This window comes from Papaver somniferum, chromosome 7 (genome assembly GCF_003573695.1).
Source record: "Papaver somniferum cultivar HN1 chromosome 7, ASM357369v1, whole genome shotgun sequence".
In the NCBI taxonomy this organism is placed as follows: Eukaryota; Viridiplantae; Streptophyta; class Magnoliopsida; order Ranunculales; family Papaveraceae; genus Papaver; species Papaver somniferum.
The window spans coordinates 56491290-56562845 of NC_039364.1; the positions used below are offsets into that span (position 1 = coordinate 56491290).

Genomic DNA, 71556 nt, shown 5'->3' on the forward strand with positions numbered 1-71556 from the left:
CTTTGAGCCAATCTTGACTTTGAACCGTTATTATGAGATTGGTTATTAGTTCCTTAAAACTTTGGATATAGTCAATCATACTGTCAGAACGAATCCACTTGGTTTTGGTTGGATCGTGTAGGTTGTAAGCCAATAGTCATGACTCATCTGGTGATCCAACTGAACTATCAAAATCATAATCAGACATGATATTTGATATGATTTTCTTCTTCCTCTTTGTATTGATTCCTTGACAATCTTTAACCTTTTGAGCTTCCTCCTTATTAGCCTTTGAGATACTGCGAGTTATTGGAGGCATGATTGCTTATATATATATATATAAAAGATTGATCAGGGTATCAGAATACAGACAAGAGATAGTTTCCCTTTAAAAGAGACAACTTCCGGACCGAAAGATATCAGGGGAAACCGAAAATATTAAACAATATATTTCGTTTCCTTTGTCCGAACTTCTCAAGTTGGAAGGTTTATTAAAATTCGAAAATTCCAAATATAACCTATTTTTGGAAGATCATGATAAACATGAACATTTTTAGACAACTACGGATTCACAGCTATCCATAAAATTTCACAACTTTTCTGATAAACAACTACACAAACAAATGTGCTCCAGATTTATTGTGCCTTTCCCATCCATGAATAAGAGCACGAAAGAGGATGAGAGTGCACAATTTTGATACAACTAGGTTGCATCGGAGTAAGCTTTTTCTAGCTTACACTGAATATCAGAAACATGGTTCATGTTTCTCTTAGGGAATTTCTGCCCAAAGTATTTTCTCCCAAGAGGATGATCTTTTCTAACTCAAGAGATATGATCATGTGGAGAAACTATACTGACGTGATAATTTTCAGAGATAGATAAATCTCACTTAATTCTATCAATGAGATTTTTCATAAGATTTTCTCATTCTAAGGACTTCCTTATGATTCACATCAGTGTGATTATCTGAAAAAATTATCGGAGATTCCTGATTGTTTATTTTGGCAGAGATTCTCTCTTTCCCTTTCTTGTGGAATCGTTCTTCATCAAAACAAAGATTGTTTCGATATGGATGAGGAGGAATCTTTTTCCAGAAACGATTATCAACTCTTTCCTCTGATTCTTTTGAGTTGATCTTATTGGGTAGTGGTATGATCTGTCTTTCTACTGAGGAATGGTCTTTCAGTTTTTTAAGACAAGAAACTTCCTTCAATATTTTTACCACCGTATGTTGAAGAAGTATAAGTTACCTGTCAAGTGAATGAAAGTTGTATTCCTTAAGATCACGCTAACGGAATCGGTTCAAAGTTTCCTTTGCACAAGATTTCGTTTGATCATCAGTAGATCTAGAAGCTGGTTTTTCATCCTCTTCTGACTTGATGTAGTTAGGAAAACTACCATCATCTTGATCTGTTTCAGATGTCACTAAACCGGTTTTATCACAATCTGTAAAAGTCAAGCAAGGACTTTTAGTTTCCTCAGCATCAGAAGAAATCACAATAACATCATTAGTCAGAGTCATCGGATGTGTTTCTTTAACAAAAGTAAGAGATTTACCAAGAACTTCTAGTTTGAAAGTGAGATCCATATTCTCTTTAGCCAGACAATTCAGTTAAATGTCTTTATCTCTGATCTCCTGTTTAATAATATTTTTCCCTGTCTTTAATAACACTACTCTAGTAGACAGAGATTTTATAGGTTTTAATAGTTTTACCAACTCTTTATCAGCATCTTCTTTTCCATCAGAAATAGACACAGATGTTTTCGCAACTCCTGGATCATGAGTCAACGAAGTAGTAACATCTTCAACTTTTGAGTAGACAAACTCTTGCACAACGTTAACTGAACAGACATAGATTCAATTTCCTATAGGTTGGATCACAACAACACACATATTGTTAGATATTTTCGTGTTTGCCTGCTCTGATACCAATTGAAAAGGCGAGGGTACCCAAATATACCTCAAGCTAAAACTTTTCCTACCTATAAGTCCTTTATCCGAAAGTGATTGTCTATGGACTGAGTCAAGACGATGCAACTAATCGGTTCACACTTCGTGTGATCGTCTATGGATACGAGATCGAGACAATACAACAACGAAGTATGTTTACTTGATAAAAAGGTTCGGACTTAACCAAACACAATAGGATTGATTATCAAGTAAATAGGAATTAACGTTTGTGTAATTTACTTTAATTATAATAAAACAATTATAACGCGGAAAATAAAAGTTAATGACACAGCAAGATTTTGTTAACGAGGAAACTGCAAATGCTGAAAAACCCCGGGACCTTGTCCAGAATTGGATACTCTCAGGATTAAGCCGCTACACAAAATTAAACCAACTTCGTATCGTTGTAACCAAGTAACTAACATATAGTTCACCTAGTTCCATCTGTATTTCCACGCCTCCAACTTTCGAATAAGTCACGTACTTGGAACAATTCCTTTGGTTCGTATTCTAAATAATACAGGATCAACAAATCTGTTTGGTAGCAACTCTCTTCAACCAAGTGATATGAGTTCGACAAAGGCTCTTCTGTTTATCCCAATAAACTCCTTCGTCAGGTTCTTATATCTATCTTATGTTCAACTACCAAAGGTAATTGTTAAGATTTTGCAATCAATACTTTTAATCACAAAGAATTGTATTGATGCCGATCTACACAACTAATCAATCCAATCTACCACAAGGATAAACCGATTATAGTTGGATCCTCTCTACCGTAACAAGTATTGTGCATACCAAAGATTATGAACCCCAAATCAGAAATCTTCAATATCTTCTTTGTCTTCTAATCTTCTTATATCTTTAATAAACACATGCACACAACAACTTGAATCTCTTGTGATCAATCACGCACAGAACGGAGTTGTTAACAATGGATTATCACAAGATCGTCTTAATTTAGAACTAAAAACAGTCTAAAGATCCCTGTCGAAACTTCGATCTAGTTTGAGTGAATCTTATATCAGAAGAGAAGATTCTCAAGCATAAACAAACTAGGTGCAATCAAAGTTCAACCACAGTTAGTCAATCAAATATATCGGAAACACAAGATAAACCGTAATTATCTAGTTTCCCTCCAACGGTACTAATAGAGCTTCTCAATCCCAAAGAAGACTTTAAACTGAGCGGCCGTAAGAGATTTCGCCTAATTAGGTTACTCTCCTCTCCGCATAGGGGGCTACACCAGTAACAACACAACCGAGGAAGTTTGCTGTCACGAAGGATTAGTTTGCTAAAAATGCAAATTTCAAGTATTTATAGACAAGGAAGTTTGGACACCAAGGAATTTAAAAAACCGAAAATATTCTCAAGATATGCAATACATTCCAAATTCGGTTTCCATAATTCCTGGAAACGCTCTGTCCAAAATATTGACCCAAAATCTCTTTGGAAAATCTTTAACTAGTAAATGCACATTAATAATTTTTATTTTCCTAAAATAAAATTAACAACCTTAGATAAAAGATTGTTAACTTATTTATCTTTCGATCCTGGGATTTTCTTCCTTTAGCTATTAAGGAATAACTTTGAACAATAAAAGATAAACATTACATCACATGTTCAAAGTATGTCGACATCCTTACTTTATAAGTCCTCTTTCATAATTACAACCTTGAAACTGATTTGCCAAACTTCCAAACAAGTTTAGAATTGGTTCATCTGACTTTCAAGAACTATGTGATTGATAAAGAACACTCAATCACAAATCATGGGTTTAACGGTTCTACCAAAACAAGTTTCGGTTCTACCTCCATGTGAGTATTGTGCATAGTCACACTAGCTTTCTAAAATTTAGTTGACTAGGTACTAGGATCGGTTCCCCATATATATATGGTATCTAACTTATATGTGTTGCACATGTCCATAGGATCGGTTCCCCTTTACCTAAAAACGTGTTGCACATGTCCATAGGATCGGTTCCCCTTTCTGCTAAAAACTTGTTGAACTTCATACAAGGATCAATTCCCCTTTGTGATGTGTTTCACCTCTTAATAGGATCGGTTCCCCTTTAACCAGATTCGATCATACACAAATCACAAACTCGATCATACCATCTCAGGTGATTACTTAAGATCGGTTTCGCTAATAAAAGTCATACCAATACATAAGTCAGGCCTTTGTGAATAGTTTTACCAATAATACAAACAAGTCATGAACGGTTATACTAAATCACCCATATTGGTTGTTCACAAGATATGCAATGAATAACAATACCAATAACGCCTAGCGATTTCCTTTTCGATTCATAAACAAGTTTATGGACTTACTTCCTTAAAACACATGTAAAACATTGTTTCCTAGGATGAAATCTTCACCTCAAACGCATACATAATCACAATAGCATTTAAACGATTATGTCGATGTCTTATATACAAAGTTTAATGGTTAAGCAATAAACCTCGTATTGTATTCTTTAATACTATGTCTATCTAGAGTATTCATGCTTCACAGTTTTTGTTTTCAATATGCACGACTAGAAAGATACGTTAGGGAATGAAATAGTTCAAGTCAAATATCACTAACCTCAAGTGGAAGGATGATGTTGTCGTTGTAGCTTCTTACATCTTCACTTCTTCAAATCTTCGCAATACTTGTAATGTCTCATATCCTAATACTTTCAAGCTAACCTATACTAAGTTGACTCTAGTACATAATCAAGCGACTCTTAAATGAGTTTTGATTCACTAAAATATGACAACCAAACTTGACATACCAACGCTTGGTGGGTTCAACCGAGCAATGCTCTAACAAAGATATTGTGCGGTTGAAACTTGGAATCAAGCGTATGAAGAATGAGTGATTTTGTAATCGTTTATCCCCATATTATGTAATAAAGTTTTGTCACTAAAATTGACAAAGGGGAGATTGTTAGAGTATATATTTCTTGAATGTGCCAAGCGTGGTATGTCAAGTTTGGTTGTCATATTTTAGTATCAAAACTCATCTGGAGTCGCTTGATTAAATACTAGAGTCAACTTCGTATAGGTTAGACTAGAAAGTTGAGGAATGTTGAGACATACAAGTATTACTCTGGAGACCTGAAGAATGCGAAGAAATAACGACTTCAACGAAGACATCATCCTTCCACCAGAGGTTAGTAATACTGACTTTACTTGTCCATTCCTAACGTATCTTTCAAGTCGTATTATATTGAAAACATAACATGTGAAGCTGTATATATATATAATATTCAATCGATTGGACTTGGTCATATCATTATGATCAAAATGTCGAGGAATTATATTGCATTACGAAGTATAATGCTTATCTTTTGAACTTCGTAAATACGACATCAACATAATGTAACCGATCACAAGCTAATTTTGGAAGTAAGGTGTAACCGATCACAAGCTACTTTGGGAAGCACGGTATATCCGGTCACAACTTATATTGTGAGTCATGGTATAACCGGTCACAATTCATCCAAATATTTTTGGGAATGTATGGAAATTGCTAAGAGGAGTAGTCCCTGCAGACGACAAAATGAAAAGAATGAATTTTCAACTTGCTTCAAGATGTCCTTTTTTAAAAAATTCTGAAGAAAATTTAGAGCATATTCTGTGGTATTGTGACTACAGTGAAATCATATGGAAATGGCTATGGGGAATTATTCAATTTCATGAATCCCAAGTCATTTGAAGAGATTCTTTCTTATGCAAAGCAAAAGAGTCCTGCAATTAAAGAAATTTGGAAGGTTGCTGCCCTTGTAACTATGAAAGAAATATGGTTTCTCAGGAATAAGATAGTTTATGATGGTTATGCTTATAACAGAGAAGATCTTCAGAAGAGAATTGTTTCATTTACAAAGGAGAGTGAAGTAAGAATGTCTGGTGCAATGTCAAACTCTGCATATGATCTCCAAGTACTAAAATTCTTTGATATGAAGTGCAGAAGAGTGAAGACTGGTAAAATAACTGAAATTTTCTTCTATCTGCCTGACCCTTCCTTTTTCCTCATTTGCTGTGATGGTGCATCAAGAGGCAACCCAGGGACAACTAGGTATGGTTTTATAGTGAGAAATTGGAATGGTGTATTTGAATTTGCAGCATCAAATGGTTTGGGGACTGGTACAAACTATCTTGCAGAAATTTTTGCAATCATTTGTGCAGGTGAATGGGCTGTAAGTAAACATATTCTCAAGGTATGCTTTAGATCAGATTCTCAAGCAGTTATCCAAGCATTTCAATCAGGTAAAATTCCTTGGTGGGTCTTAACAAGATGGAATATGATAAAAAATGCTCTGCAAGCTTGGTACTTTGTACACAGTTATAGAGAGATTAATACATCAACAGATTCTCTAGCTAAAGAAGGAGCAACTCTGGGTAAAGGTATAAGGAAGAATTATAGTGTTTGCCCAAATTTCATAAGTATGGAGAAACCTGATGTTCCTTATTATAGATTTAGATAGCTTTTCCCATTTTTGATAACATTTTTGTTTTAGTTTATCTGTTGCTTTGGTTGTATTTTTTGGTTATTAATAAAATTTGAATATTACCAAGCAAAAAAAACAAACATGGTATAACCGATCCCAGAAAGCAAAACCGAGTTTCCAATATTCACATATCTCTTTATTTTTTGTGTGATTTTGGAATTAGGGTTTGCTGAGATGAGAAACTTCTAAATGTCAACATTATTTGAACATGTACATAACTCTTATCATTAATTTTTCTAAGATATTCCTTGATGCTCAAGGTGATCCCAAACCGAAATATTGAAAAACATTTAATTATGATTTTCAAATATATAAGTTTTAATTACCAGCAATTAAAGCATATCCTATGGAAAAGGTTATTGGTTAATGTGCAAAGCTAATGATGGAAGTTTTCTAAGAGAAATTTAGGAAATATGGTTTGGCATTTAATTGGAAATAGGAAAAACGAAATTAGGTACTTTAATGAATATCTTGAGAATATTTTCGGTTTTGGAATTTCCTTGTTGTCCAAACAACCTTGGTCTATAAATACTTGAGTTTGCATTTCTTGTAAACTTTCCTAAGAGTCAGGCAAACTTCATTCGTGTTGTTTCTGGTGGAGCCGTCTATCCAGAGATGAAAGTACCCTTATTAGGAGAAATCTTTTACGACTGCTCGTTTAAAGACTTTTGTAGGATCAAGAAGCTCTATGAGTACCACTTGTGGGAAACTAGATAAATGCACTATTAATTAGTTTTCGATTATTGATTTGATTGACTAACGGTTGTTGAAACTTTGATTGCACCTAGTTTGATTATTCTTGAGAACCTTCTCTTCTGACATAAGGGTCACTCAAACTATATCAAAGTATCGACGGGATCTTTAAAACCATCTGCGGTTCTAAAGACATTTTGTGATAATCCATCGTTAACAAACATCATTCTATGCGTGATTGATCACAAGAGGATTCAAGTTTGTGTTTTGCAGGTTATTGAGAAGGCAATTGAAGATTTGAAGACGAAAAAGATTTTCTTATTAGATTTTGTATCTTGTGAATTTGTGCACACACTTTGATCGTCTGGGATCCAACTAGATCTTGTTTATCTTTGATAAGACTTGTGATTATATAGTTGATAAGATTGCCATAACTTTATAGTTACTATCTGAGTTCTATATTGATTGATTGCGAATCCGGAAATTGGTTATTTCGAGGTAATCAAGATTTTAGATTGATCTAACTAGACAAAGGAGTTTATTGGTTTAAACGGAGAGCTTTTGTCAACAACTCAAAATATCTTTTATCAAAGATTGATTAGAGCGGTTACAAAACAGATTCACTCGTTTGTTGTTTGGAATACGATCCAAAGGAGTAGCTATTCATGTGCGTGATTCTAGAATTCGAAGGCGCAGGGATACTGAGGAAACTAAGTAGCTAGAGGTAGTATACTTGGTCTCAACTATACGAAGTTGGCATTAGGTTTTGTATAGCGGCTTAATTCTGAGAGTATTCAAAACTGGACTGGGTCCTGAGGTTTTTCTGCATTTGCGATTTCCTCGTTAATAAAATTTTGCTGTGTCATTTACTTTATCATTCCACAATTATAATTCGTGTATTATAATTTAAAATAAATACACTTGTACGTTAATTCCTAGTCACTTGATATTGATCCTGTAGTGTTTCAGTTTAATACCGTACATATTATCAGATGAACACTTTTTTGTTGTATTGTCTCGATTTCGTATCCATAGACGATCACACAAAGTGTATACCATTGTTGTCGTATTGTCTCGACCTCCTCCATAGACAATCACACTTGGTATAGGACTTATAGGTTGATATTTAAAAGATTGTGGTGTATTTGGGTGCCCTCGTCTTTTCATATTTAATAAAAGGAAGCATGTAAACATGTGGTAAGAGAGAGTAGCATTATTATACGAGGTAATTGTACTTTCAAGGGACTTCATCTTTTCGGGGGAATTGGATTTGATGTGGATAGAACTAGGCTCTCATTGTTTTCTCCATCTTTTGTAAATTTTACCCTAAAACATTTTGACGGCTACAGTGTGAATCTAGTTTCTAACCAATCCGCTCAATTTTCACCCAATTTCTTCCCCCTACGTGGCTCTCTTTTATCTCCGCCTTTCTTTCTACCTTCCGCATCTTATCTCACCTTTCTCTCTAGTAACTTTTGTCATCTCCACGTTCCCTGCTTCCGCTTCACCATATCAGTACTACTCAACGCCAATTTCACTTCTCTCTTCTCTAGTGTAACCAAACTACACCAGTGCAATTTCATCTTCATTCTCCGACTACCTCAAAGTACATCAGCGCGTCTTCGTCCGACTGAGATTCCACACCGAAAACAATAAGTCATATGTATTTGATAACTAAATCATCGTCTAGGAAGCACTTGGATTGACTCAGAAAGTTTCAACACAGTTTCATCAAAACGTAAATGTCTTCTCTTCTCAATTGCTTGGTTTGATTGTAATCATCAATTAGTTGAGTTTGGACTCAATATTCAGAAAAGAAAAAAAAACAGTTTAGGGTTTTAATTTTAAACCAAGATATCAAAATTACGTTTGCTTGTTTTGAAGATAAGTCTAATCTCTTTGTATCATTTTAAGAGTAATTCATAAATTCAATTAATGTATTTTACATCGGAACTAAGATTTTATGGTTTTGATTTTTATGATTAATTCGATTTTATCCGATTCGTGATTATGGTATTGATCTGTAACCATCTCATCTTAATCCCTACCCATTAAAAAGATTCAAATTACATCTATTTTAAATTTCTATCTTATCTGAATTATGTTACTTCTTGTTTGATGACTCGAATCTATTCAAATGCCATTTTAGTTGTCCAATGTATGCAACACACTTCAATACCTGAATCTTGTTATCTAAATGGAAACATATCTATCAATTTTTTTGTCAGCTGCTCATATGCTTCAACATAGTTACGATGAAAATTGAACTTTCAATTCCTTTGATGATAAAGAGTTGTCGTTGATTCTCTAACAAAACAATTGCTGAGAGAGTCAAAAATGATCTTATGATTCTGGTTAACCTGCAAACTTTTTTTTATTGGAAAAAAAAACATCTTTTTTATTGGATGTTTTTTCCTTATGGTTTAAATGCAAACTGAAAGATACGTTATGTTTTCAAATAAAACTACTTGAAAGATACGTTAGGAATGTAAACAAGTTCAAGTCAATATTACTAGCCTCAAGTGGAAGGATGATATCTTTGTTGTAGTCGTTACATCTTCACTTCTTCAGGTCTTCAGAGTAATACTTGGTCTCAACATTCCTACATTTTCTAGTCTAACCTAAACGAAGTTGATTCTAGTAATTAATTAATCAAACGACTCTAGATGAGTTTTGATACTAAAGTATGACAACCAACGTTGACATATCAATGCTTGGTGAGCTCAACCAAGCTATGATTTAACAAATTCTCTTGTCGTGATCTTGCATAAGTAAAGTGCATAGGAAATAAAAGAGTTTAAGATACATAAAATAACTTGAACGATATGTTGAAAGCATAAATAAGTATTGTATCATGAAATGAATGGACCGTAAACTTAAAGAATAATGAAGAAAATTAAACTAAACACATCGAAATAACTTTTTTCTGATTGCATAAGGTTGGGTTTAAAGATCCTCTTAGTCAACGACAAAATTTTGTTGTTTAAAAGTAAACTTCGACAACCAAATAGAGATAAATTCACTACTAAGCTAAAAACATAATTAAAGAGACACTAGAGAAATAGATTGCGCTTCATTTATAGAATCTTCAAGTTGGGGCCTTGAGGAAATCATTGTGGAATCTTTAGCTCTGAAACTAAGATTACAAAGGCTTAAAGGATCACCTCTTCAGTAATATGGTGCTTATACATTCTATAGTATTCATAGACTTGGACTTGTGATTGAGGCCTTTATAGAGTACTACCCCGTGGGGCTAAGGAATACATATGGAACATGGGACCATAATGCTTGTGAAACTGAGGATGGGGCTTGTGCATGTCATAGGGGTGAGCATGGGTCGATATGGAACGTTTTTCACCCCATCCGCATCCAATCCAATTCATTACGGATTTCAAATTTGGCATCCGCATTTTTCACCCCAATCTAGCATCCTACGGATTTTCATCCAATGGATGCACAGATGGACGGATTGGATGCGGATAATGTGGATTTGTTTTATAATTAAAATTTATAATATAGAGATAAAAAAAACGAGCTTATTGATTGTTTTGGAAATGAGCTATACTATTTAAGGGTTTAAAATTGAATTTAAGTGTAATACTTTTGAAGTTACTCAAAATTGGAAGAACCCCTTTGAAATAAGATGTTTTTGGTGTACTTTTGGAATCAAATATCCACCTACACATATACTACTCTTGTATAGCAAGTCTTATAGTGAAAGAATTCCATCTCCCAAATTCCATGACACCTAAGCACTTGGAATTGATCATGGAAATTCAAATTTAATGGTGAAAGGTGAAACAAATTCCAAATCGCGTTCAATCTTGGCCCACAAAATCAACAGTCAAAAAGAGACTATTAGATTTAGAAATAAAACCAACCACAAGATTGAACGTGGTTCGAAATAGCTAGCGTTTAACGCATTCAGATTAACACTTTTATGGATTCCAGGTTATCTTTCATGAAACCTTAGAACATTCCTTGGAAAAAGTGTGGATTACCCCAACTTGAGAAGCCATTAGACTTGATATCCACACTTTTTCCAAGCTTGGAATAGCTTGGATTCCTCCATAAGACTTGTTACAAAATCATCAAGTATGACATGAAAAGAATACCTAATATGACAAAAGACAAATGTACAAACTTCATATTTATACCAAAGAAGTTTAATAAAAAATGTATGTTTAAATTTCTTGTGGTTGGTCGAGCAAGATATATGAAGAGTACAGTTTATAAGAGATAAGGTGTTGTCGTAATTGTGCTAAATTTTGGGTTCCCATTTATGTTTGTTATAAGTCTTCGGAGAAGAAATGGGAAAAAATCAATGGAATATTGATGGTCGGTGCCTTTAATCTAATAAATTCAGATATCCAACAGATATTTTTAGATTGCACCTAGGCCCAATCTATAATCCATTAGATTTCAACAAAATCATCCGCATCCAATCCATTAGCAAATGGTCCGGGTACCCATCTATAAAAGTACAGTTGGTCCTGGCCCAATTGGCAGATTTCGGGCCAAATACTCACCCCGACGAGGATGAGGCTCGGATTTAGGCTGGTTCCTATGGGGATTGGATAAACCCTCCATTTTCCATGCCAGCTGACCTGGCAAACTGGACGTTCCACTATGGGGAATAAGTTAAGTGATCGAGTTTCCATCGAACGGTCTCGACCGCTATAAGTCTTCATTAGACCGGTCGGTCTTGTAGTCGCCGGTTATGAAATGGTGAAGTAACGGCTATTTCCCCCTCGTCTCCCTATAAATTCACCCCATTCAATTCAATTTAATCACACCTCATTTTCTCATTAATTCTATCATCTTACTCTTCTGTACCTTTAATCATATGTTTAATTCAACTCAATGGATTCTTCTGAGGAAGAAGTGTGTATTCATATGGATCGATTTGAAGAACAACAACGAATATTCGTTCAGGCGTTGAAACAAATTGATGATGAGTCAGATGAAGATAAAGATCTAACCAACAACTTGTTGCAGCTATATTCATCGGGGCAAATACCTAGAGATCCAGAGCCAAAAGAAGTGTTCACAAGAATATATACGTACCGGGGTCGGGATGAATGGCACGAGAAGCTGATGCATGGTTATTTTCTTCCCGGCTGTGTGTTCTCTGATAAAAATTTTCAAAGCCGATTCTGCATGCCCTGACATTTGGTGCTAAAGATTATTGGTGAGCTTTGTCAGGTAGAACCTCAATTTAATTATTAGTATGATGCACTGAATATTAGTGGTCATGGCCCAGAACAAAAGGTTACTTCGGCCTTAAGGATTCTAAGATATGGAAGACCTCCAGATTCTAATGATTGGTACCTTCGTATTGGTAAAACAACCACATACAAGTATCTTTCGTTGTTTTATGAAACAATGATTAATCATTTTGGTCCAACCTATTTACGAAAACCAACTGACGCAGATGTTAGAGAAATATTAAAGCAAAATCAGGAAAGTGGATTTCCCGGAATGATGGGTAGTCTTGACTGCATGCATTGGGTATGGACCTGATGCCCTACCTATTGGGCCTGTCAGTATAAGGGTCATTCCGCACAACCAACGATTATCCTTGAGGTTGCTGCTTCATATGATTGTTGGATATGACACGCTTTTTTTGGTCTCCCGGGATTTCAAAACGATATAAATGTTTTATACGAATCGCCTTTATTTGAAGATTTAAAGTATGGAATTTCTCCTCGGGTAAATTTCAGTATCAACGGGGATCAATACACTCATGGTTATTATCTTGCAGATGGAATTTATTCAAAATGGTCAACTTTAGTTCAATGTTACCGTCAGCCACCTTCCGATGAAATGGGTCGTTCATACTCATATTTCAATAGTAGATAAATGGATCTGAGAAAGGATGTGGAACGTGCTTTTGGAATTCTGAAGCGGAAGTTCGCAATCATTTGTGGGCCTTATCGTGGTCTAAGTGCTCGTGAAATGCATAAGACTATGCTGACTTGCATCATTATGCATAACATGGTAATCCAGGAAACTCGTCGTAATAAGAATTGGACTAACTATCAAGATGAAGACTTAAGGCCTGAGATTATACCAGCAAGAAGATTACCTGCAAGGAACTATGCGCAAATGACCAGTCATATTGAGAACAGAACTTTGTATAACAGGTTAAGGGAAGATCTCAAAGCGAATATGTGGGATGAGTTTGGAAGAGATGGAGGACGAATTTAGTAGTGTTGTTTCATTTGTTATTTTATTTTTTATTTTATTTTTTGAAATTTTTTCATTGTTTAAGTTTCATTATTCCATAGTTTTGTTTTGAAGCTGTTTAAGTTTTAATTTTTGAACGACCATTTAAAGTAGCAGTTTAGACTCAATCGCTAGCAGTCTAGACTTAATCGCTAGCGGTCTAGACTCAATTTCCGGCATTCCTTATAAATATACCCTCGCTTCATCCATTTCAAAATCACACCTTCACTTCGCTTCATCCGTTTCAAAATCACACCTTCACTTCTCTGCAAAAACACTTTTCTGGTTAAGAAAATGGATGATCCCAGATTCACTGAAGATGAAGATTTATCTCTTTGTAGAAACTATGTAACATACTACCCGAAGAGAGGTGAAGAACGACGGATACACGGTTTACCTAGTATGAGTTATTTGGGTAAAATTCATGATGCCTTCTGCACTGAGACAGGTAATCCTCATAACCGGGATCGTGCTGCTTTGTTTCCCCGATTCATGGATATCAAAAAAGAGCTTGTGGATTTTATAGCTATGAAAAGGATTGTCACTCGATATCGTCTTAGAGGTGAGACCAATGCTGAATTGGGAATACGAACTCGAAACGGGTGGCGATGATGGAAATGAAAAGATTTCGAATACGAAGCACATTACCAAATTCTTAAGAAGTTTCTAATAACTCGTATGGGATGTTAGGCTTAATATTAGTTTTCACGGATGTTGTCAAGTTTAAGGTTTAATGTAATAAAAAAACTAATTTAAGTTTTAATGTAATGAAAAAACTAGATCAATGTGTAATGAAAAACTAGAAAAATTTCATTCACCATAAGTTTTAACTACTCATATTCATTAACATTAAAGTTGATACATTAATTAATTAAGTGGCACTATTTCATCGTGGTCTTCATCTTCCTCATCTTCAACTTGAACTCCAAATTGTTTTTCCAAATTTCTCTTGTTTCGTTTTTCTTCCAACTCCTCTGCTAACATGTTCATCTCCATCTCCCATACCATATATTGTCTGGGATTCATTGTTGTGGTGTTTGCATTTAGAATCTTCTCTAGTCAAGAACTGTCGGTCTACAGCTCTTTGCTTTTCGGCAATCTTTTAATTCTCTATCAAAGTATCCAAAACAGCGTCACTTGGTTCTCCTTCTTGGGAAGCTTTTCTCGCTGCTCTTGCAGCGTTTCTTCCTAATAATTTTCTCTTAATCGCAACATTGACATTCAAGTTGGAGTTGTTGTTTTTTGTGGTTTCTGGTGAAGAAAATGCATTCTCCGAAAGGGGATGAAATGATTGAGATGGTTGTGAAGCTGGCGTTGAAGGTGAAGAAGTGTATGGTGAACTTGCAGGTACATTCTGCTTGTTTGCTAACACTTCTGGATTATATTTAGGTAACACTTTCAAAATATGATAACAACTTTCATATGCAAAAAATTTCCCATGTTTATGGTGCCAATCAGTTCGACACTTTCGTTCGACATCAACATCGACAAGACCGCTCGCTCGAGCACGAGCAGCTTGCATTAGAACAGCGACATACAAGGAAATTTGGGCGTTGATTATAACGAAGCGACCTGACAATCCATTTGCATTAGGATCGTTGATGTTCATAGTTTCATCATGAAATTTAGCAAATATGTTATCCCATAACTTATTAGATTGTTGATGGGCACCATCGACACTATCTTGTGTATAGAACACATAGTTTCCGCAAATGCTTTCATCTTCGGCTACGGTACATTTTGCACCCCTAATCTTCTTAGTTTTATTAGATTGAGTATTAGATTGAGACATATTAAAGAAATTATACAATACGAGTGAATGAAAGAGTTGAATGATGAAATTTGTTTTAGATTAACAAATGTGAAGAATAGATTAGAGAAGGTGTGAGTTAAAATGGTAAAGGAATGTGGTATTTATAGGGGAAGATTTATGGCCGTTGGATCAGATTCCACTTAGTGGTGTAAACTAGACCGGTTGGTCTTACAGAAATCGCTAGTGGTCGAGACTCGACCGCTCGGTAGAAACTTTACCTGGCATGGGCACTTAGCCAGGCCGGTTTGCCAGCTCCATAGTGGGTGCAAAAATGGCAAACTCTTTGGTTTGCCACACCCATAAGAACTGGCCTTAGGTAGGGATGTAAATTCGGGCAGGCCGGGCCGCCCGACCCAAAAACTAAGACAGGCCGGGCAGGCCAGGCTTAATATTTGTGAGCCCGTAAACAAATTCAGGCCGTACAGGCCGGGCACAAGTAGATAATTTGTTACCCAAAGACCGCCCAAAGCTCGCTTTTTATACGGGCAGGCCAGATCGGGCCGGACAAGCCACTATTTTTTTTTTAAGTTTAAATTTTCAAATGAACGGTATTAAATACAATATCCTTTCCTTTCCAACATTGCATATCGTAAGTGATAGTATTATTTTATATTTAAATTACACTGACAAATTTTTAATTTTAGCCTATAATAAATAATTAATTAGAGTACAATAAACTTTCTAATAAGAAAATATATTACCATTAATGTTTTGAAAAGGTTAATTATAAGTAAAAACAATTATATATTTTATTTTTCTTGACATAAAATTGACAATTATAAAATTGTAACTTTTAAGTCTTTTTAAGAGGATATTAAATGATTAATGGCACATAGAAGGCTTTCAGACCGGGCACCAGGTCGGGTATCAGGCCGGGCATCATAATTAATCGCAAAGCCCGAGACCGCCCAATAATTTAATCCAGGCCGGGCCGGGTGGTCCATGACGGGTCATAACAGGTTTGGGCTACTTCGGGTACAGGCGGGCTCGGGCGGATACAGGCAGGCCGAGTATTTTCGGGTATTATTTACACCCCTGGCCTTAGAATGGCATCCCGTTTCACCTTAAGTGTGCCCCATAATTTTCATTGGCTTGAAATGGACCAATATGCACTAGAACCCATTTTGAACCTGATAGGATTAGATCTTAAAGTTTTTTATAAGTTACCATCTTCAAATTCCTCTCCTTTCTCCCAGTCGCTCTTTGCTACTCTCCATCTCTACATCTAAATCACAAACGCGAACGAAGGTTGCAAGTCTCTATAAATTAAATTGGTAAGATTGAAATTTTGTATCATATATTTATAACTATCAATTTCCGAAAAAGTTGATTTTTTTTCCTTCTTTTGTGTTTTCTCTTTTTAGGGTTCTTCATTTGTGATTCTCGTTATCTTCTTCTTTGGGTATAATGGGTTGTACAGTAAGAGAAAAGCATCTAAGAAATCATCGGAAGCTTCGATCAGCAATAAAATCAGATTCTGAACAAACCCACCCTGAAAAGCACGTAAAACCACCGTCATCTTATCCTGAGTTAACATTAAAACCATCTGAACATCATCATCATCATCATCATTTTGATAATAATGGGGGTGATCAAAATAGAAACCCTAACCCCAATTTTGATGAAAGTGGTTGGGGTTATTGTACTGAAGATCAATTAGAGGAATTGTTGTTAAAGAATCTTGAATTTTTATATAATGAGGCTATTACTAAACTTATTAGTCTTGGTTATGATGAAGAGCATGTACTAAAAGCGATATTGCATAATGGACATTGTTATGGTGGATTGGATGTTTTAACAAATATTCTGAATAATTCTGTGAGTTATTTGAATAGTGGTAATGTGGATTCGGATGAACCCGATTCGTCTTTTATTGATTTAAAGCAGTTAGAAGAGTATTCTCTTGCAGGAATGGTTTGTTTGCTTCAGCAAGTTAGACCTAATTTGAGTAAAGGAGATGCAATGTGGTGTCTCCTTATGAGTGATCTTCATGTAGGTCGTGCGAGTACTATGGAGATACCGGTTTTACCTTCGTCAAATAATTCTACTACAACAACTACTACTAGTACTGTTACTAGTAGTAAAGGAGATGGGGAAATTACTGCAAGTTCCAATCCAATTGGGATTCCTCCTGGGTTATGTCGGTTTCATGGTGGCTGGGGATTTGGAGCTGGTGAAGTTTGTGAATTTCCACTTAGCGGATCTTATCCTTCTTCAGTTGATGTTACTACGGTGGTAAGAGATATTGAATGCCCCAAGAGGTTCAATCTCACACCATCAATGAAGTCACTTTTGCAAAGGAATGTAACTATGTTTGCAGCGTCAATCCGGGCAAAATCAAAATCAAGTGTTGTATCATCACGGGTCTGTCCAAGTTCTTTGTCTATTGGAGATGCACCTGTAGGAATTCCTGCTGATTCTGAACATCCATCAGAGAAACATGAGGAATCCCGTGACACTCAGAATCCGGATGTGGTGAGCTCAGTGTTGAGCAGCTTGGGTAACTTAAGCCTTGATGATAAACCGGATGGTGGGATTGATTCGAAAGGTGAAATGATGATGAATCTTGCTCACCAGATCAGGGAACTCGAGGGACAAGTGAAAGATCGTAAAGAATGGGCCCACCAAAAAGCAATGCAAGCTGCTAGAAAGCTCAGTCATGATCTTACAGAGCTTAAGATGTTAAGGATGGAAAGAGAGGAGACCCAGCGCCTGAAAAAAGGTAAACAGACTTTGGAGGACACTACCATGAAGAAGCTGTCAGAGATGGAGAATGCTTTGAGAAAAGCAAGTGGCCAAGTTGACCGTGCGAATGCAGCTGTGAGAAGGCTTGAGAATGAAAATGCGGAGATCAAGGCAGAAATGGAAGCTTCCAAGCTGAGTGCATCAGAGTCTGCTACAACTTGTTTGGAGGTTGCAAAGAGAGAGAAAAAATGCCTTAAGAGGCTTCTGGCTTGGGAGAAGCAGAAAGCTAAATTACAGGAGGAGGTTGTGGAGGAAAAAAAGAAGATCTTTCAGCTACAACGACAGTTAGTTCGAATAAAGGAGACTCAGAAAGAAACCGAGGTCCGTTAAATATACCATCTTTATCTTATACATTTTTCCACTATCCTTATATGTGGTTTTGAAGAAATGAAACTAAAATCTAGGTTGAAGAGTAATACTTATTTCTCCTACAGTTAGCCAAATGATTTCTGTTACTAAAGCATGCCATTGAATCTCTGAGGGGGTTCTGTAATTTGTTCCATACACTACTTGGTGCTCTTGAATACTTTTGTATTAAGACTCTAGATATGGATTTTGGTCTATCCATTATTAGGGCATCCCTTCATCTCTCCCCTGATCAATTACAGGTGAACTGGAGACAGGAAATTAAGGCTAAAGAGTTGGTCATGTCACAAGTGGAGGAGGAACGGAGATCAAAGGAATCAGCCGAGGGAAGTGTGAAACGCAACCAGGAGGCGTTGCGTCGCAAGGTGGAGATAGACTTTCAGCGCCATAAGGATGACATCCAGAGATTGGAACAAGAACTATCTCGTCTTAGGGCATCTGCGGAATCCATTCAGGTTAACTACCAGACAAATGGAGACCCTGAGATGGCAAAACCTCAGAGGGAGATCAATGCAAGGGTACTTCATGACTTGAATAAATTGCTTGATTCATCGGAGAAAGAAACAAACTTTGTCAGGGTATGCTTAATATGCATGATAGATGAAGCCTCGGTTGTTTTCCTACCTTGTGCCCACCAAGTTCTGTGTGCCAATTGCAGCAATGATTATGGGAAGAAGGGTAAAGCTACTTGCCCTAGTTGCAGGGTTCAGATCGAGCAGAGGATCAATGTTTATGGTGCAAGCTCATAATCAGATCTAGGTTTGCAACTAAGTAAGACATCTTAAGGTTGATTTCTGAATTATAGTTTACATTTTCATATACTCATTTGGTTTGTCGTCTTCATCTTTCTTTTTGATTATAAAGTCCAAAGAGTCTATACAGTACATACCATCATTAGGTCAAATAAAAGAACGAGTTCACTCTGGAACATCTTCTTTTAAACACTCAAATATCTGGAGTAGTTGAATGCAGTAAATAAACTTGATTGACGTTGCGACTAGCTTTACGAAAATTAATTTCTTATTCTCTATACTATGACCACTTACAAATATTTGTCCGAAATTAAAACTGATTATAAGTTGAGAAAAGTAGCACTATTTTGACAACAAGGGTCTAATGGATGTGATTTCTTCTCTGAAAATCATTCTGCCATTTTGAACTGATTTCATGATTTTCCTGCAGGAAGTTCTTTTCCTTCTGTTTTTTTTTCTACCAATCAATCATGTTCATCAGTTTCATACATAGTGTGAGGGAGCACTTGTATATCCCAACATTGCAAATGGGAGGTGCAAATTTGCTAGGGAGTGTACCAAAATCCATATAAGACAAATCATCCTTTAACACATGGATTGGTACACTCCCTAACAAGTTTTCACTTTGATTTTGCGAATCGCCCCATTATTTTTGTTAACTTTACCCTAGAACTGTGAGTTTTCACTTCGATGATAACTGTTTTCTTTCAAAAGCTGTGGACAGCATTTCCTTGCTGACAGCATCTTTCTGTCCAGAAAACCTCCCAAGTCCGAGCGAATTTAAGCTGAATTTATTGTTTCGTTCACCATCTTGGCATGGTTTTGGCTTTTGATTCCAGTCGTATGTAGTTTTGGCTTGTGCTTCCAGTCATTTATTCGATCAATTCCAGCCAATGAACAAAAGCAGTCTTATGGTGAACATACTTTTAATACTTGTTATCTTCCTCACAAAGACGACTACTATTATCACCTCAACTAGCTCGTGAGTTGAGATTCCTATAGAACCATACAGCCTTCAACCCCTGCTTATATTTCAACTAAAACAGAGTTCTATTGGTATTCTTAGAATGGAATTTGATAAAGTGTTCCATCGGTTTCGAAATCTGAGAGTACAAATTTCAGAAATGTGGAGGTCCTTCTTCTAAAAGTAGGCCCTACAGTGCTTTCCTTCTCTCAGTTATGGCGTCAGAAAAACCTGAGGTTTGTCCATTGCTTTGTTACGTTGTCAACTGCCAAGGAGCCAACTTGGTTAATTTGAACAGCATTTGGATCGTTACTTCTGAAGCTAAATTTGATTGAACAAGTTCACACTTGATGTAATTGAAAGAGCTTGGTAAAAGCATTCCGCTGGGTAATGGCCTTGAAGAAGTGGATTAGCCACCGGCCACCGTAGTGAATTCCTTCAACCCCCCTTATATATGTCATAGTACCGCAAGAAACTCAAATCACTAAGAATCACTCAACATGTCTGGATACCTCCTCGACCAGGGAATATCATGGTATTTTACCATGGTGCCTCTCTGGTACTCGGGGAATGTTGGAGCTGGGATTCTGATAAGTAATAATAATTCTGGGATTTTGGGTGGCATGCGCTCCAATTTAATCACAGAGCTGACTGCAGCACTTTTTGGTATAGTATATATAGGCTGTTGAAAACGACATGGTTTTTTCGGAGGACCATTAAGTTATTACGCTATTTTTTTTGTGATAATGGATGTCTAGTAAGAGCAAATGACTAAATTGTCCCTTTACTTAATTAATTTTTTTTTTTAAATTAACTTTTTTTTTTAATATTTTTTCATTTAACTTTTTATTAACTTTTTTTTTATTAAGTATGGTTCGGCTAGAACTTTTTTTCTCTCTAGTCGAACCTCAATTTGTTTTTCCTATGCCAACTGTTGTGTTCAGTTAGGTCGAATGTTTTTTCTCTTAACCGAACTTTAGTCTGTAAAAGAAAAAAATGTTGAGTTTGGTCAAGTCAATATTTTTTTTTTGTAACAATACAATCAGTAAATTGTTGTTACTACTCTTTCTCTTTCCTCTCCAGAAGCGATTTCTGGCAAGGGGAAAAAAACTTCCGACAAACTTAAATTCTCAGATCTAAAAAATTTGAGCAGTACCAATTTTAATCTTTATATATTAGATTGATTTTCTTTGCCTAGAGAAGAAATCAGAGTAACAAATTCCTAATCCTTAACTGAATCTTCACTATCAAATCCTAAAATAGTCGCCATGGATTTAGTTAACCTCGTAGGCTAAATTCTCGATTCATCGGTCCTACCAATTCATTTGCGTTGATTGCTTGCATGTTCGTGTAATTATCTCTTCATTCCTGAAGATTTTATGTTTTCTCAGCTAGGGGTGTACATCGGGCAGGGCAGGCCAGCCCAAGCCCAAATATAGCACAAGTCGGGCCGGACGGTCGAGTAGTCCTTACTACCCATTAAGTTTAACAGGCCAGGCCAGGCCGAGCAATAACAAAAGTGTAATTCCCATGGTCCGTCCATACCTGTGAAACAACATAGGCCAGGTCGGGCAGGCCTTGGGCCCAAGAGATAATTCAATTTTTTTTAAAGTATATAGGTTTGTCTTTTTTGCTTGATGAATGATGGTATATCTGTAACTCGTTCAAATGATAGCTCAAGAAATTCATATTCATTACTGTGAAATGTAATTCAAAATTTTATCTAACCTCAATAAATTGTCCAAATTTGAAATCTAAGTTCTTGAGAAACCCATCACACTAGTAGAAAACTTTATTTCATGCCATCGGTAGTCAGGCAGGCTGGGTAACTAAACAGTCTCTCGGGCAGGCTAACATGATGGACTCCAATATTTGAACAAAAACCCGGGTTCGCCCACTTATAATTATCGGGCAACCCACACGACAGGCTGTCGGGCGCCCATGGGCTCCTTCGGACCTGGGCGGTATATGGCAGGCCGCATGCTTCCGGACATTCTATACACCCATATTCTCAGCTTGTGTCTGCTTGATGGGAATTTTTCATCGACCTTAACCGGCTGTGATCTTCATCGATACATCCATCCTTGGTTTCATCTACTGCTTCACTTCATCCCTTTAATAAGAGGTAATTTCAGTTTGTTACCTCCTCAATCCCCATCAGAAAAGTAGAAAAATCAGTTTTTGGATTTTATCCAATTACCTCTTACTTTTTCCTTATTTTGATGTTGGATATATACAAGGTTTGGAAAACGGTCGTTCTTTTCGAGAAAACGACCGTTAAAACGGACATGCCTATGTAGCGTGCATGTGAGGCCACCGATACGCATGTATGAATAACACCGATAAATAGGAAAAAAAACTACGTTATTTAGACCAGTTATAACTGTTTTCACGCATGTGATAACCGTTTTCCTAAAATTAATTTTTAGGTTTTTTTTCTTCTAAATAACATTTGGCATGGTGGCATGGGTGTGTACACGATAAGAGATACTATTAAGTATTGTTATTTGGCATCTATTACGCAGACCCATATCCAGCAGAATAATGTTTTGCGCGAGTCAGGCTTAGTGGGTTTGAGCCCAAGCTTCGAGCACGCACTAAACACTTTCAATCAGGTACGTGGTAGTGATACTTCTCCTCTTTGCATTGATATATTCCCCTCACTCTATGAGTTCTTTGGCGATTAAGTACTTTGATGCACTACAGAAGGAATTACCTACTGAAGGGCTTAATCAAAAAATTGGTCCACGACAATTTTGTGTTGTGCTGCGATACATGCTTGGGATTCCACTTTTCGAAGAAGGGGGTATGTTCTAGTTGTGATAGGAAAATGGATATTTATGGGGACCATGCGCTATACTGCACCCATGAGGTTGGTATTAAGCTCAGACACGACTTAGTTCATGAAACTTTTGCAGATATGCGTTATCATACAGGTGTTCCAGCTAGAAAGGAGGTAGATTTGGGCCTCCTTTCCAATAACGGACTTGTTCTAAGACCAGCTGATATTATGGTTTATAACTGGGATAATGGTCATGACATGTTTTTGGATGTCACCGGTGTCTCACCTTTTACCCGGGGAGTTGTTAGTACTTTCGTTCCTGGTCAAGCAATTAACAATGCTGTGACACGGAAACGTAACAAATATATGGAGAAACGTGATGCTAAAGATTTTGGGTTCGGGTCCTTGCTTTCACTACTCTGGGGGAGCTTGGTGGTGACACTATAGATTTCCTGAAGAGATTGCGTAATTACTTGGTTAATTATGATGCGAATATTGATGTGGGAGGTTTCCTTTTCCATAGACTAGGTGTGGTCATTTAAAAAGGGATTGGAGCACAACTTGTTGCGCGGCTCCCTTCCAACTCTCTTGTATCTTCTTTTGTTGATTTGGAGTTTTAATAGTTTCATTGTAACTAAAATAAAAAAAAAAAAGAAAAATAAAAAAAAATTTTAACATCAGTTTTTTAGACCATTTTTTTCGTTTTCACACTTGTTATACACGTATTTTAGAAGAAAAAAATAGAAAAACATGGTAACAACGTTATTTAGACCCGTTATAATCGTTTTCACGCATGTTAAAACTGTTAGATAGGAAATTCAGATCATAATATATTTATTTTTTCTATTTAATTGTTATCACACCCGTTATTTCAAGAAAATATCAAAATAACGGGTTTTTTCCTAAACATCGCGTTTTTTGCCCAAAACGTGCTCACACCCGTTAAAACACATTAGAACGGTCATGACCTTTGGTCGTGACCTGATCCATGACCCGTTTTTCAAACCTCATATCTATTTATTAAGCTTCAATCTTTACCTACTATTCCCAAGAACTTCTGTTTTTAAATGTCTGTTTTCTTTTAACCCTATGATGTTTTTCCTATTTTTCTCTGAATAAATCAATTTTCTTCTTATGAATCAATTGAACCTTGTTTTTCAATACTCTGGTTTTGGCGCTTTTGTGTAGGTGGTAATCGATTTTAGCTTTTTCATTTGATTCCATCCTCTGCAGGTTTTTTGGGATAGTGAAGCTCTTGTTTCCCGAATGTTTTCATTTTAATCTTGTTTTGAATGTTGTACGGCAGATAGCTCTAACCATCGGATTAGTTTTAGGTTAAATTGTTGGTCTAGTTGTATTGCTGGTGTCTTATCCTAATGTTTTCTCCTCACTTCCTTGTTACTATTGCTTGGTGATGTTTTGTTTAATGTATTTGAATTTATGTTTTGTTTGCTAAGGTTTAATGAATCCCCTGTGTATATTAGTCTTTCTACCAAGGAATTGTAGCTTTTCTTATAGTTGTTTTTTCCTGATCTAATTTAGATCTTTTTCGGAAGTTAATTTTGAATTGGGTTTTAGTCTCTGGGATAATAGTGATGAGGGCAAATAAAGAAAATAGCATCATTGATTTCTCCATAGCAATCCAAGCTTAGTGACTCCATCACCGTGGTCCTCTATTGGACTACTGGATCTTTCGTGATTTTTGACCAAAGTGAATTTAGGAATCATAATTTGCATCTCCGTATGTTGGAACTTTGCTTACTAAATTCCAGAAATATATCACAGCTTCATAGTTACTTTGTTTCCAACAGCAAGCGCAAAACCTATTTGATTTGCTAATGGGAGATGAATCCGTCACCTTTACCTCTTATTTTCTGTTAGTCATATTGTACTTTACCTTCCAGCAAAATTTAGTGTTGGTCGAGTATGTAATATCTTTGTGCTGCTTTTTCAGTTCGGTAACTTTTAGCAGCTCTTTAGCAGTATTAAATTTTTAAGTTTTTGTCCGATTGTATCTTGTTTTAGATTAGTAATTTTGTAATAGCACTATTAGATTTTAGAACTATATCAACAAGGGTTGAAGATTGGATACTGCTTCAATCACTCTCAACGCCAAAATTCAGGTTGAAGATATGGATAACACTGGAGATCAAGGAGGTAGACATCATATTATATCGGATCAGTTGCATTGAAACCCATCTCCAACATCCAAGTTACAACGGACTCAAACATGTCCATCAAAATTACTGATTTTCTTGTGGAAAGAATTCGTCGACCCCATCATTTACAACATCTATGTCTGATGCAATTCTAATTTAGAGATTGATCCTCACAGTCTACTTCCTGTTATGTTATTGTAGTATATGTATTTGAAATCTTCGGATATTCAATACCCCCTTGTAATAGTCGCTTAGTAGTTCAATAAATTTCATGCTTCAAAAAAAAAGTCGATTTTGTTTTCTTTTAGCCGAAATTTTCCTTGAAAACCTCTGTGTTGAGGGCGGTTACCTCGCAATTATTTTCTCCTAACCAAACTATTCTCTGAAAACCTATGTATTGAGTTCTTACGTCGCAATTTTTCTTCCTAACCGAACTTTTCTCTGAAAACCTATATATTGAGTTCGGTTACGTTGCAATTTTTTTCTCCTAATCGAACTTTTGTTTAAAAACCTATATATTGAGCTCGACTACGTCGTAATTTTTTCTTCTAACCGAACTTTTGTTTGAAAACCTATATATTGAGTTCAGTTACATCGCAATTTTTTCTCCTAACCGAACTGTCTTCAAGTTACTTCCATTAAATTCGGTTAAGGAAAAAAAAACTTGCCGAACTCGACTAAGAATAAAAATTAGCCTAACTTAACCTAATTAAAAGAAATTTAAACTTAATAAATTTCAAGAAAATAATTTTTAAAAAGTTTTAAAAAATATATTTTCAAGAAATTTTAATTAAAACTAATTTTTTTTAAATAACAATTCTATAATAATAAATAAAAAATATGACAAAATAATAAAAAATTTGAATAAAAAAAATATAATTATTAAAATAATAAAAGGGTATTTTGGGCATTAACTACTATATGTGGATAAGGGGTGTTGAACTTTACTTCATAATGACCTACCAAAATAAAAGAATGGTCCCCTTCAAAAATTTCAAGGTCCGAACAAATCATTCTTAATTATGATGATGATATGAATCGTGTACTTATGACTGGTGCAGTGTATCTTAAATCTGATATACTGCATCTCCATAAGTGGATTCTTGATTATCGCCCATACAATCAAAGCAAATTTCTCGATATGAATTTATGATTTAGGGATTCAGTATTAGCGTTTCAAAATATTATTTGAATTACCTGTGCCTTGTGGGTTCTAATAATGGTTGATGATGCAACTTTGAAGTGACAATTTGGTCACTTCACTGGGGTATTGGTGGAAGTAGATCTCTTTGAGACCCTTTGTAAGGGAATACTATTAAGTGCAGTCAATGTTGTCGTTGCGTTTGATATTATAAATTCAGAAGTTGGGGAAAATAATGGCTTATCATGTTTCTAGAATAGATAATCCGGACCTTCTAATAATGTTAAGGATTTCCCCAAGAATAATATTTTCGAGAAAAGATCAATCCAACCATGTCCAAGGACAACGCAAGTGCCATATGTTTGTTATCTAACACAATAGCCTATGACGAATACATAATGGTGAACGACGGTTCATCCATGCGAAATAATATGGATTGTTGAACAAACATGCTCGGAAGGTTCACTAACGATGTATTGATATGCGAGATTCAAGAATTCACATACTAAATTGTCCTATGTAGTGCGCTAATTTTCTAAACGATGTAATGTACTGATTTCCAAAACTATGAATGAATGTTTTGTTTAAGAAAGTATGACATAATCGATCCATGTGTACATAATACATTCTCCGTTTCCTACAATCAGTCTATATAGTAAGTTATATGAACCAATTCGAGGTGTTCATCGTGAATTAAAAAAATCAACCCAAAATCGGTCTAAGACTGCATGAACATCCACCGATTCTGAGTTGATTTTTATCAAAAATAAATTCAACAAAATATCATGTTTTCTCGCTGAATTAAGATTAGTTGATTTCTATGTTAACAAGATTAAACATCTAATTAACACTAATTGATTAGTCATTAAGAAAAATAGTTAGCAAAGAGGTTTTCTATTTTACTCAAATATTTTTTTTATCTTTTAGTGATAGGTCTCAAATAATTTGTGTATTCCCCAAACTAGCCAGGTTAAATATCTTTTAACTTGAACGAAATAATTGTGAGCATCAATATGAGATTTCTATGAAATACCTTTCGCATAAGGAAAAGGTGAATGGACATTCCCCATTTATGTGTACCGTGATACCAACCACGAAGTAAATGTAGTGTAACAAGTACAACTACAAGATGAATTTGGATAAAATAGCAGCAAGCTGCCTTCTATCTGATAAATCAGAGCCTAAACTTCAATTGAAGTAATTTGGGTTTTTCATTACATGTTCAGGAGAGAAGAGTGATTGGTGTTTAATAGACCAATCCTCACTAACTGTATCGACGACTAGTAAAACATCTCAACTCATTACAGGACTCGAGGAAATGACTCTAAGATGATTACACCCATTCAATGGTTAATTACACCCACCAGTAACTACTTAGAAATGTAAGTTGTGCATAGTGAAACCTGTGGCACATGACACTGCCCCTCCCATTTAGAGATCCTTGTCCTCAAGGATAAAATCTGGAAACTGAGCTTGGATGTGAGCAACATCCTCCCATGTTGAATCTGCTGGGTATGAGTTGCACCACTGCACCAAGACTTGGGGAATTTGAGATGTGCCTCTGACAGTAGTTATAGTGTCTAAAACAGCAACAGGTTCAATCACAAACTGGCCTGCATGGTCCACCAATGGAAGTTGAGGTGAGAGAACAACCTGTAACCCAATTTTCTTCTTCAGTTGAGAGACATGAAAGACTGGGTGAATCCTAGACCCCACAGGAAGCTTGATTTTATAAGCAACAACTCCAATTTTTTGTAAGACTTCAAAAGGACCAAAATATTTGGCACATAGCTTGAGGTTCTTTCTCACATGAACTGAAGTTTTCCTGTAAGGCTGTAGCTTCAGAAAAACTAAGTCACCCACCTCAAAGTTTCTGTCAGACCTCTTTCTATCTGCAAAAAATTCATTTTGCTTTGGGCCTTGGAGAGTTCTTCTTTCAACAATTGCAACATAAGGTCTCTTTCCTGCAAGTAGTTTTCCACAATGGCAACAGAAGTAGAAGAAGGAATAGGAAAAACCAGGTGAGGTGGAGCATATCCATACAATGCTTGAAAGGTAGACATTTTTAGGCTGGAGTGGTAATTGGTGTTAAACCACCACTCAGCTAAAGCTAACCACTACACCCAATGTTTAGGGTGAGAACTTGTCATGCACCTCAAGTACTGTTCAACACAGACATTTGTTCTTTCAATTTGCCCATCAGTTTGAGGGTGGTAGCCAGAACTGAGCTTCAGAGTGGTTCCCAAGGATTTGAATAGTGCTTCCCAGAATTGGCTAATGAATATCTTGTCCCTGTCACTCACAATTGAACTGGGAAGTCCATGAAGTTTGAACACATGAGACATAAACTCCTTAGCAACTGTGCTGGCAGTGAATGGATGGCCAAAAGGGATGAAGTGACTATACTTGGTTAATTTATCCACAACTACTAGAATGACATTCTTTTTAAAATACATTGGAAGTCCTTCTATGAATTCTAGGGAGATGTGTTGCCAAGCAGTGTCAGGTATTGGAAGCGGTTGTAGTAGACCACCAGGAAGTGAGTTTTCTCCCTTGTTGCATTGGCACACATCACAAGTTGTGACAAGTTGAATAATATCAGTCTTCATATTAGGCCAAAAGAAAGAGGTTCTAGCCCGGTGATAAGTACCATTGATGCCATAATGGCCTCCAACAGCTGAGGCATGCAAGGAATGTAATATGGAGGATCTTAGTGCAGTACCTGAGCCAATATAGAGTCTCCCTTTGAATCTTAAGATGCCCCGTGTATAAGAATAGCTGCCCTTATTTGGAGTCACAATAAGTTGAGTAATAAGTTGATGTGATGTTATGTCTGACTCATAGCTAGAATGAATGTATTGCACCCACTGAGGTTGAGATAATGCTAATGATGAGCAAGAGGCAGTAGGCAATCTGGATAAGGCATCAACAACTTGATTTTCTAACCCTTTTTTTGTATTTAATGACAGTCAAAACCCATCAATTTTACTAACCATTTTTTATGTAAAGCAATAGATAATTTCTGGTCCATAAGATACTTCAAACTCTGATGGTCTGTATGAATGATGAACTACTGACTGCATAGATAGTGCTTCCATTTTTGAACAACCATGACAATGGCCAAAAATTCTTTCTCATAGGTAGAATGATGAACTACTGACTGCATAGATAGTGCTTCCATTTTTGAACAGCCATGACAATGGCCAAATTTTTTTTCTCATAGGTAGACAAAGCCAATGCCTTAGGACTCAATGGTTTGCTGAGAAAGGCAATGGGTTTACTATTCTGCATAAGCACAACACCAATCCCCTTTGAACATGCATCAGTTTCTAAAGTAAATGGCTGAGAAAAATCAGGTAGGGTTAATACTGGAGCTGAAGTCATAGCAGTTTTGATTGCAGAGAAAGCATTAGTGGCAGCATCAGTCCATGCAAAAGAATCCTTCTTGAGCATATCAGTTAGTGGCTTGCAAATATTGCCATAGTTTTTAATGAATTTTCGGTAGTACCCTGTAAGCCCTAAGAATCCTCTGAGCTGCTTCAGTGTTTGTGGTTGTGGCCAAGTAACCATGGCTGCAACTTTGTCAGGGTTTGCAGCAACACCATTGGCAGTGATAATGTGTCCAAGGTACTCGAGTTGTGGCCGAGCAAATGCGCATTTGGATAACTTGGCAAACATAGAATGCTTCCTCAATAAAGCTAATGTAAGCTGCAAATGCTCCATATGTGCTTCAATGGATGGACTGTACTAAGATATCATCAAAGAATACAAGTACAAACTTACAGAGATATTTCTTAAACACCTCATTCATGAGGGCTTGGAATGTTGCAGGGGCATTAGTAAGCCCAAATGGCATGACTCTGAATTCGTAGTGGCCATGATGAGTGCGAAAAGCAGTTTTGGGAATGTCTGGTGCATAAACTCCGATTTGGTAGTAACCTGAACAAAGATCTATCTTTGAAAACACCATGGACCCGTTCAACTCATCTAACAATTCTTCTATAAGAGGAATTGGGAATTTGTCTTTGACGGTAATGTCATTGAGTTTACGATAATCGACACAGAAACGCCAAGTTCCATCCTTCTTCTTGACTAGGAGAATAGAAGCAGCAAATGGACTATGGTTGTGTTGGATCACACCAGAGGATAGCATTTCAGAGACTAAGGACTCCACTACAGACTTATGTACATAAGGGCATTTATATGGCCTTTGAGAAGTGGGGTCAGACCCAGTTTTTAATGGAATTTTATGGTCAAGTGACCTAGAGGGAGGAAGTCCAGTAGGTTCTGCAAAAACATCTGAGAAAGATTCTAGAAGAGCAGAGACTGCAGGTAGTGGTGGGAGTAAAGGGGTAGTAGAAATAGAGAAAAATTGTCCAATGAGTGTAGGGGTATTACTCTTAATATACTTCTTTAAGGAAGAAACACTAATAAGACTCAGAGAAGGTTTAGAAAAGGTACCCTGAAGTGTGATTGGATTGCCTTGATGTAGAAAAGAAATACTCAGCTGACTGAAGTTAAAAGTGACATTACCAAGTTGGCGCAACCAATCAACCCATAAAACAATGTCACAACCACCTAGAGGGAGAGCTCGTAAATTCGCAGAAAACTGATGCCCTTGCATTTCCCAGTTGAGTTGTTGGCAGATACCTTTGCTGATGGTGATTATGCATTAGCCGCTGAAATCCTGCCATATAAGTATCTCGATTAAGTTGAGGAGTCTCAGAAGAAGATGGATCTGGAGGTGAATTCGAGTGTTGAGTAGGGTCAAGTAAACTGATAATAAGATTCATCTTTGTACCCAAGGACTGAATCTCAGTGATTGAATCTGTGTGTTGAGCAACAATGGTGGAAATCTCTTGAAGCTTTTCTTTGGTGGCCATGGTTACATGTTCAAGGATGGAGTCTGATACCAATTGTAGTGTAACAAGTACAACTACAAGATGAATTTGGATAAAATAGCAGCAAGCTGCCTTCTCTCTGATAAATCAGAACCTAAACTTCAATTGAAGTAATTTGGGCATGTTCAAGAGAGAAGAATGATTGGTCTTTAATAGACCAATCCTCACTAACTGTATCAACGGCTAGTAAAACATCTCAACTCATTACAGGACTCGAGAAAATGATTCTAGGATGATTACACCCATTCAATGGTTAATTACACCACCAGTAACTACTCAGAATGACTCTAGGATGATTACACCCATTCTATGGTTAATTACACCACCGGTAACTACTCAGAAATGTAAGTTGTGCATAGTGAAACCTGTGGCACATGACAGTAAAATAACTTGGGTCATGCAATTTTTCTTTTAATCCCAAAACAGATCAATAATTTCCATCCCCATAGGGCATTAGTACCCAGAAACAGAAGATTTTCTTTTGCTGCCAGCTCCAATAATTCATATTGGTGACAGACATTTCAGCCAATCTTTATCTTTTTTCTTTCTGATGAAATCAAAATGAAAAATCCAACACCATAAATGTGGAGATAAAAACAAAAGACAGAAGCTGAGAGACCCTACGAACGAAAAAGATAGGGACCATCTTTCCCAAGTCCCTCCCCCCTCTTCATTTTTGTAGTTTAGTTTCTTCTTGTTTCCACATTCAAATACCCCTCCATTATCCAAACTAAATATTCCCCCAACTTTCTGGTCACCAGAAACTATTTTCAATTTGAGTTTCCAAATATACCCGAAAAAACTATTTTCTCCCACTACTGCGAGGCACCTAGCCTAGTTATTTAAAATTGGGGTTATAGGTACTTACGCAAATAAGAATCAGCTAATAGTTCTATTTAGGGAAGGGGTGGTTTCCAGGTGGGATGATCGATTTTATGTTCAGTTCATCATGGTGCTTCCTGATGTGAAGAGTAACAATCACCTAATAACAGGTTGGCCTGGTTAAGAAACTAGGAATTCTACATACATGGATGAGAACAGCAGTTTAACGTACTAGGAACTGATCAGTGATAAACAACGACAAACTTGTTGAGAAAAGATTAATAACAACAATGTAGACAAAGAGGGGTACAGGTCCACGTTGGGGATCACAACTCACTCCAGTGGCTAATATAGGAGGACGAACATTGAAGATAGTTGAACACACTCTTCTGGATACCCTTTTCCCGTGTCCATATCTGGGACCTATTTATTAGCGAACGACAGAGATTTACATGGTCCAGGAAATCAATAGGACAATAGATAGAGTTTTCACATGTGAAGACAGTCAAGAACATTATAACATTTATATACTTCGGATTTGCGAAAAATAGAAAAATAACCTTATGTTGTGCTGTATGTACAAAATGCGGAAATAGTTCAAGGGTTGAACTGAAATGTAATTTACTTACTTTTCATCACTTTCGGAATTAGAAGGCTCATAAATGACACTGATATAGTAGCCGACAGTTTTTAATGTGAGACCTGGAAATCTATGAGAGCCACTTGGACGATGACCAATTTGAACAAGTGGCCATTTCATTATTTGTGCAGCCTCACATTCTTCCCATCCATCTCCAATTACGCAAAACTGCACGTTTGGGCCGTTAAAACGGTCCTTGATCCATGAAAAACATTTTGGTTTCCCCACATCCCATGAGCTGTAGACTGGAAAAAATAATGAAAGAATGTAAATGTCTGATTATTTACACAACTTGAGCAACAAAAAATGATCTCAAAAGAATATATCTGGATTCTTTTCTGAAAAATGTTTTTGACAGTCTCCTGCAGTATCAAAATGCTGCTCATACTTGCATGGTAATGTTAAATAATGATTCATCCATACGGGCATTTTAAAAAACTCCACCACTATGTAAAACTCTCATTGTACGAGATATGTTTTGATAGTTCTAGATTTAATCTCGTGTAGTTAGGCTGCTATCATAGGGTAAGAAGTGTTCACTTTATCAGATTTACTGTCAGAGGATTCAGTGACTCCGTTGGCTGCAGCAAGATGAGGGGTCGAGTTCTTTCCTTCTGAAGATTGCTCCAAGAAGGCCCGAGCTGCACTTAAATCACTGAAGTCATAAGGAAATGTACTTATAAACAGGCACAAGTACCGATAAACAGCTGTGATTCCCAGCCTAAATATACATTTTATACAATAATGCTTGGTGTACCGGGAGTGAATCCCGCAGCCACCACCGTGTGAGAGAAAAAAAAAAAAAGTGGCCCCCACCTTATACCCCACCCCCCCTGCAAATCTCCCCCAGGGTTCCCCTCTCAGCCATTGGATCTGATCCACAGGATTTTTCACGGTGATAGTGGCGGTATGTGTAGCATTACTCCATTTTATACCCAAACAACTCTTGAAACGTATCCCGGGACTAGGAGAAGCAAAATGAGAATTTTGACACCAAAAAGTTTAAAAAGAAAAGAAAAAGATTGAAAAGATTTTGTGTTTCTTGTAAATTGTAAAGTTATCAACCTACTTGCTTTTTTTGTTAAGAAAAAGAGCGTTAATATACCTAAACCACACTTGTGCGAACACAAATTTGTGGAAGCAATTACCTCACAAGAAAACTGATAGAGATTTTCTCCATTAGAAATGCACCAAAACAGATATCAAGGCACATCCAAATTGAGATTCTTTATCCTATACGGAAATGCATCATGATAACATACCCGAGGAGAGCCACCTATCTGTATAACTATCCGTTAGCTCATAAAGATCATCCAATTGCTTCATTGTATCTTGATCTATGACATTTCGCAAACCCTGTGATAACAGAAGTTCAAAAGTTCAAGTTGGAGCTAAAATGAGTTCAATACTATTAAATTAGGTTTTCTTTCTACTTGGGAAATTACACCAGCATTTTTAGTAAGAAACAATATGAAGACTAATGAGTATCAATGAGCAGTACCTGTTCATACTTATGCCCGATAATACGGTGCCAATAAGCCAGTTTCTTTTTGTTGAGATCATCATGTGGAGAACTAACACCATCTTTGCTAAAATCATAATCTGACAAATCTTTTCCATCATCATACTCCCTTAACGAATCAAGTAAAGGTTTATTGTAGTTCTCAATCTGCACCAAAAGAGAGGTATGGCACATAAAAAACTATAAAACAAACAGCACGACCTATCCAGAGAAAGGATTTAAGATTTAACTAAACAAGACAATCAAATTATTGTTAGATATTTTTTGTAAATAACTTACTTACTTGTTCATAGAAGAAATGATCGTCACATATTTGAAGAATGTGCTTCTCCCACATCTTACCAATGTCTATACCCTTCTGAACATCCTTGGAACCATTAAAACCTTCAGCGTATGTCCCATTCAACAACGACTTTAACAATATTAGTGTCTCATACATGTCCCATATATATACATTCATCTTCTTATTTGACGAATCTTGTGCGGTAATTTTTGCCCTTTTACCAGGATGCATTGAGTCGCCATCCAATAAAACATCTACACTTTGCATCACTGATAAAAAAAAAAAAAATTTTACACAATCTGCTCAGCTAGATTGTATGACCTAGGGAGGAAAAGATAAAGAAAGAAGAGATTATGAGGATCTAAATTGATATCATGGTATGACCACAACAAAAAGTAAGGAAAACTAGGGTTGGAACTGTTTCAATGAATTAACAAATTATTACAAAATCAAACTTGATTAGATTATTCAAAGAGATATTATTCAAAATCAAACCTGTTAAGCTTAAGTAACTGTAGAAGACTGCTACCAAGCACCAAAGTACACTGGTATTCTTTCCCTTCCTAATCACTTGGTAGAAGAGAAACACCCTTATCGACCATCAACGGAAGAAAACCATTCTTTTATCGCCCATTGACTTAATAAGTCAACAATAAAAGACCGTGTCCTTCTTTTCTTTTGAAGCAAAAGACCGTGTCCTGGTGGAGAGGAAAAACATCCCTTGAGGTAGCCCATACGTTGTGTCGTTCTTTCTTTGGATGCAGATCAAAATAATTCTGTTGGATTAGGCTGGGAAGGAAGTTTTTTTTTTTGGATTAATTGATTTGGACTGATTTAATTGATTTGGACTAATGGGTAAAATGTATTTTTCCTTCCGAATGATATTTGTGAAAACTACTACCAAACTCATTTTTCAAATTTTTTACACTAAGAAATCCACGCTCATAAAAGTTCGGGCGCGCATCCATTTTTTGGGTTAAAATTTCCGTCACACCCATAATTTCCGAAATTGTTTTTCTTCTTCTCGACTGTGAATTGATTCTCTGGTTCCAATCGTGAGATGTTGCACTATTTTCCTAGCCGCCGGCCATGGATTCGATGGGTATTCACCATAGATCAAGACCTCTCCCTGAAGCCGAGAAGAAGAAAGAAGAACATAGTGAATTGCTGGCATTCTTCTTCTTCTTCTCTACTGTGATAGCAAAAGTCCAACAACCGGTTGTCAAAAGAAGTTGGAAATCGATGATGACCAAAAACTGTAAGTTCTACACTGTTTTCTCACTATAATGATTGTTTATTCAGTAGTTGCATTTGAATATCTATAATCTAGAATTTGGAATGACTAATTCGACTGTTTATTTTGAAAGATGATTAGGTCGTTGTTTTTAGTATCATCTTGACTTTTCTTGTTATCTTCTTCTTCATCTCAAGGAGAAAAATCCCCAGTTGATTTTGATATTTATTAATTTTATATGGGATTACCATTTTGTAGTTGGATTTGAATATATATGATCTTGGGTTTGGAATGACTAATTTGGATTGTTTAGTTTTTAGGATTATTAGATTTTTGTATGGATAAAAATTTGTTCAAATTTTGAATATGCTGATTCAAGTTGTTTTAATCTGCAGCTTCAAACCTCAGGAATATGAAATAGTCCTTCGTTTTGGATGTGATATGTGATAAATGTGGAGATTACATCTTAATTCATGATAGTGTTTTATTTTAGTTGTTGGTGATGCTAACTCTTAACTGCATTTGGTTCTCCCATGTGCTAGTGTCATTTGATATTGCCTTTGCTTATGCTTAATGTCATTTGATTGTGTGTAGGTGTGCATTCCACGAAAAGAGGGTGTCTCCGGAAGTTAGTGGAGATGCTCTTGGTGACGTATGTATTACTGTTCAAATGTTGCTGAACTACTTTTAAGTTTGCATCTTAGTTCCCAAATGCATTTTTTAATTTTTATTTTTTCCCAACAGGAATTCAAAGGATATGTTTTTAAGATTATGGGAGGGTGTGACAAGCAAGGGTTCCCAATAAAACTTGTTTTCAATGAAGATTTTGAAATGAATTTCAGATTTTTATGAAACTCTCAGCCGTGAATTGAGTTGGAGTAAGCAATACTGGATGAGTTGTGAAGAAGGTTTAATTGCAGATGATGGTATAAATACATGAAAGAAGATGATGGTGTAAATACATGATTTTGACCAAGAGCCCCCGAATAACTGAAAGATAATGGTTTGCGTGGGAGTTAATGAAACATGAAAGAAGATGATGATGTGGTTATGACTGCATAACATGTCATTCAGTCGAGAAACTGTCTGCATAACATGTTATGCATTCATGAAAATGGATGCATAACCTGTTATGCATCTACAAAATTTGTTGCATAACTTGTTATGCAGTCCAGAAAACCTGCATAACCTGTTATGCAGGTTTAATTGCAGATGATGGTGTAAATACATGAAAGAAGATGATGGTGTAAATACATGATTTTGACCAAGAGCCCCCCGAATAACTGAAAGATAATGGTTTGCGTGGGAGTTAATGAAACATGAAAGAAGATGATGATGTGGTTATGACTGCATAACATGTCATTCAGTCGAGAAACTGTCTGCATAACATGTTATGCATTCGTGAAAATGGATGCATAACCTGTTATGCATCTACAAAATTTGTTGCATAACTTGTTATGCAGTCCAGAAAACCTGCATAACCTGTTATCCGTCCGAAAATATGGCTACATAATGCATTATGCATCGAGAAAATAGATGCATAACCTGATATGCATCCGTAAATATGGATGCATACTGCATTATGCATCAATTTTTTATATGTACGGCTAAAATCAACCAAAACAATGGTTACATAACTTGTTATAGATGCATAACTTTGTTATGCAGTCGAAAAATGGTTGCATAATTCGTTATGTGTCTGCAGAATGTGTTATGCATCGTTTTTAGTGACTGCATAATGGTTAAGTATCAAGTTTCCAAAAATCCCTAAAATGAGGATCACCTCCGATTTTTTCGTTAAAAACAAAAATTTGATATTCTTGTTTGTACTCGTTGCGTTGCTCTTTTAAAAATATTTCCAACGATATAAATTTTGTAAAATTCTAAGACGCGGATTTTTAGATATGTGATGTCCAAGTTGCGCTGCCAATTATACCCCTGAAAAAGATAGTATGCATAACGAGTTATGCCTGAAAAGATAGTATGCATAACCAGTTATGTATTGATTCATATAATAATTTCATATAATTATGGGTGTCACGGTATATAAAATTAATTGTGGGTCTGAAAACAAGAATATTATTTTTTTGGGTCTCCCCCTAATTTCCCCATGATATTTTCTTCCTTCCTATAGCAAAATACTTGCGGCTTACTAATGTGATGTTGAAAAAAAACATCTAAAACCATCTCAAATTTACATGATTTGTCCAATGATTGTCATTTCAAGTGTTTTTGAAAAAAATTAAACGTCTGAATCATTTATTTTTTAAAAAGATTAAAATGAGGAAGGCATAAGATGAATATTATACGGGAAGCACCATGTACATGACTAACATTTACAACACTACCTATGTGAAATGCTAATATTCGGCAATCCATACATAAAATGCTAGTATTTACATGCATCCCATACACGTCGTCTCAACAAAAATTCAATATATCTTTCAGATTTGAGACACATTATTTAAACGATCATATATTCATGATTACTAAAACTTAAAAGGTAAAACTTGAAGTTTTAAAATCAAGCAGATTCATATGAGAAAATGAGTAAAACAAGTCAAAAATTCATACAAAAATCTCAAATATGATGCTTGTTTGTTTGAAATTTCAAGCTCATTTTAGTCGGTCTTCCGATATGAATCAACTTTAGGTGACAACTTATCATTTTAAAAGCTCTTCTCTAGTTTACAGAATGATATTATTTGTATAATTTGGATTAGAAGTCAATGATGTATGTTCGTCTTCATGATGCATTTCCAATCGGCAAAATAAAATTGAATGTTTGCTAAGACATGTATGAGGCGGTCGTAAATGCTAGCATTTCACATAGAGGTGGTTGTAAATTTTAGCATTCCACATACGGGCGGTTGAATATATTATCAGTTCATGTGGGTGTATGTATTACACTTCTCCAAAGCTCAATAACCCTAATCCATTATTGTCCATTTTTTTTCTTATTTATTATTTGTTGTTTTTGTGATCTTGTTTCAATTTGAATGCTTGATCTTAATTTTTTTTCTTATATTGAAAGTTTGGTAAAATAATAAATAAAATATTTAAATGGAAAGTAAATAAAATTTACCAAAACCCAAACCCCAACTCATTTGACCTATTAGACTATATATATGGGTTAAAAAATGAGATTTTCAAAATAACCATGGGCTAAGAAGAAGTGGTTGTAGATTGAGAAACACGGTCCAAAAAGCGGATTTCCTAATTGAAATCCAATGTCGGTTCATGTTCACCACTACTCAGTCATTCATACTGCTTGTTATCTCTCTCTTAACATTCCTAAATTAAGTATTTTTTCCAACATTGTTCTTTTTTCATTCACAAATTAAAGGAATTATATTTTATTGCACGGATTTTCATTCAATAGGCTTTTGGTCAAACTATTTGTTCTCTTTATAGCCTTAATGTATGTCTTTATCTACTATATCCTAAGATCAAACACTATGGTGACCCTTAGATTCGCTATAATAAGGAATTTTAGCACATCCAAGTGTATGAAAAAACACAAGCACTAAGTCTATGGTGCTAATTGGCTATATAGTTCGTCTAAAAGATCTTTAGGTCTGTTAGAGCATTTCTCGGTTGAACCCATCAAGCGTTGGTGTATCAAGTTTGGTTCCAAAACTCGGAGTCACTTGATTTGATTACTAAAGTCAATTTCGTTAGGTTAGACTATGAACGAAGAAATGTTGAGACTTTCTCATGTTACTCACGAAGAACCTGAATACGTAACGGCAATTCGAGGTTAATGATTACATGTTTGACTTGTTCCATTTCTACTATTTGTTGTTTTAAGGCAGTATTTATTGAAAACATAACATATGAAGTAAAGTTTGTTTACGATAACTTTAATATTGGTGACTTAGTCATTGTACTATGATCGAAATATCAAGGAATGATATACTAGTTGTTTCTGCAAATTGAGCATATTGAGTTATAGAGTATATTTTATCTATAGACTTCGTATTATCGACATTGCATTAATCGGCAATTCGTTATTATTTAGTGTGTTGAACTTCCGGAGGAATCCATACCTTGGAATAATGTCTATTACATAGTTTTAGGAAGTAGACTTGCGATACTGGTTTGATTCAAAGATCTATTCTAAGAACTGATCCCTACTATAGATCTATTCTGAGGATCAATCCCAAGTAAGGATCTCAACTAGGATCGATCCCTAATAAGTATTCAAATTAGGAACGATCCTAAGGATTTAATTATGGTTTGATCCCTAGCAAGGATTAAGACCAATCCTTATATGCCTGACCGGAATGTTACACCTTGGATAAGTCTGTAATCTTCGGATTTCTGCAGACATCGAGGTGTACATGTGTTAGACTGGGAATGTTCATAAATGTCGACATAGTGATTTGAACATGTGATAAATTCCAATATATTAATGTTCAAGTATTTTCCTCCGATACTCAAATCATGATCATGAAATCTATTTTTCAATATATTTTTTAGATATCGAAATTATATGCTTATCATATCCCATAGGTTTGCATATCTTTAGGTGTTATATATTAGTAAAGTACACGGATGTATGCTAGCTTATATTAGTTGTCATCTATGAGTGAAATCAGTGTAATAGTTGGAATACAATTGGTATTTCAAATTCAGAAATAAACATTCATTGCATATATCTTGTCATACAATCAAGCCTTGGACATAACACCATAAATAGTGGAGCTTGTAATCTTACTAACTCATCTGTCGACACACATGTTGATTGATCATGTGGAAGCCAACTTTTTAAGACATATGAGTAATCTGATTCGTTTGAAGTCTTCTCTGGAATCAAGAAGCTTTTATCAGTACCATTGGTTGGAAACTAAATCGTATTATTATTTTAATTTATCGATTGATGATTTGATTAAGAACTACCGTTTTAGTTATCCTTGATAGATCAAGCTTGTTTATTATATGGTTTATTCCCTTCTGATATAAGGCCAGTCAAGTTTGTTTGAGGATTTGACTTTTACAGATCCTGTGATTCAAGATCTGTATATAGAACTATTAATTAATTGACGCTAACAAACTTCGTTCTTTGTGTATTGATCAACAGTGGAATCAAGTTGTTTGCAGCAATTACTTTGAAGATTAAAGATTAAAGACTTGAAGACTTTTCTTTTTGGTTTTTTGATCTTTCTTATTCTTTTTGCACACTTGATTCTCTAGGACCCAACAAGCAGTATATTCTGATAGACATAAAATTTGTGTAAAGACCGAACAAACTGTCTAGTTGCTCTTCTTACAAAGTTGCTTGGATAGAACTTATTTACTGAGATTGATTATTTCGATAATATTTATTTTGATTTGATCTTTGACCAAAGAAGTTTATATTATTTAAATGGAAGATCCTTCATTCTACTTTATCTATGATATAAAGATTGATTTGGGAGATCGATAAGTGAGTTGGTTACTGAAACAGATTTAGTCCTTTGTTGTCTCGGTTACAATCCAAAAGAGTCGAAAGCAGCAGTCTTCACAGTGGAGAAACAACTCAAGATAGTGGACTCTTTCTTGGATTCATGTGCGTAGACTAGATTGGTTATAGTCACAAGGATACTAAGGGAACTGAGTAATGAATGACTGTTTAATTGGTCTCAACTATACGAACTTGCGGTGACCAATGTGTATAGCGACTTACTTCTGAGAGTATCCAAACTAGATTAATTCCCCAGGGTTTTTCTTCCAGACAGTTTTTCTCGTTAACAAAATCTTGTGTGTCGTGCCATTACTTTATTTTTTGCATTATAATTATAATTATAGTTATCATTAAGTAACTACATTTTTACGTTAATCCATTTGGTAAAGATCCCAAAGTAATTTGGTTTCAAACTCTGACTATATACCAAGCTACACCTTGTTGATATAATCTTTTGGGAGTTATTGTTTCTGTAAGATTATATAAGATACGTTTGTATAGGTTAATAGCGAAAATATTCTGGTATACTCAGTACCCTCGCCATTTAAAGGTCTGCCACCGAAAAACAAAAATATAGAGCACTCCGGCTAATAAAATATATGCTTTTCGTTTTAACACAATCGTGTCTTTAATAACCAAAATTTTCAAAGCGGTTTTAATAAAATGAATTCCAATTAATAAAGTTTTGTGTATCAAAATGTCTTTTATTAAATCCTTCCACTGCTTGCGGTTTAGTATTGATGCTTGTTCACCCACAAGGAAAAACAATATCGTTGATCGAGAACTTTGACTAAAAGAAATACGATGAGAAGAGAAAAAATATAGCTGTGGCCTGTAGGATTATTTGCAATTATTAGTTAGAAACTTGATACCCAACTTCCAGTTCATCAGGAATCCTCGTATGCGTATAAAAATGTCAATGTTGGTTCAATTTATAAACTAGAGAAAAAAACCATGAAATTTCCTTGTTTTCAAATCAGTTAAGTTTTTAGATTATTAAGGTTTTCCACTGCTTATGCTTTACTACTGATACGTGTTCAACCACAAGCAAAGACAATGTCATTAGTCTAGAACTTTGACTAAAAAATATGATGATAGAGAAAAAGCATAACTCAGCCTGTAAGCTTATTTGCAATTATATAACAAGAAACCTGATACCCAACTCACACTTCATCGACCTTGTTTCCATGCATATTTCCCATAAAATAAGTTCATTTAATTATTTTTTTATTTCTGGTTCAATTTTCAAAATGAAAAAATAAAACTGAGGTTTTTTCTGTTTTCAAATCTTGTAAATTTCTAGTAACACCAAGCAAAGACAATATTAAACTTCAAATCAATTAAATTTTTCGTTACAAAACCATATTGTTGGAAGTTAAACCAAGATATGGTGATTTGGTTCGTGGATCAACATATGATGTTAATCCAGTCCAAGTGGATCAACTGCTGCAGTTGACACAGTCAAGTTGGATCAACATACGTTGTTGACACACTGTGCAATATTTGGAAGTTGGAGCTAACTTGAGAAGCAAGTTGTGTCGGTTGCTGTATTTAGAGTTTTATTATGTTTAGAGTTTCTTTGTGTTTCTAGAAGTGTGCTTTATTTAGAGTTTGATTTTATTAGGAAAGTACTTTGAGTGATTGTCAAGTTTGTGAGACTATAAGTAGGTTATTGAGCCATGAAGAATTGTACACCAAACTGATTATCAATGTAATCATTTATTTGCTTCCGCGTGTGCTCTCCTCTCTCTTGCTCGATCCTATATTTGATATCAGAGCAAGGTGAGAGGAAGAGGGAGGAGAGGAGATAGAGTTCGAGAAAGTTGAAAGAAGTTTTTCGTTTGTGTTCTGGTAGAGAAGTTGGTTATGCAAAGTTCTGGTGATCATAAAAATTGTTTTTGATTTTGAAGAAGGTGTAGTTCGTAGTTTTTGTGTTGCAGATCAAAAGTTTGTCTCGGTCGAGAAGAATAAAGGAATGAAATGCTTCTGATTGTGTGATTGAATGTTCTGTATTAAACATGAGATTGCAGCCATTAATGGTGTGACGTTGCCAAGTATTAGGGTTTCAAGATGATCTAAAAATCAGCTGAGAAAGAGCTTGTAGCTTCCGTCGTTAACGGGTTTCTGGGTTGTTAAACCGTGTTGCTGTGCTTCTGTGAAGGCTTGCCAAACTGTGTTGGTGTGTCATCACTAGGTTCCAGAGTTAAAAAAAAAAGTTTGTTGCTGCTCCGTGAAGAAGAACTGTTGCTACTGTGTGATATAAAGAGATTGATGATGGACACCGGTAACGGAGACATGATCGATGCTGCTGCTGTTTGGTAATTAATGAGAAGCTAGATGTTGTGAGAAAGCCTAAGAAAGCTAGTTGGCTGTCAAAGTTTAACACCAACAAATATTTCAAATGGTGAGAATTCGTAGAGGATTTAAGGAAAATTTATTTGCCGTCAGCTGAATACATGAAGTTCTGCTGTGATTTGGAAGAACGGAGAAGATTATGAATATTGGATGTGTTACGAGATATTGGTTTGTTTTAGAAACCGTTTTTACAAGAATGGAGAGCTAGCTATAAAAGGGATTTGTTTAGCTGTTTGTCGAGAAAAGAAGGAAGAAAATTTGTTGTTGTGTTCGAAGTTCAGGGAGCTGTTGGGAGAAACGATGGGGTTATGATGATGATTGGTGACTGTGGAAAGAACAAAGATGAAGATGCAGAGAGTCTGGAACTCATCATGGAGGTTGTTGCCATTATCATGTGAAGACGAAGATGATGTTCACTTTGAAGCTAAGAAGGAGATGATGCCATGATACAGGGGGGTCTTGATAGCCACTGCTACTCATGATGATTAGCTGCTCGTGAATATTACAGAAGTGGAGGTCACAGTACGTGACATGAGATTTGGATTCGTAAAAAAAAACAAAAAAAAAAAAGCGTGGTGAAGGTGTTTGTTTGGTTTGTGATGGGGAATACATCACAGTTTATGATAGATGTGTGACAGAAACTGGAACATTGACAAGTGTGACAAAATGATGTCACAGTTATCAACAGAAGTGTTACTAAAGAATTGTTACAGAAGCGTAACAGAAGAAAGTGTCACAGATTGTGACAGGAGGTGTAACATAAGGATTTGACAGCAGTGTGATAGTTTGGTGGCAGAGGCGTAACGAAAAGTTGTGAAAGGTAGTTTGCAAAGAACAAGGTTTGTTGTGGCAGAGCATTGGTTGATTTTAGAAGGTGAAGAAGCTTTGGGTGAGAGGTTGATTCGAAGGGTTAAGTCATGGATTTGAAATAGACACAATAGGATCAAATTTGGTACTGCAGTCAGAGGATTGGTACAGTTTGATAGAGGATCAAAGATGATATTGCAGTCAGGAGGATTGGTACAGTTTGATGGAGGTCAAAGCTGGTATTGCAGTCAGGACTGGTACAATTTGATTAAGTTGATCGAATTCAGTGACTTAGAATGACAAGGAATGTTGGCTGGTTATGTTTGAGCTTAAGGGAGGATGGTGTCATGTTGGAGTTTAAGCTCAAACATGGTGATTGAAGAGTTTGTGGCAGAAAATTGGAAATCTTACAAAGTGTGGCAGACTTTGTGTTAGTTATTGCTTGTGGAAGAAGCGTAACAAGAGAAAGATTATGAGAGAATCTTGAAAAGAAAAGAAGTGTGAAGGTTTCGTAACAATAGCGTGACTGGAACAAAGAAACAAAGAAGAAAAGAAGAAACAACAACAAGGTTGTGAAGAAAGAGAAGTAATCACCAGGTGGTGATGAGAGATTGAAGAGAAGAGACGTCACAAGGGTGTGATCGTGTGAAGTGAAGCAATCCCAGTGTGGGGATTTGGCTATAGAAGTGAAGCAATTCCAGCGTGGAATTTGAAGAGTGGAGTGGAAATCCTGCGAGTGAAGTGGGTAAACAAGAGATGAGTTTTGAGCTACAATGCTCAGTGAAGAAAGTTGAAGGTGAGCTACAATGCTCGGTGATGAGTTAAAGAATTTGGTTTTGTGTTTGGATTAGCAAGTTGAATAAAGCACAACAAGGTGTTTCTAGCTTGTTAACGTTGGTGTTCCGCTGCGATAAAGAAGAACGTGAAAATAAGTTTGATGATTGTTGTTAAGCAAAAAGAAGAAGTTTGTTTTGTGGTTTGTGAATTGAGTTTGTTAATGATGACGGAATTCTGGAATGAGAAAAGACAAGAACGTGTTAACGTTTAGGAATAGAAAATGAGAAAAGACAAGGACGTGCAAACGTCGATCAATGGAAGAAGATGGTTACAGAATTCTCGTTGAATGATATCTTGGTTTAAGGGAGGATGTTGGAAGTTAAACCAAGATATGGTGATTTGGTTCGTGGATCAACATATGATGTTAATCCAGTCCAAATGGATCAACTGCTGCAGTTGACGCAGTCAAGTTGGATCAACATACGTTGTTGACACACTGTGCAATATTTGGAAGTTGGAGCTAACTTGAGAAGCAAGTTGTGTCGGTTGCTGTATTTAGAGTTTTCCTATGTTTAGAGTTTCTTTGTGTTTCTAGAAGTGTGCTTTATTTAGAGTTTGATTTTATTAGGAAAGTACTTTGAGTGATTGTCAAGTTTGTGAAACTATAAGTAGGCTATTGAGTCATGAAGAATTGTACACCAAACTGATTATCAATGTAATCGTTTATTTGCTTTCGTGTGTGCTCTCCTCTCTCTTACTCGATCCTACACATATGATCGTGAATATATAACAATCACATCATTTTAATGATTTGTAGAACTCAAACTCAAAGATAGGACCAAATATGGTCCAAACTAAGCAAAAGAATGAATTTATATATGTAGCTTTTCTTTTATCTCCAATGTAATTGCAGGTTGTTGTCCTTCCCAAGATTTAACCTAAAAATAAATTATATTGTGTGAGAATAAGAGGAAAGTGAATAAACTTGGTCGGTTTTAATTTCACTAGCATGAGATATTTTCGTACATAAAATTATATTAGTTTAAATTTATTTTACCAAAATCGTATTGAAAAATTTGGTTGTTAGAAACACAGCGTGTCAAAAGAAAAAAAAATGGTCCACATACTTCGAGTATATGGTCAGTTCACATTGTAGTCCGAGTGGATATAAAGGCCGATGGTGAACCCAAAAAGCTACTTCACGGACAGTCAATTACTTAGATTTCGTTAGCCAAGTCTTAGTTATGGGTAGTTATACCTCTGCAACACCTGGTAGCTAAGGCTTGGCTATCTACTAGATTTGAGAGAAATAAGAGATCGTAATAGTTGGCGTTAGCTATAATGTGGCTAAATTTAAGAGAAATATGTCTTCGTAGTGCTTGCTCAAATTCCACCCAACTGATCAATAACCGTTTCTACCAAGACGATGAAATTGCTTGACCTGGCTTTTCTATTTTATCTTGAAATCAGTATCTCAAAGATATATTTATTTCCAATGACGTTGTAAGCGCTTCTTTTGGTTTATTCCCTTGTTGATAATAATGTTCCATGCATCGGCTTTCATGTTGTTCTCTTCCCAAATTGATAAAGTATACTCAAAAGTTCAAACTAGAGTTGTTGATACGTGAATGCTATATATATTTTTTTTCGATACATATCGAAACATCGGTAACACGCTTTCTTACGTGCAGCCTCGCAGGATCTAACATGTGGAACTTAAACAAGGTAACTTGTTGAGTAGATGTGGTCATATTAGATAGGATCGTTCAAGACTTTTTAACATTAGGATCTTTCCAAGAAACTATTCTCAACGATATATCTCTATCCAAGCTAACATTAAATGGTAGTAAAAACAACTCATCCCAGAGTCTCTCTCTAAAATAGTAAATTCTATGGACAAAGGAGAAAGAAGTCTATTCTAACACCACATTGGTCCATCTATTACACCTTAACCTTTCTCTTTTCTCTCTCCTTTTCATCCACAACCTGCAAGGATGTCTCCTTTGCCCCACTATGAGAACATTTCAATTTCCTTACTAGTATAAATAAGTACTAATGCCAAGGATTGAAAAAACCCGGAGAGAACAAAGGGAGTAAAAAGAAAAAAAAGTCTAATCTAACACAATTTTTGTCAATTACTTTCTTTATCTTCACTCCCTACTTCATCTGAAAACCTGCAAAGGTTTTCTGTGTGTGTGTGTCTGTCTTGTGTTTGCCCCACTTTAACAACTCAGTTTTTGCTCCTTTAAAAATGGTGGTCTACTGGTTTGGGCTAAAGGACTTTTGAAACTCAATCATTTTGGGATTTTTGATGGATAACTGTGAATTGGTATTTGCTAAAACTTCATATCTTTCAATACACCGTGTTTTCAATTGTATCTTGTTTGTGGAAATTCTTTGAGGATGTTGTGCAATTGAGGTTTTATTGGACTTTCGTCTACCTGTCATTAAGATTTGTGTTGTCAGTACGTGAGTAGCTTAATTTCATTCGCACCTTTTTTTTAATAGATTTTTGTACTAGTTGATGGAAAATCTGTAATGGCTATTAAAAAGTTTGAATGCTCAATCGATGCACTCCATATATCTTATAGCTTTTGTGGATCTTTGGCTTTTGCTCGATTCTATCTTAGTTGATTGAATTACTCTATTGTTTCATTCTTATTTTAAATGCTGAATTTGTTATTCTTCTCTGTACTGTGTAGAATTGATGAAAATGGGAATCAGTGTTCTGTTTTACTCTGCTTGAAGCTGCAAACTTAGAATTGCTTGCAGGAGGAGGAAGGAAACGATTCTAAATAAGCAATGCCGGTTCCTCTTGCACCCTACCCAACTCCTCCGGCACCATTCACAGTACCGCCTAATGGTATCCACTCTCTTCACCCTGAAAGTATTAAAACTTGCACTGTTTATCCGAGTACTTAGATAGTTTCCTATCTTGGTATTCTTTACTTATTGGTGTGTTTTTACGTAATCAAACTTGTACCAGTTCAATTGTAAAAAATGTTGATGGGTTGCTGATGACTTGACATGATTATCAATATGACATTGCTTGATGACTTGACATGATTATCAATATGACATTGCTCTTCAGGTGCGCAAAGCCAACTTGTTTGTTCTGGATGTCGAAACCTTCTACTGTATCCTGTTGGAGCCACATCAGTTTGTTGTGCTGTTTGCAATGCAGTGACTCCTGTACCCCCTCCCGGTATCATTTTTTCTTCTTCTATTTTGCTTATAGCATTTGTGCTAGATTTCATCACACCATATGTGAAACAATATGGTCACCTATGGAGTTCAGTGGAGGGCATTCCCCCCATCCATTTTCGTATTCCCTCAAAAGGAAAGAAAAAGAAGAATGATGTAATTAGCAGGATGTAATCTTTACAAAATTATTCACACTGTTCTTTTAGTTTTATCCCCTTGAAATGTCAATGAGTATCATAAGTAATGTCCTTGTTCTGACTTGTTGAATCCTTTGTAGGTACGGAAATGGCTCAACTAGTTTGTGCAGGTTGTCACACCTTATTGATGTACATTCGTGGAGCAACAAGCGTTCAGTGTTCTTGTTGCCACACGGTTAATCTGGCTATGGAAGGTACTAAATTTGATTACACTCTTCTGTTGCTGCGGAGATTTCTATTGTGTTTCTTGCACTCTATACCAGAATTCAGGGAAAATGGAAAACAAATGAATTTGAAGTTATAGTTTCCTTTGTTGGCCTCAAGTGAAAGCAAATAAATGTAGTATTCTGAGTGCTCATTTTAACATTTGTGGCAGCAAATCAGGTAGCACATGTTAATTGTGGGAACTGTCGGATGTTGTTAATGTATCAATACGGAGCACGTTCTGTTAAGTGTGCAGTTTGCAATTTTGTGACATCAGTTGGGGTCAGTACTATCCTTCCATTTTAACTCTGTCCATCGTGTGTTTGCATGATCCTACTTGTACTTGTTAGAAACTTTACATCTCAACCTTTTTTCTTCTTACTGCCATAAGAAATTTAGGTCCCAATCTTAGCATAATTGTGTAAAACGATATCATACTACCATCGTGTTGATTTTCCATCTAGATTGTTAATCTCAAGCAAGATAGACAAGGGTCACATCTTTTTGGCAAGCAATCAAAAAGTTTTCTCATATTATTTGTTCCTATATTAAAGGTGAAGCTTTTCCCCTTAAACCGATCATTCATATAATTAGGATAAGACTTTCTTGATAATGTAATGAAACAGGAGGTCCTGTTTGTTCAAGGTAATGAAGCCACCTTATTTTGAGATATGACGTAGAGTAGAGTCTTAGGTTAGACTGATGGATGCTACGGTGACGTAGAGTCTTTAAACGGATAACGGATAATGTTTTGCCGGTTACTAATTGAGGCAACCACATCTTCTTTTGTTTCTTTCACTCTTTTATACCTATTTGATGTTTGTTTTTAATGAATATTGCAGGCTTCACCAAGCACAATTGAACACAAGTTCAGTACTTGAGTTCCCCTAATGAAAATAAAATTTCGGCGACTTTTCACGGCTATGAGTCAAATCCTTATTCCTACACAGGTTGTAGAACGCTCTCAAAGTTCAATGTATAGAGTTTTTCTTCTTTTCTCTCTGTCTAGCCTTTTTTCTATTGAATAAGCAGTTTTCCAACAATTTGCTGCATGAACTGTATTCTGTAACAAAAGTTTTACATGTTGTAAGTGATTAATGTTCCAAATAAGGAAACACTTGTTTTCCTTTCGGGAGTTTGTACGCAATGTAATGGATATCAGTATCAGCCAGTCCTCAGTAATATGTATAAGTTTCTCTTTCGTCTCAATCCCGTGAATAAAACCATCTATAAATATGCATATCTTGGACAGGGTTAAATTGAGAATTTGAAGCATAGGTAAAATAGCTCTATAGATGGATGAGGATGACCGGTGAGCTAGAGTGGATGATTCATTGATTGAGGTTACTACATCACGGTCATTTCATCATATTTACAAGTCAGAATGGACTACTGGAACTATGATGATAAGAATAAAATCCATGAAAAGTGAAATGTTTAGAAGTTCAGTATATCTATATTAAAGTTGAATGATTTTAACTCAAATAATGTATATGGTTAATATCAATGACAGTGATAGCAGACTAACCTTTCTTTTTAGCTTTTGTCTGTCATGAATTCCCACCACATGTTTCCTTGCAGATATTTTGAGCTCTCTCCTAACTGATTGATCTGAAACTAGACAAACATATCAATTCTTGAAGATAACTAGAAAAACACAACTTGACCCATAAAGAAAATCATACAACATATTTCTTGTGATCTTCAAGATAATTAAGAACAGAAATTTCCACACTTGGACTTTGCAAAGAATTCAAATAAGACTGCGTAGTCTCATGCCTTCATAGACATACATACGTATCACTCACCAACTACATCTTGTGACTTATTAGTCTAGGAGTTTGATGATATGGATACAGAAGTAGACTAACAACATCTTGTTTGGGAATTGGATTGAAACCCCATTTTATGATCTCAGCATGCCTTAATGTGTACCCACCTCTGACCCTATGCATCAGGGGAGGGGGTTGTGAAAGTTTCACCAACATTCCAGTAGCGGATGTTAGGAATGCTCAGTACTCGACTATTCGGATGAATCCATATATGCAATATTGTGAGCTGCAACTGTAGACCCCGAAGAGAAGTTGGTAGCTCTTCATGAACCCTAAAACAAAACTGTAGCTTAACATGTATCGATATAAACTACACTCGGGAATCATTACCAATTCAATATATAAACAGAAAATACTTTCGTGTTAGATTTTCATCACATGCAAGGTATATTAAACTCTGATAAATAATTTGATGGCCTATACTTGAAGAAGGGAGAAGTTGCAGTTAAATCAATCAAAAGAAACAATGAAAAAAGAACGGTGAAAAAGAAGATGACATCCACAGAATACCAGAAATTCATAGAATGGATCGCGCCATCGTGGATTCCTCATACATTCATCATGTATTTGTCTGAATATATATTTTCAGACACTGCAAGATAAAGAGTTATACATCCTAATTCCTTGGATGTATTTTTTCTACATTTATCTGGTTATTGATGCGTGCTATATGAAAGAACCTTATTTTATATAACAAGTTCAACTTTTAGCATGAAATTATACGAGTACTCTAGTCTGGAAGCTGATGTTTCACCCCAAAGGCATTGCCTCCTCAGAGCTTGGCAAATGCAGCCGCAGGCAAGTTATCCCTAATTGGTAACACTAAATCTTCCCAGTCCTTATCATCGACCTTCGAAAAATATCGGTTGACCATTTCGTCACTAACAAGCTCTAACCTAGAAGGCTCCCACTGAACGAAATCAAAAAAATATATTTATTAAGAAACCGCCATCACGTCCTTTTAGCAGGAAGTTTTAAAAAAATTACAGAAAAGGAGGAAAAGGGAGAGTCAAAAGCATTATTCAACCTTTGGATTTCTATCTTTATCGATCAGGATAGCTCTGCAACCCTGTATTGAAGTTTGCTTTTAGAATATTTTTCAGAGAAGGAACTAGACAAAAAAATGATGCAATGTCTATTCAAAATCCTACAAACCTCAAAGAAATCCTTGCTGACTTCTTTCCGCAATACATGGCAGCACATTCTGTATTCTTGGATGAGACATTGACCAACACCTTGTAGCCTCCCTTCTCTGATCTGAAATCACAATTTAACTACCACCAGTAAACTGGATGCGCATTATGCATTACCCACTAATTAGATTATCTTTTCCTTGATGATGAGGAAGATGGTAAAGATAAATACATATACTGGATTGTGTTTATAATTCCAGTGCCTAACCAACTGAAAACTACCGGTTAGGCATCACCCATCAACTCTTTCAATCTTCACACCTACCATCAATCTTCTTTCGGTAGATTGTAGGAGTAACCTTATCCACTAGGAATAGTTGTCCTCTAATGAGTCCTAGAAAAAAAACTATTTGGGCTACTTTGAATACTTACTTAGATACTTGTTTGATGATGAAAAAAAAATTGTAAGTTTGAGCACATTCTTTAAGAGGATATACAAGAGAAGGGGAATTACTAAATTCATACCGCTTTAAGAGAAATTTTAAGGCTCGTAGGTGATGCCTTCTTCAGCGATTGAATAGCTGTAAAAATCCAATCTTCACCGCTTAAGGTTTCTCTTTCCTACAATAGTAAACAAAAGATACACTGAACTGTAAACCATACCTTTACCAATGGTTAAGATGTCAAGATCACAAGACTACTGTACAGTGACAGATAGAGAAACTCAAAAGGTTATAGAAAATTCAAAATAATATAGCTGATGAGATAACTTAAAATACAAATAACCAATCAATTTCTTTAACTTACGAGAGCAGATAGAATTTCTTCGACTGTCCTTCTCGAAAAGCACCTATTGATGATGTCTAGTCTGCCATCAGAAATCAAAGACATGAGTTTACAGAAACTGTAGGGGACTTCCTAGTTCCCACACAATGATGTCATTGGATGGAGCGGCATGCATGAGAGAACAAATACATGAAAACACAGAATACAGGTTTCTAACATATATCTTTTAACATGCTGACTACACTGTGGACAGATCACACTCTACATAAACGTAGTAGTAACTGAATAACTTGGGTAAGCAAAATCTTTAGGTCTATAATGTTTGTCTGTTCGCTGTACTACCAAATATACAGCTTATAAACAGTGTGTGTTTACATGCTAAACAATACACTGATTTACCTCAGATAAGCGCTCTTCTCCTTCAAAGTAGGTTTCTCTGAGAACTCATCAATGATGGCGGAAACAATTGCTTGATCAGCTGAGTTCGCCTTACATAGTGCATCTTCTAGTGAACTCAACCTCTGTTCACTGATGGGAAACAAGTTATGAATGCATTCGTGCATCTGTAGACAACTGAGTAGTTATGCAAGACATCTTTACTTGGCTACGGTGTCAACTGTTGGCTCGATTTTAGGAAACAAAAGTTACGAAACCAACTCTAGTTATATTAGGAATCTTATTTCTAGTTATGTTGGTTCCTAATTAGGACTTCTATTTATAGGCAGATTCTAGTAAGTATCTAAACCTGTAAATAGGAGTCTTAACCCTTGGTTCTAATATCGCGTGAATTCTGAGAAGTGTGGAGAAACTCTAAAGTTGTGCGACACATCGCCGAACCACAGTAATTCTTTGTATTCTTGTTAAATGTGTCCACATTGTTGTTTATTGTTTCTGATGTAAGGTGTTGGTGTCCCGTAACCTAGCTCGCTCTCTTACGAAAGGAACTAACTCAGTATCTGTGTCTAGCCCACATTAGTGAAGTCATGGAACATTGAGAAGCTAATTGTCTGGTTAAGGCACGACCGAATTTTTTTTTTTTGTACTCCATAAATCTATGCTATGGTCCAGTTTTAGTTTTCACCAACCAATAAATCTATGCATATTACCACGGAAGGAACATAGTGAGTTGCAAGGCCACATGCAAGCATTTCAGAGCCATCCAACCTTGCACCTGTCAGACCAGCATATTCTCCTGGGAAGAGATACAAAATGATTGATAGTTAGAAGAAGACTGAAATCAGATCCTGCTAAGATAATGATATATTAGAGTACCAGAGGGGGAAACTGAAAATTAGAATAGTTGCCTGTTTTTATTAGTAGGGTTTTTTTGTGGAAAGGTTAAGAATTAGCATTACCAAAGAATCCCGGGAGTCGGGATAGATAAAAAGAAGCTCCAACATCTGGGAACAGTCCTAGTGCTGTTTCTGGCATCGCAAACATCTGCAAGAAATCAAAAAGTAACGAACAATAACCACCTCTTAACATGCTAGTCTTTAAGAAAATTCAATAACTGCTAATCACAAACAGATATTAGTAGCATCAGTATGCCAGCTAAGAATTCATATAACCCAAATCAGTACGGAATTCGGAAAATTTCATATGGTTAGATAAGATAAACCAAAATAAATGAGGATCTACTGAGTTCTGATGATACGCTCACAAAAAAAACAAACTTATGACTTATACCATGTTATTATATACTTGATCATAAGTAGGTCCAGCCTGCACAAACTTAAATAACTCACCGCATACTTAAATCCAAACTTGGGTAGTCAAGGAACTTTCCACTTCCCATGACATTTAAAAAGCAGTAACTGTTGTTTGGTTATGAAATTCCTTCAGAAGGAAAATTCTCTTAGCTAACTACTTTTCATCATTCCCTACTTTTGATTTTATTATAATCCTGAGTGAAAGCCATGAAGCATAATGGATGAACATTTACCGAGTTCTCTGTTGCAACACGGAATCTACCATGGACTGAAGCCCCAGCTCCACCTCCCATCACAATTCCATCAAGAATTGAAACCTTCACAAAGTTTATGCATGAGTAACAATAGAGATGGACAAATAACAGCAAGATCACATGAAATGGCACATTTATAAAATAAGTTTGAACTTAGTTACCTGGATTTTTTTGTAGGTTGCCATCATGTAGTTTAAGGTATACTCTTTCCAGAAAAAAGTTGCACCTAATTCCCAATGACCAGGAACAAAAATGCAATACAAAGTTAGACCAAATATGTAATTTGCGTGACATTGCATCACATTAGCATTTTTATAAAACTGCAAGTTTTATCCATTTTTCACTAGGGTGTGACTACAAAGGGCCATGTATATCATCAACATATGAACATGATAGAGCTTTGTGGGTGGCGAATAACTAGATTTATAAGTCAAAGACGAATTTAAGATCACACAGAAGAAGAAGAAAAACGCAACATAAAGCATCACAAGTAAAAGTTACCCATATTGGGGTCGTTAGCCACGGCTGCAACATCGCCACCAGCGCAAAATGCTCTTCCTTGTCCCTGCGGAGATATAGTAACACAATTGAATTTAAGAAACATTAAAATGAAACATAGAAGAGAAACAATGCCATTTACATATCAAAACAAGACGTTTTGCATGGTAAAAACTCGTACAACATCATAAACGCTATCAATGATACCTATATCACAAAGCTAAGAAGCCTTAACTTAGATTCCAATTCAAAGGACGGGAAATTGTTTAGAAAGTTTCAATTCTGTCAAATTCAAGATAGTTATTTAGAAAACGAATACCTTTAGAATAACCAACTTCACGTTTGGATCGTCCTCGTACGCAATAAAAAGTTCCAGCAATCGAGATATCATTGGAAATGAGAGGGCATTCAATTGACGGGGTCTGTTAAGGATTAAAGTCCTCACGGATGACTTCTCTTCAACCAAAACCTGTATGTTACAATAATATGAACTAATTAGTCACTTGATCTCAGGAATTCTACTGAGCTAAAAACTCATTACCAGTAAACCTAAAAACACAAAAAGGAATGTTTTCTCAGGTAAGGCCAAAGTGGTGAACAAGAACAACCTAGATAATTTACAGTACCTGATCAGTGGCACCATTACTGGAATTAGCAGAAACCATGATCTCGATTGCAGTTCAAACAAACCCTTCAGTTTTCAATTTTAAATTCACTGATACTGCTTACACCGTTTTTCTGTGTATATTTTCCTCCGAAGTAAAAAGAGAGAGAACAAAGAAGAAAGATACTGATATAGTTAGCTTTTCGAGGAAATGTTTTTTTTTCTTTGAATAGGATTTTTTTTTTATTGAGATAGGAATCAAACGATTACGTCTAGTTCCTCTCTAATGAGAGTTTCAAGCCACATGGGAAAAACAGACAATTCTGACACTGTCCTAGCAGTTTTTGTTAAATAAATTTGCGACTTCATTTGACTCATTAGGTACATAATTGCACTTCCATATTTTGAAATTGTTTTAACATCTCTTTGCAATCAGAGATGGCACTATTATTTATCCATTGTTAAGAATTGGGTAATTCTCTTTCTTGTTTTTCATTCATGCATCACGTTAGCTATTTATACAAGACCATACTTGGTGTACAAGTTATTAACCCTAGACACCAACTTCAGCCCTTAATTATCAGTCTCAAGATAGCTAACCCTATACACCAACTTGAGCCCTTAATTATCGGTCTCAAGATAACTACTTCCCAACACAGTCTCGGAAATACTTGGGACTCAAGACACATTCTTGAGTCCTACAATACTACGACACTTACCATATATATATCATATTTCCTAATACCCCCCTCAAGACGGAGCATGCAGGTCACAAATGCGCATCTTGGATAAAAGTCTTTGAAACTGTGCTTTCCCCAAGGATTTGGTGAAGATATCCGCCAACTGCACCTCCGTAGGTGTGTAGGAAGGTGATAGAATTTTCTGTACTATAGCATCCCTGACAAGATGACAGTCTACCTCAATATGCTTGGTACGTTCATGAAAAACTGGATTCTGAGCAATATATAGTGCAGACTGACTATCACAGAGAAGACTCATTCCGTGTGAATGATGAACTCCCAAATCTCTAAGTAATTGTTTCAACCATTTCAATTCACATGTAGCTGCAGCCATTGATCTGTATTCTGTTTCTGCTGAGCTACGTGACACAGTTTGTTGCTTCTTTGTCTTCTATGACACCGGCGAATCTCCAAGAAGTACAAACCATCCTGTCAAAGATCGTCTAGTCAAAGGACAACTAGCCCAATCTGAATCACACCAGCCTTTTAAACTCATGCTACTATCAGAGCGCAACAGGATTCCTTGCCCAGGATTCTTCTTTAAATACCTCACTGCACGAAGTGCTGCTTCCCAGTGATCTATTTTCGGCTGTTGCATAAACTGTGACAATGTATGAACCGAATAAGTAAGATCAGGTCTGGTTACTGACAAATAAATCAGTCTACCAATTAGTCTTCTATATTTCTCCACGTCTTTGAACAACTCTCCCGTCGCCAAAGCAAGTCTATGATTAGTCTCCATTGGAAACTCTGCAGGTTTAGCTCCCAATAAACCCGCTTCCATGATAATATTCAATGCATATTTCCGTTGGCATACATAAAAACCTTGTTTACTGCGAGCTATCTCCAAACCCAGAAAATATTTCAACTTTCCCAAATCTTTCATCTTGAAACATTGTCCCAAGTAGGTTTTAAATTTATTAATCTCTTTCAGATTATTTCCTGCAACAATTAAATCATCTACATACACCAAAACATTAAGCTGCATCTTTCCCTTGATCATAGTGAAAAGAGAATAATCTGAATACGATTGCCGGGACCCATAATTTTTCAAGGCTGTTGATAGTTTTGCAAACCAACAACGTGGAGCCTGTTTCAAACCATATAATGATTTCTTCATTCTACATACCAGATTAGAATTACCTTTGGTAAATCCCGGTGGTATCTTCATATACACTTCTTCCTCCAAGTCTCCATGAAGGGAAGCGTTATGTACATCCATCTGATGTACTTCCAAGTTTTTAACTGCTGCAACAGACAAAAAAGTACGTACGGTTGTCATCTTTGCGACTGGTGCAAATGTCTCTTTGTAATCCAACCCCTAAACTTGATGATTTCCAAAGATCACCAATCTTGCTTTTAGCCGTACCAACTCCCCATTTGCATCATACTTCTCTGTGTAAATCCATTTACTCCCAAGTGCTTTCTTCCCCGGTGGCAATTCTTGCAATTCCCACGTACCTTGTTCTTCTAGTGCTCGTATTTCTGCTTCCATGGCTTTCCGCCACCCTGGATGCTTCATAGCTTCCTTAAAATTGCGAGGCTCAGACCCAGCTGTTAGTGCTGCTAGAAATTTCTTATGAACTGCAGAAAACCTATCACAACTAACATAATATGTCAAAGGATAAGGCGTACCTGAGGATGGTGATTGTGTTGAGTGAGGATGAGATGAACTATTTTCTCGAATGATGTGTGTCACAAAGCCTTTTAGCCTACTAGAAGGAATCTTCTGACGCCTTCCCTTGCCCAACTCTTCTGCAGCTGTAGTATCATTGCTAGGATTGACATCCTCTACAGGTTGTTATAGTGTGTCGTCTTCATTAACATCAACACTTCCACAATCATCGATGATCTCAGTCCCTGTCAAGACACTAGGCATATCGGTCTCAGTGTCTGCAGTGGACTCGGTCTCAGCTGGATCATCAACAGCAGTCTCAGAACCTCCAGAATCCGACTGATCCTTCTCGGTCGATGGATCTGACCCCAGTTGTACTGTCTTAGTCAATTCTCCCTTCAAATCAGTCCTGTACGGAAACTGATATTCACAAAACTTCACATCTCTTGACACTAGAAACCTTCTTGCATCTAAATCATACACTTGCCATGCCTTCTTACCAAAAGGATAGCCAATAAATACACATCTTCTTCCTCTACTCGCAAACTTATATCCGTTACTACCTTTATCATGTACATAGCACAAGCATCCAAACACCTTCAACTGATTATATGGAGGCTGATTTCCAAATAATATTTCATATGGAGTTTTATTGTTTAGAATAGGTGTAGGTGTACGATTAATTAAATATGTAGCAGTTAAGGCGCATTCTCCCCAAAAATATATTGGCAAATTGGCTTGAAATCTCAAAGATCTTGCCACATTCAGTATATGTTGATGTTTTCTCTCAACTCTCCCATTATGTTGAGGCGTACCAACACATGATGTCTCAAACACTATCCCATTAGTCCTAAAATATCCACGCAATGCATTAAACTCGGTTCCATTATCACTTCTAACAATTTTGATTTCTTTACTAAATTGACGTTTCACAAGAGCAATAAAGTTAAGAAATGTCTGTGAAACTTCTGTTTTATTTTGAATCAAATATATTCACACACCTCTTGAAAAATCATCTACTATTGTCAAAAAATATTTAGCTCCACAAGATGACTGAGTCTTATAAGGACCCCATAAATCTATATGAACCAACTCAAAAATACAATTGGATTTAGTCATACTACTAGCAAAACTACTCCTACGATGTTTCGCTCGTGGACAAATATCACAGGCATCATTATTCTTCTTTAAAAAATTACTCCCACCTGGTAACCTTTGTAACACTTTGTCTGATGGATGTACCATTCGTCGATGCCACAGCTCATACGTATTTCCACTGACAGCCATTACTTCAACTTGAGGCACACCACAGAAAATATATAGTCCACCTTGTCGTTCACCCACTCCAATCACCTTCCTCGTCAACCGGTCCTGTATAAGACATAAGTTGTTAGTACATTGAACACTACATTCCAACTCATCAATAAGCTGTGTGACTGAAATTAAGTTACACGTTATTTGAGGCACATAAAGCACGTTGTCTAGTCTTAAACCACCAGGCAGAATAACGGTTCCTATTTTCTCAGACTGTGCATATTTCCCATCTGGGAGACCAACTGAACATGCCTTAATATCTCTCACATCTATCATGTCATCCCTTTTACACGTGACATGGTTTGTAGCCCATGTGTCTACAATCCATACTGTTTTCTTACCTTGGAGCTGAGACGTGGATTTTCTTGTATTTAAAAACTCAAGCACCTGTTGAAGCTGTGTTGCTGTTACTCCCGTCAAACCTGAGCCATCTGATGAGCACGCACCACATGCATACGTCTTCTCTGATATATTCAGATTGTGTGCTCTAACCTGATTGCCATTTCCTTGTCCTCTACCTCCTCTGCCATTGGAAAAACCAGCTCGGCATCTACCACCTGTTCTGCCTCCTCTACCATTTCTTCCGCCTCTAGGTCTGTCTCCCCACCATTCTGGGTATCCAATGATCTGAAAACACCCTTCATCCGAGTGTCCTTCTCTTCTACAGTGCTTGCAAAACTTGGCAGGATCATATGTATTATTGAACTGACGCTGATCAGACTGAACCCTGAAAGCCATCACATTCTCTTGTACTTCCGTTGACACAACTACATCACCTATCCTCAGACGCTCCGAATTCACCATTGTCTGGTAGGCTACGTCTATTGATGGAAATGGATCTCTTTCCAACAACTGCTCACGCAGTGAGCTATACACAGAATCTAATCCAATCAAAAAATAATGTAGGAAGTCCTCTTCTCTTAACGTACTAACCTGTCTTGCTATATTACAAGCGCACTTACCACACTTACACTGAGGTACCTTCACATATATCACCAACTCATCCCATATCTTGTTTAATCTTCCAAAGTAGACATCTACACCTTCCTTATTCTTTTGTTTGCACTCACTCAGAGACACTTTGAGCTGACAGATCCTTGTTCCGCTTACAACACAGAATCTTCTCTTCAAGTGTGTCCACATCAAGTTTGCATTATCATAGTCACCCAAACTTGATCTGATTGATGGCTCTAACGTGTTGATGATCCAAGAAACAAGCATTGACTGGACCGCAATCCATTCTTATAGCTGGTCACAATCTTCAGGTTCTGTGATAGTCCCATCAACAAAACCGAACATCCTCTTGTAAATCAAAGATCTTCTTATGGCTCTAGCCCATTCATCATAGTTAGTGCCTTTTAGAACAATCGGTGTGATGATAATTCCTGGGCCATCACTCGACCCTAGATGATATATTGGGTTCTTCTTTTTCATGTCATACTCTGTACTTTTGCCTTTGGTTGATGATTCCATCTCATCACCCATCTTGTATAGCTTTACGATTTAGGTTTTTTTTTTTTTTTTCTCTTTCGGTTTCTCAACTGGCCCTTGATGCCATGTTAATATTTGGGTAATTCTCTTTCTTGTTTTTCATTCATGCATCACGTTAGATATTTATACAAGACCATACTTGGTGTACAAGTTATTAACCCTAGACACCAACTTGAGCCCTTAATTATCAGTCTCAAGATAGCTAACCCTATACACCAACTTGAGCCCTTAATTATCGGCCTCAAGATAACTACTTCCCAACACAGTCTCGGAAATACTTGGGACTCAAGACACATTCTTGAGTCCTACAATACTACGACACTTACCATATATATATCGTATTTCCTAATATCCATCTAATCGACCCAACACTACCATTTATTGCATTAACCACATTCTGACAGTCTCCTTCCAAGTGCAAGCACTCCAATGCAGCCCCCTTAGCCCACTTGATTGATTCTAGTGCCACTAAGGCCTCTCTGATTGCTCCTTATCTTGTGTTATGCCTGGTATTGATACTGCTCCACTACACTCCCCTGTATCAGAAAACATAGTTAGTCATATATCCATATTTTTGTTTTCCTTCATAAAAAAAACATCAAAATTAACTTTTACAAAATTACTATCTGGAAGTGCCCATGGTATAACAGTACGAGCATGTCCATTGGACAAATTACTTACTCTTCTTCTGACTGAAATATTTTTCCAGTCATTTACATCTCTGTTAACTTGCCTAACAAAAAAATCAATTTGAATCACTGCACTATCAAAAATCACTGCACACCTAAGTTTTCGGACATGCCATAAGACAAAGCTTATAAGAGTTATAAAGTTATTTGATTCACTGCATTTGCTGTTGGTCCATTAAACCAATCTGCAATCCATTCCTTCAACGACCTATTCCCCACAACACCTGCAAAGTTAGGATTAATAGCACATAACAAGTTTTTTGTTACCTGACAATCAACTAACAAATGATACGAACTTTCAATTTCATCTCCACAAAGTGGACACTTATTGTCTATATCCACCACATACTAGCAAGTTTATGTCTAACAGGAAGACAGTCATTTACACATTTTCACAGAAAATGTTTAATTTTTTGTGGAAGATCAAGCTTCCAAAGATTCTTCCATGGAAAATCAGGTTGTTCATTCCCATACAAATCAGAAATGATGACTCTATAAGCAGATTTAACACTGAAAATCCCATAATGGGCTGGTTTGCATCTCAAAACATCAGAACCTGAAGTAGGAATTCTTATATCACAAATATCTTGAACTGTATTCCTATCAAACAAAGAATTTAGCAGATCCGTGTTTCATTTGCATTCATTTGGCAAAATTAACTGACTAACAAATTTTATATTAAAAGATGCAGTATTTGAATCTAGCAAACCAGTTCTATTTGGAACCCATCTGTCTTTCCATATTTCAATCGATTTACCGTCACCAACTTCCCAACAATAGTGTTTCCTAATAATCTTCAGGCCTCGACAAACCCCTTTCCATACCCAAGAAACAGAGTCTTCCTTAACAGAGTGTAGTGGATTACTATTAGGAAAATACTTTTCCCTACAGATCCTAGTCCACAAAGCATTATGTTCTGTAACTAGTCTCCACGCTAACTTATCTAATAAATCAGAATTCAAGTGTTCTATTCTTTTGATGTTTAAACCACCTAGGACTATTGGCTTAGTAACATTGTCCCAATTTTTAAAGTATAATCCTATGTTTGATCCTTTTTTTGTTCCACCAAAACCTACGTTGTAGAGCATCCATTCTACCAGTCAATATTTTGGGCATCGGGAACACCGCTAAATGGTGGGAAGCCATAGTTCCTAGGACTGACTGAGTCAAAACAGTCCTAGCTACCAGGCTGATTGACATATTTTTTTCCAAGTTTCTAGTTTTTTATCAAAATTATCCATAAGGCCGCTAAAGGTTTCAACTTTGTTCCTCTGAATCAACAATAGTACCCCTAAGTACTTATCCTGGAGGCCTAGTTTTTTTATGTTAAGAATGCTAACAAATCTGACTAATTGTTCTAGGATTTGTTTTAGGGCTAAAAGTGATACCTGATTTGTCGAAATTTATAGCTTGTCCAGAGAATTTACTAAACAGCTGTAGCATATTCTACAGACTCCTAGCACCCTTCACATTATCCCTAGAAAACACCAATCGTCAGCAAAAAACATGTTACTAACTGTGTGACTACTCGTTTTCCCGTAGCCTACGTGATGTGTACAGCTCAAAGGATCTGATACTAAGGAGTATCGATACCTCTATTGAACTGATTAAGCTAAGAAATAAATGGTATCTAAGATCACAATAATAACAAAGAACATAAGAGTAATGTAAAAGCCTCTAAGTTATCATGAGACACAAGATGTAACGTGGTTCGACATTTGTCTACGTCCACGGGGTAATGAGTGATAGAATCGTATTAAGTATGTGGTGGTTACAAAGATCTTAAATGCTTCCCAAAGTAATAGAGAGAACTCAAGTTGAAGTAACTAGTTAAGTTCTAAACATTAAAGAGGTATAAGCTTAAGACTAGATCTTCTCTCTTAGATATTGAATGCCCTTAATTTGTTGGTGAAGCCTGGTATTTATAGCCCCTTATGCTCCTGGTATATCTTTGCTACCTCTGGGTCCATCGTCTGTTGATATACCTTCTGTACCAGTGGTACCTTCGTCTACCGAATGCTTCTCCAGTTGTATCTCGCCACCTCAGCTGACCCACGTTCCTTTGGGAACTACCCAGCCTCAGTGCGCGTTGTACCTTCGTTCACCGCTTGCTTCCGCCAATCGGGTTCTGACACGCTTCCTCTCTCCACGTGCTTTGACTCATGCATGTAGATAAGAATCAGAGCATTTAATGCTGATTGGATGCGTCATCTACCTCTGTCCCTTTCCCAGCTGACCCTATGTAGACTAGCCTTTTTCTTCCTTTATCTTGACCGTTCATGTCATTTCTCTTGGGATGATATAAAGCAGATCTGCGGAGGTATCCCTTGCTACTCAGGCTCCTCTGTCTAGTAAAGGCTATACAGTTTTAGACACGTATGCGGCCACTAAGATCGTGACACGTGCTCTGCAAAATATTGGTATTCACAGTTTGCCCCTTTTCTTTCATCTTCTGCCGTTTGGTAGAAGTGGAAGGAAACTTCCGTTACGCCGCCAATTTTGCACGTACCGATTGGGTGGCCCTACATGTCCTTTCATGCAATAACTTCCCCTTAAATTTCGGGACATCCAAAATTTTTTGGATTTTCCAGCCGCCTATAAGAGGAGAACAAAGATAAGGGAATTTCATTAACTCCCTTTCCCTCTTTTCTTCCGAACTGTCGCTCTCCATCACTTTCGTGGAGATGTTCTTCTGTTGTTAACTGCTCTTCCTCCTATTTTCTTCTTCGATTCTCCTCGTACATTGTCTTCACTGTGTCGATCGTACAAGTAAGTGATACTCACTTTCGATCATGATTTTCATCTTGTAGTTATCGTCATACTTGCATGTGAGAATTTTCGTTCGTTCTTAACTGCTTGTGATGATTGGGAACTTGGGTTTTGTTCCAATTTGGCTTTTGACGTTAATTTTGCCAGATTGTTTCTTCGCCTGCCAGCTTGGTCGTGTGATCAAAGATTTTCGCTTTTGCGTCATGATATGTTCAAACAGGTCTTTTTGGTTGGTTTATAAAACCCATGCCCAAAATTTCCCGTTTCTGCCCCTTTATTTGCCTTTTGGAGGTACTGTAATTTTTCTGCCGCCATTGTTGATGATGAAGTTTTTCCTGATGGTGTTAGGTATAATGAGGCTTCCGAAGAAACCTACGCGTAAAGGGCTGAGGGTGTCTTCGTCGACTGATCCTCCTTCGCGGATGGATCATCCTGATGCTACGCCATCCCCTCCTCATGAGGATACTGACGTGCCTGCGATTGCTGATATATCTATGGTTGCTGAGGAGGCCGCGGAGTCTAGGGATGAAGAGTTTGATGTTGAAGATCTTCTTCCTCCTCCTCTTCATTATGAGCTGCAGAGGCTTCAATTACGTGACAAAGATGGCTACGGTCACTTGTCCCTTGCTGAGATTGCAAAGAAATTTCGTCTTCACAAGTTTGAGATATTTTTTGTTAACGTCCCTGATGTCCTCACCGAGTCTCTCATTCGAGATTTTCCTGACAATGAGAACATCCTTTTTATTAGTGTTGGTCAGCTGGCCGCTGGTATGTTTCTTCCTCTTTATAGTAGAAAGGATTCTTTCTATTATGATGTCTTATCCGCTAGGGATGACCCGACGAACAAGACTCAAGTTCGAGGAATCTATCAGTATACTGGTAATTACTGGCATGCCCTTCGTGAATGCTGGTACCGTAGTAGGGCAAGACCACCTTGGAGTCTTATGATCCCTTTGCTGAGGGGAGATCTAAGAGAGAAGACTATACTCCCGCCAACTTCAATGCCACCTATGCTGATGCTATTCAAAAGGCTAACCTTCTTCCTTGGAGCGTTGACCCTCGTCGCATCCATGTTACTGCTAGGAAGATTAGGAAAGGTAACAACCTTCGTTTGCTGGAGGAAATTGACAAGACCGGTTTGACTACGATCCCATACTCCGCCAGGATGTCTCTGCCAAAGTCTGACCGCATTCGTCTTGATCATGATGACTGCTGGGCTCGTACTCCCCTTCGTGTGGTTGGTCCTTGGTTTTACCACTGTGTACCCTTCGGTTCCTCGCTCTGCTCGTTCTCTGCCTGAGAAGTATGATGGTTATCAGCTTTGGGTTTTCAGTCCTGCTGCTTCTCACGAGGTACCCTTGTTGTAGCGCCTTTTTCCTGCTTAGATAGCTTCGTATGCTATGGTATCTTTGCTAACTTTAGCGTCTTTATTTAGATGGCTTCCAGTCTTCCCCTGCTTCTTCTGCTGGGACTGCTCAAGGCTCTGCTGGTAATTTCGTGGCCAACAGAACTAGGAAGAGGAAGGCTTCGTTTGGTACACCTGCGGAGGTAAGGATCATACCTTTGTGTTTATATATTCCTTAGTACCTTGCCCCTAATTCTTAGTTGTTGCATGTGTTTCTTTGCATTCTTCTCAAAGGAAGGGAAAGCTGAAGATCGTGGTTGATCTTGATGCCTTGGATGATGACCCTAAGGCCGCCATTGAGGAATCTGTTGACGAAGATATGGAGGATATCGAGGATACTGGCTTTAGTCCTCACTTGGATGACATTGAAGAGGATTTTGCCAAGGATTAGCCCAGTCCGAGCTGCTTCCTTTGAGGGTGAGAACCTCCCTGTTGGTGCCGGTCCTCAGTTGATCGAGCATGTTAGTATTCAAGCGCCTGCGCCTACGTTTTCTTTGAAGATGCCTTCGCTTTCTGCTCCCTGCAAGGCTTTGCCCACCGTTTCTGCTACTGCTGGAGCTGTTGTTGTAGCTTCGAAGAGCCTTCCTTCGTCTCCCGCTGCTTCCCTCCAATCTAGCGGTTCATTTTCTAAGGTTGTTGCCCCTTCGGCGAGGGCTGGTAGCTCAGATTCTCAGCAGAGGAAGAAAGTTGTGATTTCACTAGCCAGCTTCTCCTTCGATGCTGCTCCTGCTTCACTAGGGAGTGCTCAGTCTTTTTTTACTTCCCCTGATAGCAAAGCTGTTGGAGTTCCACCTTCGTCACCAGACTGGGCCATACTGGGAAATCTTCCTTCTGCTGGTGATATGGATTTGGGCGGCTCTCAGGCTATTCCTTCTGTTCTTAGCTATTCCACCATGCCATCCCTCCGTCGTGGTGAGGGTTCATCTGTCGTGCCCCTTTCTCGCGTGCAAATGAACGAGGGTGCAGTTGCTGGGTCTAGCCAAGGTCGAATGTCTGAGAGCTTGAGCTTAGGTATCTCTGATGATGCTATTCTTGAGGCCATCCTTCGTAATTCCAAGGGTCCCTTTGCTGTTGGAGTTGACCATCATCATCTTGGTAGTTCTTTTGAGATAGCTTCGCAGTTGGATGTCTTGTCTGCTCAATACCGTGCTGCCAAAGACTTGTTCTTTGATCCTGATTGTCTTCGCTCTATTCAAAGCTTTGGTGAGATCCGCCGGGGTAACATTCAAGAAATGGAAGCTTTTATGGATACCTACGCCATCTTTCTCCCTCGTCTCTCAGCATTCTCGGTAAGTGATTCTTACTTTTTCGCCTTTCTTGTCGATTTACTCCCTCGCCTGCTCTCATACTTCCTTGTTTGCAGCTCTGCAAGCAAATCGATGTTAGTTATACCTTGTTTAAGGTATATAGGGCTAAGTGTACTCATCTGAGTGCCCTGCTGGAGCGTGATCGTCAAGACTATGCCCTTGCTATTGCTCAGCAGCCTTCGTTTAGTGATGCTGCTTCAATTGCTAAGATATCTTCGTTGGAGGGTGACCTGAGGAAGACGCAGAGGTCTCTGGAAGCTTGCTTATTGTCTCTTGAGAGAGATAATAACGCTGCTAAGGTTGCCGAGGAGGGTCGTAAAGCTGCTGATTCTTCCTTAGCCACTGAGTCCTCCAAATCGATTGGTTAGTTTTTTCCTTCTCCTTAGCTTGTTTCTTTATTTTGTGGTTGCTTGGTTCTGAGACAACCTTCGTCTGCCAGCCAGTAGTTCTAGTGAACTTAGATATCTCCAAGATCAAGTGGCTAAGCTAACCTCCGACGTCTGGTATTACCAAAAGAAGTCTGATAGGTTGATGAATGTGACCGTTCATCATGAGGCCCAGCTTTCCCTTGAGTCTGCCCATAATGCTGATTTAGTGAAGCAGATGGCTGCGCTTCGTAAGGAGTGTGACGAAGCCCTTAGATGGAAAGAAGGTATTATTTTAAAGCAAAAGGAGGATATTGCCTTAATTGAGAAACGTCTCTCTTCTCAAGAAGTTATTCGTAAGAAATATCATGCTGATTTTGAAGATGCTTGCGCTTCTTTATCCAAGGTCACTGCAGAGCGTAATGTATTGACCTCCGAGGTCTGCTCCCTTAAGAAAAAACTTGTCGACGCTGGCTCCGTGCCTTCTTCTATGTCTCATGCATCCTTAGTAAAAAGATTTGAAGAGTTAGAGAATGTGTACCGAGCTTTATCTTCTGAGAATGCGTCGCTCCGCATAGATGTTGACGATCTTCGGACTGAAAGGGATACCCTTTTGGATGATCTTGATACGGCTGAGGTGGACCTTGCTGAAGCTCAGCATAGTTTAGAAGAGTCCCATATCCATGCCGGAGGTAGCTTAGGATGACTATTCCCTTCGTTGTATTCCTCGTATCTTTAGTTGCTTTGCATTGTCTCTAATATCCTTCGTATCCGTAGGTCTCCAAGAGCAGCTGGTGGGTGCAAATGCTAAGATCAGCAACCTCGAGGGTCAAATATCCCAGTTGGAAATATCTCGCCAGTTTGATGCTGCTGCTAAATTTAAGGTTGAGGCTCTTCATCGAGCTAACGATCAACTCAGCGCTCAGCTTAGGGAGCTTCGTCAGAAGTTGGCTTCTGATATGTCAGCTCAGGCTTCTGAGATGGAGGTGTGGTTTAAGCATTCTGATATCGATTATATCAACAATGCTTTTGCGGAGGCTGAGCTCCAAGCGGAGGGTGTCACCTTTCCTCGTCTTCCTTATCCTTGATTGTGTTATGCTGACTTCGTTTTTAACCGAACTACTTTGTTGTATTATGCCCCCAGCTGAGGGGCCTTCGCTGTCTCCTTTCTTTTGAAACAATGCTCCGTTATTTGTAACTGTCAGACCTTTGTCACCTGCAACTTTTGGGGTGCGTTAGTCTTCTTTTGGTAACTCTATTATGGTACCTTTAAATTAATATATATATATATATGTAGACGTATTGTTTCTAATTATTTGCACGTTCGAGTCATCACTAGGTGCTAAGGTATTTTTATCTTTTTAACCTTTGGTGGAACATTCATCGTCCTACGTTAGTATCATTTGGCCAGAAGGTATCGTGGTGGCGAGGGTTCCTACGTGGGCAATATTTTTCCTGTAACCCTACGCGTTCAGCGTGATTGCTGCTTTACTTCGACAAGGTATATCTCTTTATGGGATATATTGCTTATTATTTTCCTTTTGGAGGGATTCATTTGCCTTTAGGATCCAAGATTGACATATACGCAGTTATGACGTGCCTTGTCTCATCGTCAATTCTGACGGAGGGTGTCTATTCTAACCCACTTTCTTTCAATCAACATACACTTTCTCTTAGCAAAAAGTTTCTTTCATTGATTAGTTAGGTTTATAATACCTTTGATCAGGGATAGAACATGGTGGGCTTCCGCCCCTTCCCTTCTTCTCCTGAGTGATAACCATTCTCTTACGCGTAATACTTCTTTAGGTAAATTGCGTTCCAGGGGTGTTGTAATACCTCTCCTTTGAGGTTCCTTAGGTAGTATGAACCTTTCCCAGCAATGTCGTGTATGATGTAGGGTCCGTCCCACGTTGGAGCTAGCTTTCCCCATTCCTTCTTCCTTTGGTATGGTGGTGTTTGACGTAACACATATTCTTCTACCACAAAGTTTCTAGGGATTACCCGCTTGTTGTATTCACGAGCTAGCCTTCGCTGATAATTCACCATCCTTTGCAAAGCTACTTCCCGCCTTTCTTCGAGGTCGTCGAGCTTTTCTAGCATGAGGTCTGTTGTTAGGTTCCTTTCCCACGCTTCTGTTTTTGTCGTTGACAGTATTATCTCCGTTGGAATGACTGCTTCGGCTCCGTAGGTTAGTAAGAACGGATATTCTCTCGTGGATTCCCTTCTTGTAGTGCGGTAGGCCCATAGGACATTGTGTAGTTGTTCGCACCATATCTTCTTGTATGCCCCCAGCTTCTTCTTTAAGTTCATCGCTATCGTCTTGTCAGTGACCTCCGCTTGTCCATTGATCTTAGGGTATATAGGAGTTGACTTGTTTTTCTGAATGTTGAAGGCGTTAAAGGGCATATCTATGTTCTTTCCCTCCAATTGTTTTCCATTGTCAGATACTATGGCTGCTGGTATTCCGAACCTGCAGATGATTTGCTCGAACAAGAACTTGAAGACATCCGTGTCCCTAATTCTTTCCAAAGCCCTTGCTTCCACCCATTTGGTGAAGTAATCCGTAGCTACAATAAGATATCTTCTTTTTGACGACCCTTCTATCAAAGGTCCAACGATATCAACACCCCATTTGGCGAATGGTCAAGGGCTTATGACTGAGTTAAGCTCCGCTGCTGGCGCTCTGATTTTTCTTGCGTAGCATTGGCATATTTCACAACGCCTTGCTACATTCTTCGCATCTTCGTCCATGCTCATCCAATAGTACCCTTGCATTTTAGCTTTGATTGCTAGTGACCTTCTTCCGCTATGATTGTCGGCCTCTCCGCTGTGTATATCATGCAATATCTTTTTACCTTCGGTTTGTGAGAGCCATCGCATCAAAGGTCCAAGAAATGACCTTCTATACAATACCCCGTCTCGCAGGCTGTACATTGCTGCTTTTGACGTGAGTTTTCGTGCCTCCTTGACATCTGCTGGTAAAGTACCTTTGTCGAGGTATTGGTGAATTGGAATTCTCCAATCGTCCTCAGCTTCATCTTCATTGTTTTCATATGACATGGGTTTATCTTCGTCAGACTCCTCGGCTTCATTGTCTGGTTCCTCCATTCTTTAGTCTTCTTTTTCTTTTTCTGATTCCCTCATAGCCCTGGTTTGGACAGCTAAGGTACTTTCGGTAGCGGAGGTTAATCCATCTATCGAAGGTTCATAAATTCTCCCAATTTGGATTGAGGTAGTATTTTTGTCATTCAGCATTGATGATATGAATGCTAAGGCATCTGTGTGTCTGTTGTCTTTTCGGCAGACGTGCCTAAACACGACATTGTTGATCTTTGCCGCATGCTCCTGTTCCATCTTTAGGTACGAAGATAGTATTGGATCCAAAGTTTGATACTTGAGTTCTATTTGTCTAATGTCCAGCTGCGAGTCACTAGTTAAACGAACATCTGACAAGCCCAACTCCTGTGCCAATCGTAGGCCATGTATGACTGCCTCATACTCCGTGATGTTATTGGTGTATTGCTCGAATTCTAACCTGAATGCATAGATGATCCGGTCTCCAGTAGGGGTCGTTATCACGATCCCTATGCCTGCTCCTTCTCCGTTTGAGGAGCCGTCTACGAATATATCCCACCTTCGTGCGTTCTGCGGTTCCAAGAGGTCTTATGGTTCCGGCTTTTCTTCCTTCATTCATGGAATGTCGTCTATCTCCGCTTCGTCGCCAAGAAGTCTTCCAAGATTTATGATTTCTCCGCTTTCCTGGTTTCGAAGATTATATGGAACTGTTTGATCATGGCATTCCATTTTGCCACTCTTCCGATCTTCTCCGTGCTGTCAAGGATTTGGCTTATCTGAGCTTTTTTGAAAACTCTGATAGTGTGCGCATCGAAATATATCCTTAGCTTTTTTGTTGCTACTATTAAGGCATATATGAGTTGCTCCACCTTGGTGTAGTTACGCTCCGCCGAACTGAGTGTCTTGTTAACATAGTATATGGGCTTTTCTCCTTGCCCTTGGTCTCTTACCAATACTGCGCTTACAGCGCAGTTCGTTGCTGCTAGGTATAGGGTAAGAGTCTCACCTGGCTCCGACTTTTGCAGGATGAGTACTGATGCTAAGTATTCCTTGATCTTGTGAAGATCTTGCTCACACTCTTTGGTCCATGTAAACCTGCTTCCTTTCCTTAGCGTATCGAAGAACGCTTTGCACTTATATGATGACCTGGATATGAATCTTCCCATGGAAGCTAAAATTCCGTTTAGCTTTTGTACTCCTTTTAGCGTTTGCGGGGATGGCATCTCCATTATTTCTCTGACCCTTTCAGTATCTACTTCGATTCCTCCTTTGGTGACCAAGTAGCCTAAGAATTTTCCTGAGGTAACTCTGAACGTACATTTGTCCGGGTTTACCTTCATGTGAAATTTTCTCATAGCTTCAAATACCTCCCTTAGGTCTGAGAGATGGTTTTTTGCTTCTTTGCTTTTGACAAGCATGTCGTCTATGTAGACCTCCAGTATCTTGCCTATCCATGGATTGAAGATTTTGTCTACTAATTGTTGGTATGTTGTCCCGCGTTTTTTAGTCCAA

The 71556-nt window shown here is 37.3% G+C and overlaps 5 protein-coding genes across 9 annotated transcripts; 2 read left to right on the top strand and 3 right to left on the bottom strand.

The window, feature by feature from the left end:
• Window positions 1-16277: 16277 nt before the first annotated feature.
• LOC113297366 (MND1-interacting protein 1-like) lies at window positions 16278-19284 on the top strand. Its single transcript, XM_026545807.1, has 3 exons — window positions 16278-16431; window positions 16522-18223; window positions 18511-19284. Exons 2-3 carry the CDS (start codon window positions 16565-16567, stop codon window positions 19015-19017), a joined length of 2166 nt encoding a protein of 721 aa, XP_026401592.1. The 5' UTR covers window positions 16278-16431; window positions 16522-16564; the 3' UTR covers window positions 19018-19284.
• Window positions 19285-32303: 13019 nt separating this feature from the next.
• LOC113297367 (eyes absent homolog) lies at window positions 32304-34871 on the bottom strand. 4 transcript variants are annotated; one of them, XM_026545810.1, is made up of 6 exons: window positions 34730-34871; window positions 34235-34503; window positions 33931-34098; window positions 33692-33785; window positions 32970-33070; window positions 32447-32674 (listed from the first exon to the last, which is right to left on the bottom strand). In XM_026545810.1, the coding sequence occupies exons 2-6, from the start codon at window positions 34499-34501 to the stop codon at window positions 32588-32590; spliced, it is 717 nt and encodes a 238-aa protein (XP_026401595.1). In that variant the 5' UTR covers window positions 34502-34503; window positions 34730-34871; the 3' UTR covers window positions 32447-32587. The 4 variants fall into 4 exon arrangements, with proteins under 4 accessions (XP_026401593.1, XP_026401594.1, XP_026401595.1 ...); XM_026545808.1 differs by lacking the exon at window positions 32970-33070 and having other exon boundaries at window positions 32304-32674; XM_026545809.1 differs by lacking the exon at window positions 32970-33070 and having other exon boundaries at window positions 32304-32674; window positions 34235-34555; window positions 34730-34835.
• A 12048-nt stretch (window positions 34872-46919) lies between these two features.
• Window positions 46920-49667, top strand: LOC113297370 (protein LSD1). Of its 2 annotated transcripts, none has more exons than XM_026545814.1 (6): window positions 46920-47182; window positions 47556-47716; window positions 47945-48058; window positions 48335-48448; window positions 48631-48740; window positions 49301-49667. In XM_026545814.1, the coding sequence occupies exons 2-6, from the start codon at window positions 47656-47658 to the stop codon at window positions 49337-49339; spliced, it is 438 nt and encodes a 145-aa protein (XP_026401599.1). In that variant the 5' UTR covers window positions 46920-47182; window positions 47556-47655; the 3' UTR covers window positions 49340-49667. The 2 variants fall into 2 exon arrangements, with proteins under 2 accessions (XP_026401599.1, XP_026401600.1); XM_026545815.1 differs by lacking the exon at window positions 46920-47182 and adding an exon at window positions 47204-47322.
• Window positions 49668-50771: 1104 nt separating this feature from the next.
• LOC113297369 (3-hydroxyisobutyryl-CoA hydrolase 1-like) lies at window positions 50772-55588 on the bottom strand. Its single transcript, XM_026545812.1, has 13 exons — window positions 55297-55588; window positions 54990-55139; window positions 54674-54737; window positions 54334-54398; window positions 54152-54235; window positions 53565-53649; window positions 53316-53401; window positions 52609-52730; window positions 52231-52291; window positions 51949-52044; window positions 51446-51547; window positions 51318-51359; window positions 50772-51200 (listed from the first exon to the last, which is right to left on the bottom strand). The coding sequence occupies exons 1-13, from the start codon at window positions 55333-55335 to the stop codon at window positions 51063-51065; spliced, it is 1134 nt and encodes a 377-aa protein (XP_026401597.1). The 5' UTR covers window positions 55336-55588; the 3' UTR covers window positions 50772-51062.
• A 2227-nt stretch (window positions 55589-57815) lies between these two features.
• LOC113294654 lies at window positions 57816-60164 on the bottom strand. The gene is made up of 3 exons (XM_026543039.1): window positions 59027-60164; window positions 58835-58924; window positions 57816-58597 (listed from the first exon to the last, which is right to left on the bottom strand). Exons 1-3 carry the CDS (start codon window positions 60162-60164, stop codon window positions 57816-57818), a joined length of 2010 nt encoding a protein of 669 aa, XP_026398824.1.
• Between the last annotated feature and the right edge of the window lie 11392 nt (window positions 60165-71556).

Excerpts from the sequence above, each read along its gene's own strand:
- LOC113294654 (XM_026543039.1), bottom strand. The coding sequence starts at position 60,164 with ATGCTTGTTTCTTGGATCATCAACACGTTAGAGCCATCAATCAGATCA. Across the intron at positions 58,925-59,026 it reads GTTGGAATGTAGTGTTCAAT|TTGAAGTAATGGCTGTCAGT; the intron begins GTACTAACAACT and ends GTGTGCCTCAAG. Across the intron at positions 58,598-58,834 it reads AGTGTTACAAAGGTTACCAG|AAGTTTCACAGACATTTCTT; the intron begins GTGGGAGTAATT and ends AAAATAAAACAG.
- LOC113297369 (XM_026545812.1), bottom strand. The coding sequence starts at position 55,335 with ATGGTTTCTGCTAATTCCAGTAATGGTGCCACTGATCAG. Across the intron at positions 52,292-52,608 it reads GAGAAGAGCGCTTATCTGAG|ACTAGACATCATCAATAGGT; the intron begins GTAAATCAGTGT and ends TTCTGATGGCAG. Across the intron at positions 51,548-51,948 it reads TTAAAATTTCTCTTAAAGCG|ATCAGAGAAGGGAGGCTACA; the intron begins GTATGAATTTAG and ends TTGTGATTTCAG.
- LOC113297367 (XM_026545808.1), bottom strand. The coding sequence starts at position 34,501 with ATGCAAAGTGTAGATGTTTTATTGGATGGCGACTCAATGCATCCTGGT. Across the intron at positions 34,099-34,234 it reads ATCATTTCTTCTATGAACAA|ATTGAGAACTACAATAAACC; the intron begins GTAAGTAAGTTA and ends CTTTTGGTGCAG. Across the intron at positions 32,675-33,691 it reads AGATAGGTGGCTCTCCTCGG|TCTACAGCTCATGGGATGTG; the intron begins GTATGTTATCAT and ends TATTTTTTCCAG.
- LOC113297366 (XM_026545807.1), top strand. The coding sequence starts at position 16,565 with ATGGGTTGTACAGTAAGAGAAAAGCATCTAAGAAATCATCGGAAGCTT. Across the intron at positions 18,224-18,510 it reads AGACTCAGAAAGAAACCGAG|GTGAACTGGAGACAGGAAAT; the intron begins GTCCGTTAAATA and ends GATCAATTACAG.
- LOC113297370 (XM_026545814.1), top strand. The coding sequence starts at position 47,656 with ATGCCGGTTCCTCTTGCACCCTACCCAACTCCTCCGGCACCATTCACA. Across the intron at positions 48,059-48,334 it reads GACTCCTGTACCCCCTCCCG|GTACGGAAATGGCTCAACTA; the intron begins GTATCATTTTTT and ends AATCCTTTGTAG. Across the intron at positions 48,741-49,300 it reads ATTTTGTGACATCAGTTGGG|GCTTCACCAAGCACAATTGA; the intron begins GTCAGTACTATC and ends TGAATATTGCAG.